Here is a 72,089-nt window from a genome sequence, read left to right on the forward strand (position 1 = left end):
ACATTTGTGTTTCTGTGTGGCAGGTGTCGAACTCATCTGTAACTTGGGATATATTCTCCAGAGGACAAGTAACTGCATTTTCCTGGAAAAGTTTTTATAATGCCCAACTTCCCTAGATTTTCTGAAATGCAATAGGAAAACAAGCAAACATTATAACTCCACTCTCGTGGTCCTATAGCTACTTTGTCGAAGAGGGTGATTCTCATACAAAACGAAGGGACTTCTGTTTCAATTTTTTCCCACATCAGTCCTGACTGTTGGCTCCAGACCACAAATGGTCTGAGCAACTTCCACTCCACCATGGTGTATTTCTGCCTCATGTCTTGGCTTAATCTTTCTCACCTCTAACTCATCAACAATAGACTCTCCTGTTGGTTGGAGAAGGATGCACGCCTGCTTATGTGAGCTAGAGGAAGCAACACAGCTGACGGATTAATAGATTTTGGAAACTCAAGAGAGTGGCCCTCTGAGCAGACATTCGCAATGGAAAGGTGAGCTCTAGATAGACAATCAGAGCGTGGGTCTGAGGCCTGGGGCTGGCTGATGTGAGCCTCTACGTATGTGGAAAAAAACCAGTGTTACTCTTGTGAACTAGAATAAATGAAGCTATTAGAGAGAATATAATGGACAATATCAGAAATCAGAGAAGAAGGGTCCCTTTACATTCAGGCCTGACTCGTGCCTCCAAACCAGGACAGACTGATTCTGAGCACAGATGTGGACTCTGGGGTTTCAGCACTGGAAGAAAATGTGGTGGGTAAACCAGGAATGTTGTACCTTTGTACCTTGACAGCACCCCACTAGTCCTGACAGGAAGCAGTGTTCTCTGTAACTCCATGTACTCCATGAGATAAATTGTGGAATTTTTCCATACTCAGAAAAAATATTTAAAAAAAAAAACACTTTTGTTTTAAAAATTAACTTCAGCCATAGGCAATGAGAAGGATGTAAGTCTGTCCTAATTTGCTGGCTTGTGCTAGGGGCCCCAAAGTCTGGTGTAGCCACCCTGTGGCTGTTGCTCTCTTGACTGTGTCCTGGAGGGGGTCCTTTTGGCTGATGTCCAGCCGCTCCAGGTGTCAATAATGTTGAAAAGCAACTTCAAAGGCCTCGGCAGCCCCTGGTAATAATGACCTCCAAAGCTGCGAGCGATCATAGTTTCTATGTCTTCAAAACTTCTTGCCCTGAAGTTTGCAATGGCTCAGTCCCACACTCAGCATTCTCTTTAAGGAGCGAGCATTCTCCTTACAGAGCAGGCGGCTTCACCCGACTGGCTGAAATGGCTTCTGACAGATGGGAGAAAATCAGCCTTTTAAGGAAAAGTCGTAAGCAATTCTTCGGGGAAGTTTAGGGGAAAGATAAAGAAGAGTTGAACATATTGAAGAGGTAGCCCAGAATGAGGCAGCCCTTTAATTCTGCCGAACAAGAACATCAGAAAGCAAAGAAACCTACTGAGATTATCCCGGTTTGACAAATGCAAAAGTGTTGCCTGGGAAAATAAGGCTAAGCACTTAGAAGTGCCACCGCTCTTGTGGAGCACCCATGCTTGATTCCTACCACCCATACTAGATAGACTGCATCTGGAAGTCCAGCTGCAGGCTACCCAGCACCCTCTCCTTGCCCCTGAGTGCACTCTACTGATATGCACAAACCCTCATACGTAACTACATAATTAAAAACCAAAAGGTTATTTCAACATAAATGTCAGTGTCTCATAAGTAGGAAGGGGGTGAGTCCTTGCAAGATGATACCTCTGTGTTCTTTAAGTGACACCTTCCACCATGATATCATCTCATGCTTCCTGACATGCTGGTGCAGTATCACCAGTGAGTGTGCCTAAAGTATGTGTACCAACATTTTGGCAAGTAACTCCAAAATGTCTTTGTTTTCTGCCATAACACACACGATCCAAGCTCCCATAGGTACACCTAGAGAATCTTCCCATATCTACAAGAAAATGTTGAGGAATAAAACAAGTAGCCATCCTCTTTTGTCATTTACATCTTTGAAAGTTGTAAAATGAATGTAAAATATGTCCCCTCAATATCCCTGGAAAATCACCCTTCATTCTTTTCCTTTCATTGATTCTTTATGGATTTCACGTCACACATTCTGAGCCAACTTATCCCTCCATTTCCTCGCATCTGCCCTCTCCCTTCTGCCCTTACCACCTCCTCCCAAATCAAAACCAAATTTAAGAAAAGAAAAATATAAAAGGAAACAGATAAAAAGAGGAATCTTGTTGTGGAAGCTGTAGTGTTGCCCAATGGGCAACACAGTTTGCCAGTCAGTCTATTCATCTTTACTTGTAAGTGTTCATTGCCATGGGTCATTAGTCTGACCCAAGGCCTGTGGTTCCTGCTATAACACCAATAATGGACTCTTGCTGGGGCCTCTCTCTTGATTGCTATAAAGTGAATATGAGAGGGTGACATGTTCAGCTCTCCAGCTCTCATGCCTTCAGGGCTGGCTCACCTGTGTCCCCAACAACAAGGTCAGCCCTATTGTGCTGCTTGGGTTGGCTGAATGTGAGTCCCAGGGTCTAGTCTCCTATGTGCTACAGCTGGTGTGAAGCAGGGCTAAACTCTCTCACTCTTAGGACCCTGGGGCCAGTTCTCTCACCTGCCACAGGAAGCAGGTAGGAGGGGTCAGAGGAGGAAGGACATCTTTCCCTTACCTATGCCTCCACACATCAGATGAGGGAAAGCTAGGGTGTGGTCTCCTGCTCTCATGCTCCATGCCCTCAGGGTCAGCTCTGTGTCTACGCCCACAGAGTTAACTCTAGTATGCTTCCCAGGTGAGGTGCATGCCTATGGTGAGGCGGGTCCATCTTTCCCGAGTGTAGGGACAAGTTCTCAACTGAGGGGTAGGAACAACATTCCTGCTGCAGGGCCAATAAAGGGTGGGGTTGGCTCAGCACACTATGATTCCAATGTCTCCAGGTGCTAACATGGGCTATGGACATCACCAAAGACCCCAGCTACAGCAAGAGCACTGACGCAGACATGGCCCTTCACAGCAGCTTAGACCCAGATGCCACAATAGCCCCAGTGACATCACAGCCATTCAGATCAGCTTTGCCCATGTGGCAGCATACTCATCCATTCTTTAGCAAACTAAATCAACTTTTTACCTATCTGAAAGTTAAATATGGGAGATTTATAATAATTGGTGTAAGGTCATACTTACCTTAAAATGGTGGGTTTTGGTTTTTGTTTTGTTTTGTTTTGTTTTTTATACAGAGTAGTATATGAATCTTGGCATTTATGGCTCAGTGATGTCAGTAAAAACCTAAATAAAAATGTATGAAAATAAAATTTCCTCAGACTTAATTTTATGTGACAGGAGATCCACATAACTAAAGCCAGTCTTTTAAATGAATTAATTTAGAATTAATTTTCTATGTTTAACGATGATCATAGTCTGCATGGTTGTGAACTTAAGAGAAACGATAATCACAGTTATGTAGTCCCAACAATTGAAAAGATGAATCCTTATGTTGTCTAGATGCTTAAGAAGTATAACTTCAAGGTACTGGCTCAACAACTTTTAAATTCATTTCTAGAAGATAAGGTAGTCAGTTAGAATCAATACTAGGTAATTAGACCCCTTATAGTGTATAAGTGGATAATAAAATATGTTCTTCCTACTTTCATTATGAAACTGGCAAGAATGAGGAGAAAGCTCTTCATGAAGGTTGTGTTTGATGTCTGTAATCAGCTGCTAATATATTGATGGGTTTTATGGTAATTTTTAAATTTAAAGATTGAAAGAGATACAATAGCTGTGAAGAATCCCGTGTCCATCCACACGACCATATTTAATCTCCCACCCACAATGAAATTGTTAAGGAAGTGCGATACACAGGCAACAGTGCAGCAAACCCTAACAGAACTGACAGAATTTAGACTTCTTCATTTCAGCCTCTTTGCACGGTCTCCAAAGCATGATCTGAATGAGAAATAGAGGGGCAGATATTTCAGGAACATTAAAAGCTAGTTTATAAAGCTTCCTCTTTCATTTTCAAAGAAAACTTTCTCAGCATTGGTCAATATGGGATGAAAACCACCTCAACGAGCTCTTGAAAATTTTTGTAGGAAGTCGGGTAGGGAGATGAGAAGAATGCGAGATGGATTATTTGTTCCACTGTCTCTTAATAGTTAGTTACTCCTTTGAAAAACCTGGAGAGCTTTGGGAAACCACACCCATCCCAACTGATTTTGGCAACAGGACTTCAAGTTTAGCAGAAATGTTAGAATTAGATTATAGAGTTTCTATATGTCTTGGTTATTCGTCTACCCCTGTTGGAGACACCATCACTAAGGCAGCTTATAAAAGAAAACATTTAATTGGGTGCTTGCTTACAGCCTCAAAGTGTCTGTTCATGATCATCATGGTGGAAAGAGTAGTGGCAGACAGGCATGGTGCTGGAGCTGAGAATTTTATATCTTGATCCATGGGGAGCATGAAGAGAAAGAGATACTGGGCCCTATGTGGGTTTTAAAGTGTGAAAACCCATTCTCAGTGTTCACACCTCCTATTCCTTCCTGGAAAGTTCCACTAATGGGAGTTAAACTTTCAAACAAGTGAGCTTGTGGGACCCATTCTCATGCGAAGCACCATATTTAGATAGAGCAAGGAGATGAGTCCATTTCCTTATAAGGGAGAATGATGGCACTCTTTGTGATTACTCTTCACCCTCAGGGAAGCTAATATCCCCCATATTTCCCTCCTGTCTTTACAAAAGCATCGTCACATCTGAGCAAAGCAAACTGAAAACAGTATTCAAAGAAGGAGCTAACACAAAGAAATAAAAAAATTGTCCTTATTCATAATGTTTTCTTAAAGGTTAAAATATGTGACTGATAAAGCCTCAAGCCATTACTTTCCATTGAGTACTTTTGTGTCAATGCTTTAAATAGTGAAATCTGTGATCACATTGAACTTGACCTTGACATACGGAGACACATGAGCACCAGCACACTGCCTCATGACTATGCCGGTGTGCTGGGGACACCATTTGCCAGCAGGTACAGCTCAGAAGATGTTATCACAATTCAGGAACATTTAGAGGAATGAGAACAGACTTGGAGTCATTAGATGTGAAGAACAAAGATGTAATCAAGACCTGTGCTGAAAGCAATACATTAAAAAGAAGATAGAGTAGGCTGAGGAAAAGATATGTAGCCATCGATACACAAGGGCATTGTGGAAACTTCATAGATGGTCAGATGAAAGGAAGGACTAATTGTATCTTTTCATGTTGGTTTTAATCTAGCAGTCTATTGCTAAGATAATGAGACTGGGTCTTGTACACCTTTGGGTTGAACCTACACAGAACCATACATAGGTACCGAAAACAAAACTGGGCATAAAACTAAGTAGCAGGAGGGAAAGTTAAGACTATGCAAAGGGGCTATCAGGTCTGTAATTAGCTGCAAAATATACAGCTGTCAAAACTCGGTGACAACAAATTAAACAAATTAAAGAACTAAATTAAAAACTATTTTATTCCAATGAGACACTGTTAATTTATTTTTTACATTTTTCACATAAGGTATTGAGCCCCAAACCTCATATATAGTAAAGTATTGCTCTACCTGTGAGACTCACAGCAGGTGCAGCTCTAAAGTGTGAAAGGAAAGAACTTTATACTGTTCATGATGTTGAGCAGTATGTGCCCTCCATAGTTTCAAAATTGTTACGACTAGAGAATGTGAACTTGGAAATGTAATTCTAAATGTCTTTCTTTCAAAATAGAATCCCACACCAATTATTGTATAATTAAATAATAACACAAATTTCTTTGACGACATTTACAAATGTTTCTGGAAAGATTGATTCACATAGAATTGTTTTGTCTGATAGCATTTCTTGCTATTAGACATTAGTCTCTTCTTTTTTTTTTACATTTACAACACAAAGGAAAGAGATAATGTTCACTCTTCCATATCTTCTGAAATTGAAGTAGCTCCTGACTGTAAATGGAGACTGCTCATTTGTTTTCTGGCAGCCCAGACCCAGATAATCACACAGAAACTATATTAATTACAATACTGTTTGACCAATGGTTCATGCACATCTCTAGCTAGCTCTTACATCTTTAACCCATTTCTATTAATCTGTGTATCACCACGAGGCTATGGCCTATTAGTAAGGTTCCAGCATCTTCCTGTTTCGGCAGCTACATGGCATCTCTTTGACTCTGCCTACTCTCTCTATATATCTCTGTTCAGATTTCCTGCCTGGCTTTACTTGGCTAAACCATTGGCTCAAACAGCTTTATTCATTATCCAATCAAAGCAACACATATACAGAAAGTCATCCCACATTGTCTCCCATTTTCTGTTTAAATAAAAAGGCTTTAACTTTAATATAGTAAAATTACATATACAAAGCAGATATAAAGCAAGAATTACAGTTGAAATATTTCTTTGTGACTCTAAAGTTTCATTACTAATTTATCTTTTATCAGAACTAAGGAAAACTATAATTATAACTATCTGTCTTCAACTCTTCAAAGAAGGATATAACATTACTTAAGTAAACAGGAAATGCATTTTAAGCAACTTCCAAAACTCTAGATTTGACAGAAACATCTCACTGCCTGGGCAGTCACCCAAAGTTCTTTTAATATTGGGGCATCCATCTTCAGCCTACAGGCTCATGGTATCTGGCAGACTTTTCCATGAAGCTGGAAATTTGAAAGACTGTTTTGCCTATGTTGGCAGTTTGTCAGTCACTTTCTTCTGTGTCCTGCAGAATGTCTGGCAGTTTCCTCTGTGAAGCAGGAATCCTGAAGGACCAGCCAGTCTTTTGGAAAGTTTTCAGTCACTTTTCTGTGAGTCCTGCACATCCAGTTCATACAGCATGCAACCAAGCAGTTCAGACAAGAGCAGTTTCTTGTCCAAATGGCTAGCCTTGTCATTTTGAAGGCAAATTTCATAAAGTATTTCTTCAGTGCCCATCAACCTCTCCAAAGTAATTGGTGCTGCCAGAAGCAGACACATCTCACTGTCAAGAAAAGTCTAAGTTTGTAAAAAGTTTTAAATACCATATTCTGTATGTCTTTTGTTGAAGATTATCTATTTAAATGAAATATATCTCTGTATATCTAGAAAACCTAACTAACATAACTACAAGTTTGACTATTATAATGACTATTAATCTGTAATTTTAAATTATACATTACATATTTAAATGCACTGCATAAACATAATACCTTAAATACGAGTAGAAATATATAAATATGGTATAACAAAATTGACCTTAAATTTGTATCAATAGACCAAGATCCATACCAATGCAAAGTATTCATCTCTATATCATATCCCTCTTTAAATGAAGGGAGGGGTTTGTTGAAGACATCTCATTTACACAGGAATATTCCAAAGTCTCTCAATCTCTGCACATTGTCAGGTTGTGGGTCTCTGTGTTGGTTTCCCTTTAAGGTAAGAGGAGGTGTTTCTGATGATTACTGTGTGATCACTGAGATTCAAGTATAACAGTATTGTCTGCTCTAGGACAACACTTACTTCTTACCAATCAGTCATGAAAATTATATGGATTTATGTCTCAATCCCAATGATAATCTAGTTAATGTCACAAGCATCTTTCCTTACAGTCTAACCATAGTGGTACCTGGGAACTTGTATGTTGGAACTTATAGGACTGGCTGGGTTTAATTGTATGATATTTTTTTAATTCTGACCTCTGCAATTTTAAGAATTTTAAATCATCATTTATTTTTAATTCATCTATATTTTAATTATTAACTTTATGTGTGTATTTGTGGGGAGTGGTACACATATGCCAAGGTGTACAGAGAAGTCAGAAGACAATTTGTAGGAGTTGATTATCTCCGTCCACCATATGAGTTATGGGTATCAAATTCAGGTTGTCTGGCATGCCAGCAGCTTTTACCAGCTTCAGCCATCCCCACTGGCCCATCTATTGATTATTTTTAGCTTGTAAAAAATGCTAACAGTTCATCTTGCACTAATTGTGTTACTAAAATTAAATAGATTTATTTTGAAAATATCTTTGAATAGTTTAGCATAAATTAAGAGCCTCAAAGGCACTACTTATAAAATATCTACCATAGTCTTGATGTGAGAGAAATTAATAATCATCAAGAATAAAATCAAGTTTTTGGAACAAATGGTAACACAAATATAGTGAATTATTTATTAAAGAATACATGGAGAGAACCACTATTTCAGATCCTTGACCAGCACTTAAGGTCCTTACCTCAGCAATCCATGGTCCTTCTCTCTGTGTTTAAAAAAGAAAACAAGCCGGGCGGTGGTGGCGCATGCCTTTAATCCCAGCACTCTGGAGGCAGAGGCAGGCGGATCTCTGTGAGTTCGAGACCACCCTGGTCTACAAGAGCTAGCTCCAGAATAGGCTCTAAAGCTGCAGAGAAACCCTATCTTGAAAAAACCAAAAAAATATTAAAAAGAAAACAAGCAAACAAACATAAAACAAGAACATACCTTAACCTTCACACACCAAAAAGCACAAAAGCAGAACTCAAAATATACAAAAAAAGACCAATCAAAGCATTAAGCTATAAATACGTATAAAAGTACCATTGAGTTTGTTCTGTTGGCCAACTACTCTTAGATGTGGGCCCTATCCTGAAATAGAGTTACTATACCCTGTGAGACCACATTGGAGAAAATTATTTTTTCCTTTGCAAGTAGATAACAATTACAGATAGCTTCTTGGTTATAGTTTGGAGACAGTGTCTAATTATCATCTCAGTGCTGGGAACCCACCTGGCATGAACCTGGGCAGGCCCTGTGTATACTGCCACAGTAGCTGTGAGCTTATATCACATCACATCAGTCCAGTTGTGTCCAGAAGATACTGTTTTCTTAGAGGAATTCTTTAACCTTGGCACTTAAAATCATTTCTCCTCCCCTTTGACATAGAGCTCTGAGCCCTGAGAGGAAGGATTTGTTGGAGTATAAATATAGGTGTGTCTATGTCTGGATGAGCTCTGTGACTAGGATTTTGGAAGCATGCATCCAGCATACTATTGCTAAGATTTTCATTATTGTGTCAGTTAGATTATGACTTTATCATTGTTTGAAGGCTTGATAGTTTATCGAGGTATGTTAGACTTTAATACCTACTGTGTTTTGGAGCATATACCCAGTCTAACATCTCCATATATTTCTCAGAGATGTGTACAACAGATTTAATGATAAAACATACAGTGACATCTTCCATTTCCATGTACATGGAGAGGTATTTAATGTTAAGTCTTGAACATGTTAGACAAGAATCCTGAATACTGGACTTTATTACTTAAGCGTAGGAAAGTCTTGAAATTCCGTGAAAGAGAAAAATATCCTTCAGAGGTGCAACTTATAACTATGGGAGTGTTATTGAATCATTACGCTGAATTGAAATTGAATAAGTTACATTGATTTATTCTCTTCTGTTAAATAATGATGGCGAATGCTGATATCACTAACTTGTTCACGGAGTAGAGCTGGCCTCATTATCTACATGCCTTAAGTAAGTCTCATTTTAAGGGAGTATAAAATCTCCTTTTAATGAGTGGGAACATTTTATCTTTATTCATTAGTTTTAACTTCAATACGTGACTTTAGAAAGTACCCATAACCTAACAGCTGGCCTTAAACCTAAGCACAGTGAATGAAAATGGAGACATCATACTATAGATTCATATACAATTGCACATCTTGACTCTACATTCTGTCTTCTTCGGTTCTACTTACTGCAGTGAAAGTTGGAAATATTTCATATTAATATTAAAAACTGAGAATAGTGTCACACCTGTGAGGAAAGGCCTGTATGACATCTTCAAATTGTCCTCTACCTTGTCAAAGGTCAGCGCACCCAAGTTCAGATGAATTCTCATGCAAATGAGCATGAGAATTTTTTTACGTTTTTCTTCTTGAAAAGAGTTCCACTTTACTTTGAAAACACATGTTTCACAGTTGTCTAATTATACAGTCATTTTAAGGAAACAGGAAATGTCCCTATATAATAGCATTTTTCATCTAATATCTAGACTTTGGCTCACATAAAAAGAAAAAGTGTATAATTTATGTCTATTGCTATTGTCCTTCTTCAATTCATGTTTAGGCAGTCAGGTTGGTGATATTTTATGTGTGTTTAGGAATATTTATGTATCTACTTATACATATATGCATATAATCATATTAATGAAAAGTAGAGGTCATGAATTTGAGAGAGAGTGAGGAAACTTTTGAGGGGAAAATAAGAGGGGGAATTCATGTAATTATGTGGTAATATTGTTAGATTTAAAATGAAAAAATTATTTTTAAATTTTTAAATGTAAATATATATTTTACACAATTATACACAAGGATATACATTATACATTTATATCTTTCTGTATATACATATTATTACACACGTGGGGAGAAATAAAGAAATGATGTCTTTCACCTGTTGTTGCAGGATTGATATCTTTTAACTACAGAAAATGTCTAGTGAGATAGACCAAAAATACTGTTAATATGTAGATCAAGGAATCTGAATATCAAGATTAATTATTCGCTGTGGTATGTGTCCTTTGGGATTTTCTTGGAAACTTTCACATTTCAGCATCAGAAAAAGTGGCGAGAGAACTTCCTCAAAGCTGAGGCGAGCCTAAAGGGAGAAGTGACCCAGGAAATTGCACACTCCAGTGAAATGGTCTTTGTTTGCTCACATTTAATGTTCATTCCCAGAGAGAAATTTTTCCCTTGCACAGAAGTCTGCATAAGATATACTCTGTCCTAGAGGCCAATGTAGGTATACATACACACACACACACATAAACACACACACACACACACACACACACACACACACATATATATATATATATATATAGAGAGAGAGAGAGAGAGAGAGAGAGAGACTAATATATATGAGACTATCAGTCTCAGTCAATTATAAATAGTAACATCCATATTAACCAGAGGCTGAACAACAATATGTAACTCCCCAGAGGTTTAAGTAATAACTGAGGCAGAGGGTTGATGATTCAGAATTCACAACCTGTTTCTGTAGAAACACGTGTTTATGCTTTGGCTGAATAAGCATGGCCAGCAAAGGAAGTGACTCGCCTACTCCTTTTTCTGTCTTTCCCAGGTAGTAAGATGACTATTCGGTACTGTGGCTACAAGGGCATAAAAGCAGGTTTTTTTTTTTTTGTCTTCTTAAAGATATTTCCCTTACACAGTTGAAACACATGATTCGATTTCTTTCCTTTTACCTCTTTTTTTTTTTTTTTTTTTTTTTTGCTCAGTAGTTCAGTTAAGTTTGGGATTGGCAGTCTTGACATGTTGCTCAGATATAGGATTTGAGGATGAAAACACAAAGGAAAATAGCATGAAGCCTGTTACCAGGAACTCTGTCTGCAGATCCTGCTATAGGATGTCAAAGTTGACCTTTGACTCTAGAAAACTTTGTAGGTTATCTGGACTCACTTAGCCATGCACGTGGGACTATGGAGAAGCAGGTGTCAGAATATCTGACCACTGTTAGCCATTTGATCTCAGTGTTACTGTCAAAAACATCCTGTAATGTTTTTTTTTTTTTTTGTTTTGTTTTGTTTTTTTTTTTTTACGACCATATTTGAAAAACTATCAAACTAAACCTGAAAGGGAACAGATAAGTAGGTGACCTTCGCCTCTGGCATTTGAAAGCTGAACTTGAAATCTAGATCTGACATAAGTGAATACTCCAGGAGCTACCCAGTCCTAGCTTTTAATTTTCTAATCCTGCATTTCCAAAAGAAACATAACAGTCACCTAAGAAGGACAAGAGAATATTCATAAAGCACAAAAACAAACCACAAAGGTAAAATAGGTGTTCAGACGCTCAGCTTGTTCTGGTTATGGTGATGCTGAGGTGAATGATTGGCTCAGGGAGTTAGGAGAGCTAGAAGAAAGATGGTCTGGTAGGATTTTATAGAAAGCTGAATCAAAGCATGTGCTGGCAGCAAAACTGATAAAAATCAAGAAAGAGGAGATGGATGACTCCACCCACAACCAACATGGTGCCCCAGGAACACAGTTCATCCAAACCTGTAATTAAAGCGATATTCATTAATGACCATGAAATCATAAACCAAGATAATGTCTGAGACTGTTAATAGGAGAATGTATAAACAAAGTGAATATTCATTATTTCTCTGTGGTGTCCAACTACAGCCTTTCAGTGAAAGGCCTGTATGTGTTTGGGTGGAGGAAAAATACGCCAGAGGATATCTGTCAAAGTTGGCTTATTCAATGATGCATTACATTGATCCACAGAGAACATCTCAACTTCATTTCTATTACTGTCAAAAATAACAAGAATATTTAGCTCAATTTTTTAACTGGGTCAAATGTTGTATGAAGAATAATGAGAATTACAGTAGCCACGTTGAATTTGGGGCTTTACACATTAAATGGTTCATCATCCATCTTATGTCTCACTGGTGGTTGATAAATTCTTTGTCTCTAGAATTTTCTAGACTTTGGAAATATGGCTGTATCTTAGCATTAAAACTAGGTTGTTTCCTAACTTCTTAATGAGCACTTATATCAATGTTTCTTAATTTTATGAGCGTTTGAACAGTGAAATTTATTTTCATAATCATATTGAACAAATCTGGCTACTTTTAAGTTTGATTTATCATAAATAAAACTACTGTGAAGGTTTTGGATGACTATCCCCACTTGCCGTGCACCGCACCCCTGTGTCTCTGTTCGGTGCACTTTTACCCAGTTCGTGAGATTTGGGCAAGGGATAGGAGGTTAAAATACACAAACACATACAGACAGAGAGACAGAGACATGGGTCCTCCTTGAATTCCCAAAGAATGCCCCCTTTATTGTGTTCAGGGGCAGATTATATAGATATAGCCACGCCCCAGCCAAACCCACCAGAAACCACTCTCCTGCCATCAAGAACTCCTGAAGGTCTCGTGCTCAGAGCAGCTGTAGGCACTCAGATCAGGGGATTACAAGAAATTCAGGATCTGGGGTCTCACTGCTCCCAACAACCACTTTCTTCTTTTGTACCTGTGTTGTAGTTTTTAATTCCTGGCTCATATATTGGGCATTTATTTAGGTTCAGTAGATTGTAATTTTTTTCAAAATATTTGAATCAAGTAATAATTTTTCTCATCAATGCATAATGAAATTCAGTTATACTTGCAAGATATATTATTATTGTTGATATAGAAACATTTTATTTCAATAAAATATCTCAATGTCTTTTTATCGCATTTTCCAGATAAGATAATGAGATATAGCCAGTCTAATAAATTTTAGAATGGTTTGATTTAAAACAAGTGATCTAAACACTAGATTGTGTAGTGTCTGCTAATCTTAAAGCAGAGTTCTGGGGAATAAAGATTTCATAAATGCCACAAAATAGTTTTATTGATTTGACTCATTTTAGTTATAACCACATAAAACTGCTGTTATGTCTCAATAATAGTAAATATGATTTATAATATTAAGAGTGTGTGAGGAATCAGTAAGTGATAATTAGTGAAAGAGGCTTCAGGGTTTTCTTCTTAGACGTATATTTTGAAAATTTGAAAATTCATGTCAGACCTAATACAAGCTAGATAAGTATTCAATCTCCAACTTGAGCCTACAGTCTCAGGGATTGGAGAAGTGAGCTTATTTTAAGCATTTTTCTGTGTATTTTATCTAAATAGTTAAATTTCCAACATTACATTTCACGAGTCAAAAGTCCATGAAAATTTCTGCAACTAAGGATAACAACAGAGATATTTGAAAGGCAATGAGAATAGTAAAGTTATTTGCTATACAACTAACTTTGTATATAATTCATTCAAAACCACTCACCCTTCCTGTGTTGGATCCATGTGCACCTGACCTTCTTGCTCACAGCATGGCTGTGCACACTCAGCAGGACAGACTTTTCTAACAGAAAACTGATTTCACATGTAATGCTTTGATGGTTAATTTATTATTGAGAATGACACAGTGTTATGAATCACAAAATTTTGTTTGAACTCAGGCCATAACTCCAAAAGAAGTGGAGGGTGATGGGATTATAGCCAAGATCAGATTTTCCCAGGATTAGGGCCTATAGAAGAATTTTAGAAACAACTATTTCCTCACTTAGTTTGTATTCCTCTTGTGGCAGCAAAATAATGTCCACCATAATAACATACTGATTGCCTATGCCAAGTTATATGCATGCATGTTTTATAAGAGTTAACCTTTGCTCTCTTTATAGTTTTCTTTCTCTAAGATAGCAAATAGAAGGACATGTTTATCTTCTGCCCCCATATAACTCTGGGATGTTTATTGCATTTGAGCACCTCTTAAGAAACAAGGGATTTGATATAATGTGGTACAAAAATTCAAGAGGACAGAGAAACTAAAGTGAGAAAGAATAAAGAGAGTTTTAGTTAAGAAAGGGAAGGACGAGAAAGACTGTTGACCATTTTAAAGGGGTATTAAAAATGTGCTGCAAGTCCAGGAAGGTGAGCAACCAAACTGACAAGGCTCACACAGAGCCCGTCCATGTCGTAGAGACCAAGCCCATCGCCATTGTCCTTGGCTCCTCGGTCAGCCTCCACCATCAGCCACTTTCAGAGATTCCGATTTGGTCGCATGGACCTGGAGGGAGTTGGGAGGACCTTGGACTCAACATAGTGTAGAGAACCCTGATGGCTCTTTGGCCTGGAGAGGGAGGGAGTGGGGGTATGGGTGGAGGGGAGGGGAGGGAAGGGGGAGGAGGAGGGGAGGAGATGGCAATTTTTAATAAAAAATAAATAAACTGGAAAAAAATGTGCTGCAAAACCTGAAGAAACAAATCCTATACTACTTCAGAAATACTCTCACAGTGATTGATATAACAAAATGATATTTTTTTTGTTTAGATCACCTGTTCAAAATAAGGAAACGCTGGTACATTACTTAGATATATTAGATAAATAATTTCCTAACTGCAATACAGATGTAGCAATACAGTGGTCTCTAAAATGGAAAGAAAAAAGGGAGAAGTAAATTTCGAGTACATTTGAAGAGGTGGTTTCTAGCACTTGAGCAACACATGTTTGAAGCTCTTAAGGCTTTATCTTAAAGTTCGGCAATCCAAACAGGAACAGTACAGATGATCACAAAGTAGAAATACTGATTTAAAAGAGTTTATTGGGGACATGGATCCATGGTTGGGGCAGTTGGTGTTCTTGCAGGGGACTCATGTTTGATTCCTAGCACCCACCTTGAGTCGTTAATGGCCACATGTAGCTGTAATTCCAAGGAATCCAATACTTTCTTCTGGTCTCTATGGACTCCCACATACAGATAACCATGTGTGTGTATGTATGTGCACAAACACACACACACACACACACATGAAATATGGTTTTGAAAGACAAATGTTTTAACCATTATTTCCACATTAATTTACTCCATATAGCAGAAAGTGTGGAGAATCTGTAAGAAGAAATTAAGTTAAGACAAAGTAACTCCCCTAAGCTGACATTATCAAAAAGTGAACAACAGAGATGGTCCCTTTTCTAAACTGTGACCAAGTCTCCACCCAGTCTTCAGAAACAACCCTGATTAAACTCATGGGTTCATCACACTGCCCTTCTGTGGCATTATTCTTTGTTCTGTGTTACTCTATCTGGAATGAACAGATGTTTTTCATCTCCCCAGCAAATAGCATAACACTTTGGTCCCTGGACACCCCAGGAGAATACAGAAGAAAAACTGAGGCCTGTGTCTCCACTTGTAGCTCCCTAGGAAGTGATAGACATTTTCATCAAAGCCACAATCTTGCTATCATGGCCTGGAGCTAGATGTTGGATTCCCTTTCTTTTAAGTTTATAGAAGCGCATGTCTTTCAATCTCTCACTGTCCTCTGTGCTCCTTATCTTGTGTCACTGAGTGATTTCCTCATGTCACTGAACATAGATTATTTCTGAAAACCTAAAAGGGAGTCGTGTCCTCTCCAGTGAACCCCGGACTTCCTTATGTTGCCTTTATACCACCATCCTGCTGTATCTCTTACAAAAGCAATAGTAACAGTGGCAGAAATAATGTCAATTAACACTCATATGGCCTTCCTGGGTGATAGCTCAGGTGATGGACACAGGTCAGTTCACTCAGTTCTGATGTAGGATTGAGTCTACTTCATGTAGGTAAGGAAAGAAAGAAGAGAAAGGCTAAAACATGCCCATTTACAGATATCTTTCCACCGAAGAGGTTTAATACCAGATGGAAAAATTTCAGAGTCTGTTCTTTATGATCGTAAATGCTGCATGAGTATAGTGCTCATATTATTGTGTATCTGTGTATGCGTCTGCATGCATGAGAGTATCTGTAGGACCATATGTAGAAGACTTATGAGTGTTTAGTATGGATGAGTGTGTATGGGAAGGTATGTACATATTTGTGTATTTATAAATGAGTGCTCATGCATATGTGTATGACTATTTGTAAAAGAGAGGGTGACTATATAGTATACGCACGACTACGTGTGTGTGTGTGTGTGCAGGTATAAACAGGTGTGTGCCTAAAGGGTAGACACATAACAGTAAACTGAAACTTTGAAGTCAGACCTGGAGCTTTTGTGTATTGTGTTGTTAAAACCTGAGAAAACTTAGTTTCATGTATTTTTGTTTAAAAGCATAAAAGATATTAAAAGGAAAGGTCTTTAAATCTTTTTTTTTTTTTTTTGGTTTTTCGAGACAGGGTTTCCCTGTAGTTTCTAGAGCCTGTCCTGGAGCTAGCTCTTGTAGACCAGGCTGGCCTCGAACTCAGAGATCCGCCTGCCTCTGCCTCCCGAGTGCTGGGATTAAAGGCGTGCGCCACCACCGCCCGGCGGTCTTTAAATCTTTATTTCAAAATTAAATTAAAATTATAGAAAAAATAATTGTTACATATGCTAAATGAGGTATGTCTTGGAATATCAGGTTTCATTAGTTTGTTCGTTCATTCAGACAGTCACGTATTTTTTTACAGCATGACAGGGGTTTGTCTTTTTCCTTTTATATGCCTTGGTTTTTTCAGCAGTCTTCTCATTTTGTGTGTTTTAGGGTTGGTTCATCTTTTTTCTTATCATCTATCTATCTATCTATCTATCTATCTATCCATCCATCCATCCATCCATCTATCTATCATCTATCTATCTATCTATCTATCTATCTATCTATCTATCATCTATCTATCTATCTATCTATCTATCTATCTATCTATCTATTATCTATCTATCTATCTATCTATCTATCTATCTATCTATCTATCTATCATCTATCTATCATCTATCTATCTATCTATCTATCTATCCATCCATCCATCCATCCATCCATCTATCTATCATCTATCTATCTATCTATCTATCTATCTATCTATCTATCTATCTATCATCTATCATCTATCTATCTATCTATCTATCTATCTATCTATCTATCTATCATCTATTTTACATCCCAACCTCTCAGTTTCTTCTTCCCTCTTTCTTCCCTGATCCTACCCTTATCTCCCCTCTGCCTTTCCCCTACCCGTTCCAATCCTCTTCAGTTTCTATTCAGAAAAGGGCATGCCTCCTATAGATATTGACAAATCATGGCATATCAACTTGTAGTAAGACTAAGCGCCCCCATTTTATTAAAAACCCAGTATGAGGAATAGGGTCCTAACAACCATCCAAACAGTCAGAAACAGCCTCTGCTCCCACTGTAAGGAGTTGCATAAGAAGACCAAGTTATATACTGTCACATATATGTAGCAGGCATAAGGTAGGATTCATCTTAAAGAATAACCACTGGTTTAGCTTTGCCAGTGACCGCCAATGAAATTGCACCCCACTCATTACCGTCATCGATTGCTCTGGTGTAACCTCTTCAAACCAATGTCCTTTCTTTAGACTTCATTTTTTTTTTGTTTTTTTTTTTTCTCTACCTATTTTTCATCTTGCTACAGTTTAAGGCAATGACATCAAACCTGTTTGATACACAGTGGTCTGAAACAAAATGACTGACATATGAGCATTAGAGGAAGGCAATTCAAACGTTTTCATCAGAGCACCTGGGAGGGAGTTGGAAGTATAATATGAATACTTGAAGGTAGAGTGAGGAAAAAAATCACAGGATGTCTAGGTGTCCGTGTTAGAATCTTTCGTTTAACTTTTTTTAATTATGTGTAGAATATGTCGTCTGCCTGTGTTTACTGCTCACTAAAAGAGGGCATCAGACTTCATTACACATGGTTTTGAGACACCATATGGATGCTGGGAATTGAACTCAGGCCCTCTGGAAGAACAGTCAATGCTCTTAACATAGAAATCATTTTTTTCTAACCCCCATGATAGATTCTTATTAATCCACAGAGATCATTTTGTATTTTAGAAAGAATGCAATAAATATGTTAACTTTAATTAATCCAAATTAAATAAAATTTGTTTTACCACAGTTTTTGGCATGAGAAACAAACAAATTTAGAATCTATTGTTTTATGGTCCTCGCAGTTTCTAACATACTAGAAGTATTCCTTCACTCCAAATTTGCAATGCTTGTCTTGCCTCAGGTACTGGGCTGTTGTTCTCTGTGATGTAGAGCTCAGATGGCTGGTCCATTTTATCAGTCACCTGTGCCCTGAGTGACAGGTGGATGTCTACCTCTGTTCTTAATTATATACTTTAATTTTCCTGATGTGTGTATTGGAACCAATACATTAATGTTTTCCATGCCAAAGGCATAGAATTCAGTCTGTTTAGGCACAGCATCCAGGACCTGAGCCTTCTTCTTTCCACAACTCATATAACTGGAGCTAAACCATGTTATTTCAGGGTTATCAACTTCATTGCCCATTTTTCTGGCTTTTGATGTTTGTCAGTTCTGATTTCATCTCTCTTCAAACTTCATTTGATGGCTTTATCTTTTGTCAAATTTCTATCCAAACTTTTAGTGCTCTTAGAAACAACCTTCTGGATTCTTCCTTACCCTGTCTTTCCCTGAATCTGTTCAGGATTCTGATGTGGGAGGGTCTTCTGTTTTAATAAAGAAACTGCCTTGGCCGGCCCTTAGGTGGGTGGAGTAGACAGAACAGGAAGAAGGAAGTGAGGTAGATGGCTCAGTCAGATGCCATGCCTCTCCTAAGTTCGTCAGACAGCCGTGCCTCTCCTCGGAGAGATGCCAGTTGCGATGAAGCTAGCCACCAGGTCAGACGTGCTGAATCTTTCCTGGTAAGACACCATTTGTGGTGTTACACAGATTATTAGATATGGGTTAGTCAAGATGTGAGAAAGAGGTTGGAATTAATGGGCCAGGCAGTGTTTAAAAGAATACAGTTTCGGTGTAATTATTTTGGGTGTAAAGCTAGCCCTGTGGGAGCCGGGCGGGACGAAAAGCAGGCCTGCCCGCAGCCTCCACACTACAGGATTCAAGAATATTCTTTTGATGTTCTGCATAATCTTTAGTTGCATGTGAGCAAGCCCCTAGCCTCCTATGTTAGCAAATTCTCTGGGAAGAATTTGTTAATCATTTTCTGAACATTGTAGATAAGCTAGCTGCTCATCTTTGGGTTCCTGAAGAATTGGATTGACAGTATTTGATTTAATAAAGAGTAAGTAATTTTCCACTTAAAGTATCAACTAAGACATAAAAATAGAAGTCAACAATTCCATTTTTTTATTGGTAGGGGCTTTAGTACTAGAGATCAAACAAGCCCAAGGCTCACAGCCAGCCAGAAAAGCAGTCTGCTGCTGAATCACGCATGTAGTTTCAGTATCATTTCAAAATAAACAGACATCATGACACGGAATAATAGTTCCACAAGATTTCATTACAAGAGGGAGACTCCAGGGGTACTTCAGTGACAAGTATTCTGTTTTCTGTAAGACTGAGTATCTTTGTAGTAGGAATGGATTGGCAAGATACCCTATCTGTGGGAAATACAGATATTTTAAATATAGAAATTCATGTTTGGACCCACAAACTCCATTTGCCATAAAAGCCAATTTCACATGAATTCAATATATTGTTATATTTCGATGTGAGCTACAGAGAAGTGAATATCAGTTACCTATGCTAAGGAAAAAAATTCAGTTTAGAGGAGGAATAATGAATGCTCAAATAAAAAAATTGCATCTTACTAATGGAAGTTTAACATGTGCAGATAGATATTCTGTGAGACACATACACTATAAATTAATTAGTCAAGTATGGCATAATCCCTATCCATATATGATATATTTTCACATAATGTTATAAAATAGATATAAAGCACTTGATAAATTGTCAAAGTTAGCAATTCCAATATTAAATTCCCAAGTCAGCTGCCACTATGATTGTTACATTCATTGTTAATCTTTTTTTAAAGATTTACCTGGTTCTATTATACATGTAAGAGTGTTTTACCTGCATGCACAAATGTGCACCACAACTTTCAAGTACCCAGAAGTCAACAAGGAGCTTTAGATCTTGGGAGCTATAGTTATGATTGTTGTGAGTCATCACAAGGGTGCTGGGATCCAAATCCTGGTCCTGTAGAAGAATAGCCAATGGTCTTAATTGCTAAGCCATCTCTTCAGTACCAGTGATGGCCAGTTTTGATTGTCATATTTGACAAACTCTAAACTCACTTGGAAAGAGGATCTCAATGAATTATTGTGTCGGGTTACCCTGCGTACACGTCTTTGTGAGGATGTTCTTAACTGGGTTCCCTGAGATGGGAATACCTATTATGAATGTGGATAGTACTATGCCCTGGTCTTAGAGTCCTGGCTGAGTCAGAGAAGGAAAAAGAGAGCTGAGCAATAAATGTGGGTGAGTATTTATTGTCAACTTCAATTTCTATTTTTAAAAGGCATCAGATATATTTAGTGAGGAAGAAGAAAGCCATTCCAAGTATTGTAATAGAATATATGAGTAATCATTTAGGAAAGATTTGAATTGTTTATTTCATACAATGTATAAAAATAATAATTATCTCTTTAATAGAAGCACATATTTAATTCCTTGCATGCTTTTAACATGCATAGGCCTGCCTCTCCCTACTGCACCTCTAATGATTTTTAATATTTAACAATACCATAAATATTTTGCAAGACAAAATTTCAAAGTGGTATAGCCTGTGTGAGCTCTCTCAGCAGGAAGAGGTAATGAGTAGATGTGTGCTCTTGAAGCGTGCAGAAAATGATTCCACAGAGCGATTGTCACATTCTCAGCTTCAGAAGGCCTTTGAGACTTGGAACAAGCCTCATTATGACTCAGCACTCAGGCACTGTGGAGTGGCCATTCACTATGCACAGCGCTATGCAAAGTGGTCACTTTCCTCTCAGGAATGTCTTGAATGATTTCTTCCAGCCATGAAACTGCTCTCTTCGTAGCTGCCAGTCAATTCTTGTGCCTTAGCCTATTCTAAGTACACTGCTTAAAACTCAACAAAAAACCAACAACAAAAACCACCTTTATTTGTACATGTTCTCATCTTGAAAGAAAACCCTGTTGTGTTCTCACGGGATGAGCACTTGTGTTTAGTGAAACAGGCTGGTAAGTAATTACAGCAGCTAGGAATTAGCTTTTTTTTTTCCACATACACAGAGAAAGTCATGTGCTGAAGACAAAATACAGGGTTTTCCATCCACCACTGTAACAATTTCTGATATTTATGTAAGATATATGATGATTTCAGTTAGGTTCTATAACTTTGAGAAGACCATTCCCAATAATAATAAAAAGTAATAATGATAATAATAATAATAAAGAATAGCTAAAGTGCCTTGATTCAACAATTTATTGCAACAAACATTTTTTTCTCCTTCCTCAAAACAATCTATTAAAAAATTGACATTGTGATAATAGTGGCATATGATAAAATTTTCAGATAGAGGGCCTGGAGAGAGCTATTCAGGTTCCAGTCTCAGGACCCCTGTGGCGAAACATCAAGAGCTATAACTCTCTTTTGGCATCCTCAGGTAGTATACTCACAACACATGCCCACCAATACACACACTCACACACCACATAATTAAGAATAAAATAAATCAAAATAATTAGACTCAAAAGTACTTTATTAAAAAAAAAAAAACTTTTGATGGTCCTGAGGGTGAAGTCGAGGTCCTTCATATGCTAGGCAGGCACTGGGATTAACGGGCCTCAACCCCTGCCTCAGAGGGAAAGCTCATGGTGTTTAAATACTTCTCTTCAATCTGCGGACCATACCACCAAACAGTATGTGTAAAGGTTTTATTAAGAGCTTATTCTGTGATACTTCATGAGGGAGAGAGAGACTCTTGTCTTACCAAGGTTTTCAGTGTGAAGTAAATGTTCATTTCCTAAGTACTAACATACTCTAGTACTTGGGTGACAGCACAAACACCCTGGGCCAAGTTTCCAATAAGGGGATCCACAGTTTCTGTATTCAGACTTTACGCTTAGGAGGCTAATATTTGTGCATCGTATCTGGATGATATCTGTAACACTTTGCCTCAATCACAGATGTAACAGGTACACAAATAAGTAGCTTTCTCATCCTGTACCTAGCAAGTTTGTGTTTTATCCTGCCACTGACCAGTAACCTTCTCTTTAGGATGATGGAAGCAGCCGTCATTACAGAAGGCTGAAGTCACGTGTCAGTGAAGGCAGACGGAGAAGACAGCAAGGTGAGTCACGATTACTGTTCCACAGAGTTGGAACCTTCATGTACTTTGTCTCCCGTTAGAAAAACAAAAACAGTCCTTGGACTGGTATTTCCCATTCAATTTATTCACCGTGCCTACGATTTAATTAGTGAGTACCGTTCAAAAATCTTTAAGTAGATTTATTTTTATCTGTGGCGTCTAAGCCAGGAAGAAGAAAAGGGAGCTAATGAAAGCGTTTCTAAAACTCTTTCTCTAGAAGAGTGAAATTTCAGGGCTTTCTGCTACAGTATGTTCAGAACAGGCAAGCCTTCAACTGTGTTTAGATTTATTATGCTCCATCGATTGGGTCATTCTCTTGGAGACTATCCCAGTGGTAACGTATGAGAAACCTTGCATCTATCACACGGTGCCAAAGAACTGTTGGGCCCAGTGTTCCTTTTGAACCTGGTTGCTCACAAAAACCACAGCTAAGTGTTATAGGCACAACTTGGATTTTTCTAGATGAAGTCAATGTCCTGTCGTATGTTTCTGAGGTCAGGCTTATGCTTCAGTTGCAGAAATAGCTTTAGGACTTCAGAAACATAAAATGAGAATTAAGATAAAATTTGACCAGGAACAGCATCCATGGGAGAGAAGAGGACTAGCCTACTTGTCTCACAGTGACTTAAATCAACAGAAATAGAATCAGATAAAACCTTACAGAACTGGATGAAGAAATTGAGTCATTTAAACCAAACCACGGTAGTCGTGAGTAAAATTTATAATTAAATAACTCACTGAAGGTTGGGATATAATATTTCAGGAAATAGAGCATACAAAGAGATAATTATAATTTGCAGCATATGAAACACACACGGACGGCTTCACAATGCTGACACCTTCTCTGATCCCCTGTTCTTGCTTAAAACACTGGGCGAGCACACTGTCCTACTGTCTTCCAATTCATTTGCAGCAGCTACCATGGTGTCATGAGCTAGCAGGCTCTATGTAAACACCTGTGCTCAGGGTCGGAAATGAAGGTTCAACAATTAAGAGAGAAGACAGACTGCTCTTACAGAGGACTCAAGTTCTATTCCCACCGCTCACCTCAGGCAACAAACAACGATCAGTCTCTCCAGCTCCATAGAATCAGATGTTTTCTGGCTTCAGTGGGTGCTGTACTCATGGGGGGGGTCATACACAGACACACAGACACACACACACACACACACATAATTAAAAAGAAAATAGTTCACTAAAAGGTAAAAATGTGTGTTTTATGAAAATAATCATTAAAATATTTTTTCAGTTTTAAATATTTCAAATAGCTGTAAACACATCCTAAAAATAGTTTTCTGTTTTTTTTTTTTATTCTATAATGGCTCAAGTAGAACAGGCAGGATTTTTATGAAGTAATACCCTGTGTAACGTGCTAAGTAGGGAAATCATGGGAGGGCTATTCTCATGTCCTCAGCACAGAATATTTTTGATGTTGAAGGTCATGCAGATGTTAGGTCACTGGAGTTACTCTTCATTACATCAACAGTCAGTACATCTCTTCATTCTCTGTAATGCATGTAAGTATAATTTGTCACTTTGCAATGAAAAGCATCTAAATTTGGCTTAAATCACCTTTACACACAACCAAATTACTAATTAAATGTATTACCTAGTAAACAAATAAGGCCACCAAATCGTGAGAATGCTGTTTCATAGGAGGACTGATAAAATTTTGAAATACCTCATCTAGTTCTCATAAATACAATTTTAAAGATCTACAGTACTTTTAGAATATTGACTGCCCTTATTTGAATAATGAAAGCAGGTAAATGAAGCTTCAAGTTCCAACTGGAACTTCTGTTCCCTATGGGAGAATATGTAAGGTCCTAGACAATAATATATTTCAGATCGGCTTTCTATTCAAAAGATCACAAGAAATGCAGAGAAATGGAAAACGTATTGAAAAGAGACAAATCTGGGGCCAAAAAATTATTGGTGCTTATAAAGTTCCAAGCAAGTTCTTAGCGAATTGTCACAGGCAACTCAGATTAGAAGATATTATCGATACATTATCATCTTTTAACAGTATTTGTGAATTATACGGTCCTACGTTTGCAGGTAGGACTTGCTGACTGGTACAGAAGCAGATGAACAAGGGCTAGAGGATGAACCAGCAGTTAAATGCTTGCTGCTCTTACCAAGTTATGTTTCCAGCATGCTCGTAGAGCTTCACAACCACCTCCAACTCCAGCTCCAGGGATCCAGCAACTTCCTCTGGCTTCCAAGTACACTGCACTCATGTGCACACATGTGCACACACATACACACACTCACATGCACACACACACACACACACACACACACACACACAAGGTAGAGAAACCCAGAGAGAAAGAGAGAGAGAGATCTACAATATAATTAAAAATAAAATCATAAAAAAGGAACCAAAGAGGCAGGAACACCTTCTCAACTGAATGGCCTTCACCAAACTACTTCTCCCATGAATGTTTATGGGCCTCTAAATTCTGTGCAAAAGCTGATGAATGATGATGTTTCTCATGCATCCCGTGTGCCTTTCCACTCTGCCTTTGTGGTAGGTGTGTGTTAGAGGGTGTCTAAAAAAAGGCAAGGCCATTGGGTAAATAAATATTAGATGTAGTTAATGTCATAAAATATGAAATGCGTGTTATCTTCCTCTTTGCAAGATATTTGGGCTTTTTTCTTCTTGACCTTAATACAAAGAAAAATTTTTTTTTTCTTGAGCAGTTGTTGTATTTCTAGGCACCATTAAGTGGCCAATTAGGAAGACACAGTTTATGAGAGAGAGGTCAGCGGCAGTACGGAAACCTCTCTGATAAATGCTTCAATTACTTAACCTCCCGAAGAGTTCTCTTTCCTTTATAGATACTACGTTAGTTAACTTTTTAGATCATAGCAGATTAAATATCTTATTTAACTCTTTTTTAAAAAATATTTATTTATTTATTATGTATACAATATTCTGTCTGTGTGTATGCCTGCAGGCCAGAAGAGGGCATCAGATCTCATTACAGATGGTTGTGAGCAACCGTGTGGTTGCTGGGAATTGAACTCATGACCTTTGGAAGAGCACGCAATGCTCTTAACCACTGAGCCATCTGTCCAGCCCCCTTATTTAACTCTTTAAAATCACGTTATAACCACTGTGATAAGTCTACATAAAACAAATGGTTTAATAATTTGCATCAATAAGCATTAGCACTCATTTTCTCAGTAATCCTAACTAGTCAAGGATAACAAACTGATAAGAGAAAATAAGACAACCACTAAGAGTTTTGTAAGAAATGGTGCCCTGAGACCTTCACACAGCCATACTGTGGGCGGGCTGCAGGTCCTAGAGTTCTCAGATGTTCCTCCTGTATTAGCTTGGATTGTGTCAACCTGTGAGAGATACCGATGTAAGGAGGGTTCTGACTCCAAGGCCACTGTAAGCTTCAGCGTCTTCTCTCCCTGCTCCCCTTTGACAATGAAGACGCTCCCTCCGGGGTTAAACAAGCCACCTGATTTATAAAAACGCACTACTGAATCTCTACAAATGAATATGGCTGTGTCCTAGACACATCTTCCCATTTCCGCCAAGGGCTGGAATCCAGCTGTATGCTCTATTTCCTTTACCTGTGAACAATAAGCAGAGAGCTCTTGATGTGTTTATACTGAAAGAAAAATCATCCTGCGTTCATAAGAGAAAACTTCCTGACACTTAAGCTGAGCAGGAAATCCACGCTTATGGCTACAGTAACATTCTGGGGGTACTGTGTACCCACAAAGGGAAAAAATGATGCTGGGAATCAGTTTCTGCAGAAAAATCAATTCTGTGACCTGGTGACTGGGGCCTCCTCCAGACCATCCTCGCTCCTGTGGTAAGCAGAACACCTCAAAGGTAGATCCCATTCTCAGTTAGCTGCAGGGTCAGCCAGGAGTCATGATTGGAAGTTTGCAAGGGATACAGAGGAGACTACAATGAAGCTTGTGATATTAAAACCGTATGTGTGTGTGTGTGGGGGGGGGGTGCGCGTGAGCGGTCATCAGTAGGCAATCTTTCTAAGGGTATTAAAAGGAAAAAAAGATTTGGAGTAGGAATAAGGCAAGCCTTCATGTAAAGAATATTGTTCCAGGTTAATTTGAAAAGAATGGGATGGCAAGGTGGCTCATCAGGTGAAGAGGTTTTAAGTCAAGCTTGGCAACCAGATTCGGATCCCCAGAGCCCACGTATTGAAGGAGAGAACCAGTTACTGTTAATTTTCCTCTGGTTCAGCATACACACTGTGACAGGCCCGACTTCCACAATAATAGTAGATAGTGTTGAATTGAAAACTTTTACTAGATTTCAGCAGACTGTGCCACAACAGAGAGGATTCTGGGAAGGACACTCTGCACAGGGGCAGATAATCATTTTGCAGAGGGGTTTCTCTGACAACTAGTAGTAACTAGCCAGGGGAATCTGATGTGCCAAGTCAGGAAGGTACCTGAAAGGAAGGCCAGGTTGTGAAGAATGCCAGCAGGGTGCTCTCAGGACAGTCTGTGAGGAAGGAAGCAATGAGGGCACATGTTCACAGTGTCTAATTATATATAATTATATATATATATATATATATATATATATATTGTATGTTTAAGGTGCTACATGCTACAGTCATTGGGAACATTCAGGAAACATACAGTCTTGCTTGGATATCCCATTATTGAAGGAATGTAACTCTGTAGCTTGCAGAATCCTGCAGTCTCTGCTCTCTAAGAAGACTGACACAGAATTCATGGCTATTGCTGTGTTTAATGATGTCGAAGTGTCCTGCTGCCTACAGTGGCTGTTGGGGTTCAGAATGCTGCTCCCTTCCCAGCCCTGTGACAATTTTAACTGAGAAAAAGAAAAGGGCTGTTCCAAGAATGTGACCCTTTGCCCAGTGGAAGAACCAAACATCTCAGGGATAGCAACATGCCTTTCCAGTTGTATTTTATGGTCCAGAAATGGAGCACTGACCATGTCTTCATGGGAGAGCAGAGGAACCATTTTTATCCTTCATGCTGAAGCAGAGAAGGGCAGTGATACCAATAGGTTCCTGCAGGAATTGCGAAGTATTTTATGAGTTTTTCAGAAGTGCAAAAGATGATTTTAGCCAATCTGTATCATATCCATTCCACAGACTGATAAATACAGCAAAATAAATTTATGAAAAGAGAGAAAAAATCAATTGTCTTTTGAGAGAAGAAAAGCGAAGGTGTGTCAGATCTAAGTGACACCAGAGGATCCTGTCAGAGAGGGATGTTATAAAATATTCAATAGCATCTCCATTTGAAACTGTATTAGCATCTTTTTGATTTAATACTTATTTATGAGTGATGCATTATAACTGCAAAATGGAATAAGACTTCAGAGGGATTTGCAGTCCAAAGATCTGAAATATAATCCCAAATCTACCATTTTGGGGCCATTTGGCTCTATTAAAGTCATTTAGCCACACAGGACTCCTGCCTCTTTCATCACTTTTAAAATGAGAATAATCAGAGTTGTCCTTCACACCGTGTGCCTCTGCCACAAGGCCCAAGTGAGGTGGTATTTTTACAATTGCCTCGTCAACAACAAAACACTAGAGGTTTTCTTTCCCACCCATCCAACCTGTTCTTTCTCCTTTCCTTCTGTATGCTATACACACACATGCACATGTAAATCCCCATGCAGATCACCCTTCTAGTCTTTGAGAGATAAAGTTTAGAGAAATAGCCAAGGGGTCTGACAGTTTCCCTCGTATCTTTCCCAGCCTGCAGCCACAATGTCAGGTGCTTTGTTGCTAATGATTCCACACATTTCTCACTTCCTGGGCTTTCATCTGACCCCATACGCCCTGAGAGCCCATCAGATGTAATTGGCTGTCATTTAGTTTGTGTGAACAATGAGGTTTATATATCAAGAAAATACTGCCTGGCCTTGGAAAGCACTTCTGCCTTGGAAGGTGGTCACTAGGTGTTCTGATGGGGGGGGGGTCACTAGAAGTGAAAGGACAGTCCCCTCTTAGGAGGAGTGCTGCAGATATCTGAAATGTAGAATATTGATGATATTCTGCTCCACCCATCATCTGTCACTTAAATATTATATCTGTCTGTACTCACATTTCAAAAGACTCTCAAACTGATGTTCACAGATTATACCACAAAGTCATAGCTGGCACTTATTTCCACTAATTAAAATATAGCAATTCTATGAACTGTGAAGTATCCATTCCCAAATGAATATATAATGTTCAATATTTGTGCATTATTTTAAATATGAATTATTATTTATCAAGAATAAAATAGATTAATGATTATCATGTGTTATACACTCAGTTAACTTGTTACACATTTAATACTAAGTAGTGCCTATTTTCCCATGTGATTGAGATACATTAAAGTGAAAATAAAATATTACTCAGGTTGGCATAAATGTTAAGGTAAATTAATTTACTTCCAGGTCAGAATTTCTAGAATTCTGCTTCAAACTTCAGGCAAGGATTGGCCAAGCACTAAATGATGTTCCTTTAAGACCACCCTCACCATCACTGAAAGGCCCGTTCACTCTCAGTGTTAAATGTTCTTTGCAGAGTCAAATATGTTGGCCACCAACTTCCTCTGACACATTTACCCTAGAAGTAGCCCATCACACCAGCTGTGCTTCCCAACTAACCTGAACAATGATGGCTATTCCACATCTGGAAGAAACGCACCATCATCCAGTCAAGGTTTCCAGTGGCCACCAAGCCCAGGCTGCAGATGTTGGAAACAAAACGAGAAAGTTGCTAAAGTGTCAGAAAGCAAGGTCCATCCCACTCCTGCAGGGAGCCACATTGTGCCCGCAAGGAGATATCTGGAGTCTAACTCATGAAGCAACAACAACAAAGAGGCAGTTATCTTACTCTGAGCACACGAAATAATTTTGCTTTGTGAAATATAGGTGTGACCAATTAATAGTACTTGGTAGAGAATTCAAATAAAACAAAAAGCTGCCAGAAAGAACATGGGACCTGATGGTGTCAATTTCTATAAAATACAATCATCAAACCCTGTCAAACCCTCCAGGGTTTTCCCAGGCTATTTACTAACTTGTACTGGTGACGGGCACTAATTCTCCTCAGAGTAGATATTTTCTTAATGTGTCCCAATAGTTCTGGCAGCAAAGGTTCTCATACATGTTTCCCAACTGGAGTTAATTTGGCCATGCCCATGGATTGTATTGTGGACTTATGGATGTTCATTATAATACATATGAGGTCACTGCCACAGCTTCTGGGAAGCAAGAGTTCCTGGGGGTTTACTGGGTGCATTTGTTAGGGCTCCTGCTTCCCCTCCTTGAACTCTTTGATGCGATGATTAAGCTTTCTCTCTGGCATGAGTAATGCCTATGTCAGATGGATGCACCTTAGTAGAAAGTATATATATTCTAGACCACTGTTAAAAATCAATAATATGTAATCTTTGCTTTGAAGTATTTATAGCAGCTAGATTTTACAAATCATTTTAGGACTTGTGACTTTTTACTGGCATAGTCAGGGTACTGTGACATCAGACTTGACTCAGCCTTGGCCACTGAATGGACTTTTTAGCTTTCCATGGAGACATTTTTACAGGGAACGTCCCGGAGTTGTAACTGGAGTTGCTAATACACAAAGTCTTGCCCCTAAAGCAGACATTCTGCAGGGTGACATTTGTTCTTGCACACACCCACAGATAATAGTTCTTACCTTAGGTTTTCACATTGTATTCCCGGAAAGCTCAGAGTCAAAATACAATCACATTTAGAATGGTATACAAAAGATTAGATTTGGGAGTCTAATTTTATATATGTCCAAACTCATTTCATTAAATTTTGTCAATCTTACATTTTTATTAGTAACAAAAGAGGACGGAAAACAGAAAAAAAATTCTGATGCAGAGAAAAAGTAAACATTCACAGACATAGAATTATAATTTTATAATAACTGTTCTTGTTATTTCGACACACTTTCTCCTAGCATTGGATACATACTTCACCTTTCCGTGTGTCAGGTTGGCCTATTTTACTGTGAAGCCCCCACAAATTATCTTGTAATAGCATAGCCTGTATGTTTCTGATACATCTCCATGTTGAAATATGCTTCTTTTTTTCTTCCTGCTAAGAACAAACCTCTCTCGTTTTGTTGCCATAGATCTAAGGAGAATCAATGGTTTTGAAAGGCAGGTTGTCACCAACCCTGACTCAAAGCATGTCAGTGGGTGAACTCACTTGGCTGGTCTGAGAGGAATTACTTTAATGATGAGTCCCATTGGCAGAGAAGGGGAAGTGGCTTCCCATGGATATTTCATATTGACTTGATATATTGGCTTAAAAGGAATTGATCAGAGGAAGAATATTAACAGTGTATCCCAGAAATACTTACTTGTGTTTACTCATATTGTGGATTTTACGGGATGAAAAATTTATTTTCAATACCTATGTCCAAGTATCCACTCAGACTCTAACTCAGAGTGGTCTTTGCCACATTACAAGGACTCCTCCACACTGTCTGTTTCGGGACCAGGACCCAACGTGGCTCTAGATATCCTCTTTGCTTCCATGTCCCTATTAAACAGGGGAGCGGGTCCCAACTGAATTCCTTTGTGTTAACTTCTAAGCATACTGAACTTCTGTAGTCCAATCTCTAAAAACACAGCAACATTTAATTCTCTTTATTGAAAAGTATGTTCCTAGTATTTTCACTTGACATTGGTTATTTTTTTTTACTCCTCTTAAAAGCATATTGTATTCTTTATGATGTTGTAGATGCAGTGAGCCGGGGAGATCATATCTCTTTCTGTTCAGGTTCTTGAGCTCATCAATATGAGTTTATAGACAAACACAGCAGGCAGCCCAGCTAAAGTTTTATTTAGTAGAAGCAGCAAAGTCATCTGTAGAAGCCAGAGCACTCATTCTGAGAATGGCACCTTCCCGTCCCCCTGGTGTTGCTGGGGAAAGTTGAGCTCACAGATGATATCATTTTAAGAAATAGAATGTTCTGTCTTCCCAGGGATTCTGGGAAAGGCTAGGATAACAGTTGATGTAATGCTTGAAAAAGTTATCCCGAGCTCCACACCCTGGAATCCTGGGAAAGCCTGGCATTGATTTCTATTGACTCGCAGATGATCACATGATGGTTAGGTTAGTGGGGATTATTTTCCTTCTTCTATCTTTTATGATAACTCATATACACAGTTAGAGAGCCAAGCCGAGGGTGTGTGCCTGTGAGGACGACAATTGTGGCATTGGGACGAGCTTGCTTTCCCTTGTGCTACTCTTCCTGCTCTCATCTGAGCAAGGGCAGATGCCTAGCACTCGTAGTGGCTTTGGGGAATGGCATGTGCTCTGGACTTCCTCATCACAGTAGGGCATTATTGGTAGAGACAATAGTTCTTTTTATTGGACAAAAGGGATGGGCATTTGAAGAGTTTTTATGCCCACGTCCCTGGATTCCTGCCCAGCACACGTTTCTGGGAGAATTCTGTTCCCATGCTTGCATCCTCATTTGTATCATGCACATTTTATTGCCTCAGGGGCCTGAGCAGAGACTCTCATGAACTTATTCTTAAAGCCAATTTCTTGGGTAGTCCCATGACTGCTCTCGCGCTGTCTCTCAATGCATGGTCCCTGGAAGATTTCCGGGCTCCTTTGAAACACTGAAATCTGAAAAGTTTCCACAGTTATTGAAAATAACTATCACATATTCAGTGAAAATAGAAGCAACAGTATTTTTTCATGCATTTGAAATTTGAACTCGCACTACAAATGGACTGGGTATGTGGTTCAGTAGTAATGTTTATTTAGCACACACAAGGCCTTTGGGGTCGATCCTTCGCAACAGTTTGATTGGGAGGGGAGATGAGAGGGGAGAGAAGGGGGAGAGAAGGCAGAGAGGCAGAAGAGAGACTCATAATTTGATTTTAATTATATAATCTTTACCACAAATGTTACTGGTCTCAAAACTCTTAGCATATATACAAGTAACATACTTCAGACTCCATCCAATATGAGGCTGCATCAAATTGGAAAGCTATATGGGATGATTCATGTTCTAAGCTTTTACATTGTAATTTCTCATGCTGCATGTGCAAATTGAGCTGCAGATTGACTTATTTCAGAAGTCACGTGTTTTTTGGAGGATCCTAATGGTTAAAATCATCAGGATGTTTCCTCCCCCTGAGTGTTTGATATCTTCTTTGTGAAGTCCATAATTGTAGCGTTCCCAGACTGACAATTTTGCCAAGTATGTTTCCTTATCTGCAGCATCATACCCATATATATTGCCGGCAGCAGCACTGAGGCTGTGGGGACCAGTGTCTGGACACCCTGCTGTTTTCATGAACCGAAACTGGCTGTGTTAGAGATAAATGAGAAAGGAGTGGCGCTGGGCCGCATGATAGTCTATTAACAGAACAAGTGACAGAATTTGAGCTGTGCCCAAACTAGCTACAGCACTGAGGACCTTTGAGAAAATTCATAAAAGCCTCCCTCTGCCAGAGCAAGGACAGGCCCTGCCATCAGTAATGGCAGTAATGATGAATAAATATTCAGCTACATTGAAAAAATGCAACTTGTCCTAGGAACTCTCTTCTAAACAGATGGAGCCAGGCACAGAAGATGAAGATCCTGGTGGGCGGGCTGGGGCCCTGCATCCCTTGGAGTGAACTTAGGGGATATAACTAGGCAGGATACAACGTTGGCAGCAGTAGGTTAAATTTTCTGCTCTTACAAGATTTTCAGTAGCTATGCTGGTAACCCAACTCCTGCTCTCTCCCATTTACAAGAAAATTACATTACTGAGCTCCACTTACGTTGTCTTACCCCTTTGATTTAGCTCTCAGTGTTACTGATAAGAAACATGTCATAAACAAATCCCTTCTTGTGAATTTTTAGGCATCTGCTTACTTGGATCGCCCTTATCCAATATTAACTGTTTAAAAATTAGAGACATTTATTTTTCTAGACTATCAATTGTAATATTATATTCTGAAAATGGGAACTTTGTAAATACCAGGTAATTTTTGAAATGAATCACAACATTACAGGAAACGATGTTAATTTTTAAAAAATGATTTACCTTTATCTTAAAACTATGTTACCAATGAGTACATAACAACAGGGCTCTAGTTTCTTTTAAGTTTTGAATTTGGCTATGCTAGGATAAATTTAAAACATGAGTATTAACTTGTTGGAAGCCTAAGAATTAGCTTCTTATTTCTTACATGGATGTGTAACTGATAAGCTGAGAACAAATAAATGTCTGCTACTCACTATCTTCTGTATTTTCCCAATAATGATTCTTGCTATTCATGATTATTCTGATAACAAGATGCTAAATGCCAAAACAACATGAAGTTGAGTAGAGAGGGCCTAGGAGGAGTTGGTTGAGGGATAGTAATATGCTAAAGAAAACTGTATAAAATATATTAAAAATGATTGATTGAAAATGTTGCCTGGGATTACCTTATACTTTAAGCAATACTCCTGCCTCATTCTGTCTAATTTGGTATTGCCAGTGTTCAGCAACCCTCAAGGTAATACTTAGCTTATGGTTCAACTTTCCCTTCTTTCTAATTTTATATTTCTTATATTTGAAGTTTTGTAAAATTAATTAAATTTTGCTTTCTGTAATATGAAAACAGTGTCTCAACACTACCAAGTAATCAAATATACTTTTTCTGTAAATCAGTCCTCTTTCTAGAGTTGATATATGATAAATATTACTCTAATATATAAAGCAATTGTAACTGAGAGACAGAAATTTTTACTTTTGAAAAAAATTGACATTTCTTTTCTCTGAGTATTTCGTCTTATAAAAAACATGAGTGGTTGGAGACATGGTTCAGTGATTAAGAGCACTTCTGCTCTTCTGGATGACCCAAGTTCAATTGCCAATGTCCATGTAAGGTGGCTCACAACCACCTGTAGCTTCCTCGTCATGTGGATTTGATGCCTCTTCTGAACTCCTCAAACACCTGGACTCACGTGCACATATACACAGAGACACAAATACATCCCCAAAGTTTCTAAATCATTAAAAAAAATTTTGGAAAAATATTTTTCTCTCTTAGTTTTAAAAGATAATTTGGCAAAATTTTCATGATGCCCAGTGGAATCCTTACCAGTACTTAATCTGCACACCTTTGTCTCTGTAAATGCTATCACCTGACTTCAAAATATGGAGTTGCTCACCTTCTTCAGTAGGATGAATGCATACAGTAGCAACTAACATGAAATATAGGTTTTAAGAGTCTCAGTTACCACTCAAACACTCATCAAGTTTGATTTTCTTTCATATTCAAAAGGTACAAAGTATAGCACATAGATTCTGATTTTCCATGTATGCCAGGTAAATCATTAACATTATACCTATTTGTGTTTTGGTTTCTGGGCAAATACTAATAAAATGTGAGACCTTTTGTATTGTAATCCTTTTAAATATACTTAGCTTTCCCTTTTATTTTTATGCCATCAAAAAGTACTTAATTTAATTAAAATACTCTACCTTCCTTGATCTATATTTATACTATTTTCTCAATTACATGTGCCAATTAACCTCCGTATAATTGTCCCTCCCACAGTGACACTATTTCAAACAAACTGGCCTCCTATATGAACAACATTGAGTTATCTGTCATGACTGATTTTTTCATTTAAATTAGTCAACTATAAAATAAAGAATATTGCATATCTCTGAGAGAATTCCCATAGCTATATAGCTTAGACGTTAACTGGCTAAAGTCAGCAAATATTTCATTTGAATTTGTGATCACCAAAGCTTAAACAGCATAACGATTTGAAATCACGTTAACAATATCTAAAGCCTAGAATTTCTTACATATATCTTTGAAGTAATAGAAATTGTTCTTCCTTTAATCCAGCCTTTGTTATACTAGGACTAGTAAAATTTGGAGACTGTCTACTGCACTCCCTATCTCTCTCATATATGATCTGCTGACCTTGCTACTACCCCTATATTGTATGAACACTGTATGATTCAATCATTTACTGCATGTGCAGTGTCCTCTTACCCACAGATTGCAAAGGAGACTATGATGCTCTTCTAGCCAGCGAGGATATCTGGTCACAGTTCTTGGGTTTCTGGAGCTGGAACAGAAGCTAGTAGAGGCTACTAAGCAACCACGCCTTCCCCATGAAGACTAATGCAAAAGAGTACATATGAGAAAGAGAGGACACTTCTCTCTGTTCCTGCATCAAGTGCAATCTGATGGGAACCTAGAACTGTCATTCACATGAAAGCACACATTTTCTTTTGGTTTCCAAGCCCATTTGAAATATTTCTTTCTGTCACTTTCAACATAGATTGTTCCTATCAAGAACCTTGCAAAAAGTCAGCTTTTATCAGAAATTACTTATAACTTTTGTTTTTTAACTATGTCTTGGCACCTAATATCCAATTTGATAGTATACATATAAACATGAGCATATTGATACAAACATATGTGCTTAACTATCCATGATTTTAAAGGTAGCATTGAATATAACTAAATCTATATTTACATGGAAAATATTCAATAAGCACTAGAATTTTTAGATTTTAGAATTTTTAAATTTAAGATTTATTTACATATATTGTAATAAATTTAGAATTGTTCATTGAAGAGCAATTCTGTTGTCAGTATGTTGTAAACAATGACCTTATTTTGTTTAACCTGGTATAAACCAGCTAATAAAATGTATTTGAGCTGCACCACTTACTAATAATCATCTTTAGCATTTGTATCTCTTTCGATTAGCTCAATAGCACTAAGATAGAAAGTTAAATTAACCCTGGCTTTCCTGCAGCAGGTGATATGGCTTCCATCATTGAATTCACAGTAGTACGGTTTCTCTGAGCAAAATTTTTTATTTGCTTTTTCACATGTAATTAGCATTTACCTTACAATCCTCTCATTTGTTCTAGTTGGCTTCCATTCTAAGAAATCATGCTGAGGCTCCATTGTGTAATTCATAGTAAAATTTTGTTGAAATAGGCTTTTTTTTTTTAAACAAAGATTATTACAGGTTTCATGCATATCACGAGAGTTTTGGAGATTTGTTAAGGAAACAAAAAAAAAATCTAAGTTGAATCCCTAAAGCAGTTTCTATCCCTCTTCCCTTCATACAATTTACTCACATAGATTTTCCAATAAAAGAAACTCAGTGCATTTTGCACAGTGAAAGTTTACATGGTACGGAACATAAGTGCTGTAATTAACTTTTAATTGGGGATCTGAAAGGTTAAACTTTAATGCTAGTCTCTACAGGATACCTTGAAATCATATGGTTGACCCTGAAAAGAAGGTGAGCCCTTCTCTGTGCTGTAAATTTAAATGTTCTGCATTAATTTAAATGGACAGAGGTGATGATTTACCTCTGTAGAATATGTCCTAGCTCACTGCAGCAGAACTACTTTAATTCCAGTTCAGGCATGGGTTCATCCCCACTGGATTTATGCTCCCCATTTTGAATTCACATGAGATTGACTCTATCCTTGTCTGCTCATAAAATCAAAATTGCATTTTGACATAATTTCAGCATCTCCATGGATATGCTATGCGTGCCTAGCTCATACACTGAACTTCATTTTTCTTTTCTTAAAATATAATATGGAATTTTATTTAGAAAAAAATATGTTGAAGTAGAGGAGAGTGGAAAATGTGTAAGATTGTCATTTGCTACATAATAACAGACAGAATATTTGTTCTTTTAGGATGCCTTTTTAGCCCTAAATGTGCTTATAGGGCAAGATTAAATGGGGGAAATGATAAGACTAGTAGAATCAGGGAAGAAGTTTTGCTTGGTTGTCCATATTTAGAATATCATTATAGAAAAAGCTAATTATTACTTCTGAGTTACCAAAAGTATATGAGATAGGAAATTCTAATCTCCAAAGTTGAAGAGCATCACATGAAAGAGAGTAAGATGAGCATAGAGAGAGGAGGAAGAGGAAGGAAACTTTGACAAAGGACAGAGATAGAGGATGTAAGACAAGAGATCGAGAGATGCACAAGCCTGTCTGTCTTACGGTCCAAAGCTCCATGGCTTTCTAATATTTGCATGCCCCACATGGGAACTCACGTGCAAAACATTTCTTCCCTAAAATAAAATGTATTTATTTTTATTTATGCCATTTCAAACATGAAAACTAACATTTTGCATTGCACCCTGGGTATATCGTATGACAATTTTTAGTTGATATTCCACTCTTATTTACTCTGCAAGTTAATAACATATAAATATTTTTCTCTAAGATCATAAAAATACTTTTTAATAATATTTTATTTATTGATTTAATGTACCACAGTGATAGCATTTCTAAGACCTGACATGGTGTGAAACCAAGAAGACACAAATTATCCTTGTTCACTTAAAACACAGACACAGGAGTTATAGGACATCTATGTATAGTGCTTCATGTTTCCTTCTAACTTTAGAGTATATTATATCCCCTTCTAAATTTAAAATGGCAAACAGTAATGAATAACATAATATTATTGTTTTGAATTATTATAATTATATTATAATTATTATTATTACAGCAATTATTGTTTTGGTTAAATTTTTGGTTATAATTTCATCAAAAATCTATGTAAATAGATAAGTCATAATTTAAGCTTTTATTCTATAAACACAAGTAGATTTTAGTCATTTAAAGAATGGTAGGGTTGTAAATATTAAGAAAAATTTAAAAATGATTTAATTTCACCTTTTCTTTGAACTTTTAATCAAATTACCCACATACTTTATTATTCATTATTATTTGCTATTTTTCTAATAAATGGTACATAAAAATACTGATTAATTTTACCTTTGTAATATGCTAAATATCCAGAAGTGTTATATCACAGAATAGTCTCTATAAATTCATATTTTTATCAATATTTTTCTGATAGCTACAATCTTTTTTAAATCTCAAATATTATATGGACAAATATTAAATTTTGCTAGTTTGAAGGTATTTATATGGTGTAACCCAGAGTTAGTAGCAAAGTACAAATCATAAAGAAAAAAGAGAAAGGAAACCGGCTAGTGCCTGTCTTCCTTTCAAACACTGAGATTTCACGTGTGTATGTGTGTACTACCATTGCCAGATTTTTCTATGAGGAGTCTGGGATCTTGTATCCTCCTCTGTGTACAAAGAACACTTCACTGATGGAACAGTCTCCTCAATCCACCTTGGTGTCTGGATCCAGATCACTTGTGAACCATTGTATAATAAGCTTGATTGGGGAACTCATTTTCCCAAATATCCCAAATCCTGGTGTCGAATGAGCTTTCTTCCAGTGCTTTGCCCCACCTTCACCATGCCATGTATTACCTGCTGTCACCCAGTTGAGTTTACAGCATGGTCTAATTCAAAAATACAGCTTCAAAGTAAATTAGCGATTCCTTTCTATTTACTTTGCTTTGAAGATAATATTATCCAAAGCTTTATTTTCTTGATAATGAATGGTATGAATTTTAGTACAGATCTACAAAAGGAATCCTTAGGGTGATCTTATTTTCAATAATTAAATATTTAAGAAAATTTTTATTTCTGCAGTGAGTATCTTTCAAGCATTTGCACACATTGACCTGACTGCTCTTTGGACTGGAGAGGGATGGGGAAGGAGGAATGGGGGAGGGGGAGGAAAATGGGAGGAGGTGAAAATTTGTAATAATAATAAAAAATAAATAAATAAATAAATAAATAAATAAATAAATAAATAAATAAAATAAAAAGAATGATTGACCTATACCCTCATGTGGTTCATTGTCAATGTCTCTGTATGTTGGAGTTTGCAACAGCCTGTGTAATGCATTGGCGAACATAACACCAACAATAATTCCTGGAGGTCAGAATTAGTTCTCGTCTTTGATGCTAATTAGGAATAGATAATTCTTTAAGTGTGGAATAATATCTTACATCTTTTGCTAATATCTGGTCTCTCTACACAGCCCTCCCCCATTTACATATGGGAAAACAAATGAATATACCTTCATATAAGACAACATGTGTCCTAAAGTAACAACCCTGAAAGCTGTGGTTGCAACCTGCCTCACTGGATGAGCCATAAGACAACGTCAAGACATTAGGAGATTAGAGCCCAAGGGATGGGCCACTTGATTTTATTTAGGACTCCAGACTATAGCTGAAAAGCTGTATTAGAGATGAGAAAGTATATGTTATATCTAGGGTGTCTGAAGCCTTTTATGGATGTGGGAATAATGCATAGCATATTTAAAAGGTAGTGGCCTTTTATTGTTGTTTTTTGTGCCTGGGCTGGTTATCTTATTGTATGTGTCCCTTCTTTTTAATTTACCTTTATATGATTTCCAGTCCATATACATTCCTGTAATAGTTACTATGATTATTTCCTAGTTGGCTATATTGCATTTGTTGCGACTATGAGTATTTTCAAGTAGATTTCTATATGCTCAATTTCTCATTCATTCTTAAATTACATGTTCCATGGTGGGTATATGCTCAGGTTGAAGAAGAATTACCAGGTACTTATTGACAGTGGTCACGCCCTTTCCCATTTCAACGGGAGTATTAGAAGCCTCTCTTACTGCCTCTCTAGCAAATGAGCTGATGGAATCTAGGCTCCTGTAGACTTACATTTACACTCTCCTGAAATGTTGACCATGTTTCATGTGATACCTGGACACTACCATACTTCATGGGATAACTGGACACTACTGTGACTTTCTTCTGAAGGTGTTAAATAATATCCCACCCATTTTCATAGGAGTTTGATGCAAGCTGACATAAACATAAACTTTAATTCATCAAACCCAAACCTCACAAGTCTGGACAAACTAAGGCCTAGAAATACTCATAGGCACATAATATTATGTTATATTTGACTTATTTGTATATCAATATGAAGGCACATATATACCTCTCAATCTAATGAGATATAATATATATATATATATATATATATATATATATAAATCTATGAACAGGCGTATGTGTACAAACTCTTATAAACATGCTACAGGTTTATAAATGTATGACCATAGTTATGAATATTTTTAAATATATATGAATAAAATATAAAAATACTTTAGCCAATACTGAATTTACCAAAATCCACTTGGTAAGAGCAAAGTCTTGATTTGACATGAAATCTAAAGGCCTTTAAAGGAAATGAAAGCAAATTCTTCCAGGAGGAAGTGTTTCAATCCTGGATTTTTTATAAACATTTCTGTTTCTTTTATATTTTCTATATTTTCTCTGATTGCTTTTTGGTACAAATCTGATGCCTATTCCTGAGTTGCTCACTACTCAAGACAGCAGATCCAACTATCAGATAAATGGTTGCACACATAAAACACTGAATGACCCTTGACTTGAACAACGATAGTGTTTGAATCCTCTAGGATACGATTTGTCTGAAAGATGAGAAGGAGTGCATAAGGCCAGACTTAAAAAAAATCCTTCCAAAGATACACAGAGAAACCCTGTTTCAAAAAACAAAAAAAAAGGGAAAGAAAATCAACCAACCAACCAAACAAAAATTCCTATCTAATAACATCTGAAACATACCCAAATGTAGCAGCACACAATGACAGATTTAAAGAGGCAAGTGACTCTACCACTAGCTGAACCCAAGGACACCCTCTCCAGAGGCTGACTTCTGTTAACGACTGGTGAATAAATATCTAAAGAAAACCTGAGAAATCAAAATTATGGGAAATCCCTGTGATCGTTTTGAGAGAACTCACATCATTATATGCATGACACTCAAAAAACAAGCTCTATTTTTTAATATTTTATTTTTTGGTCAAAGGGAGACATGCACATGACAAGACATGTGTTTGGAAGTCAAGGGATAGTGTGTGGGAGTGGTTCTGCCTTCTACGATGAGAGGTCTGGGTATCACAATCAGGTTGTGAGATTTAGAGAAAAACTCCCATAGAACAAAATGCTCACCTTCATCATCTAAACTTGAACTTCAAGGACTTAGAAAAAAAGTTTGAATATTCAAACACACTATGAAAACAAACACCATCAAAAATTATGTGTAGTCCTACAAATTGACAAATATGACTGATATGAAATAGAAAAGGAACAGTGTTAGAACTGAAAGGGACACAAAGGGACAAGCAGTAGAGATCAAATGTGTCTAACTGTAAGATTAACAGGTAACTGTAGGAAATCTGTGGTACTGATAGTTTAGAATAACTATTTATTAAATTTTTCATTGAGTATATTTATCCTAAGAGGAATTCACTACACATACATACACACACACACACACACACACACACACACACACACACACACACAAACACACACACACACAAACATATATATATTATCCTAAGAGAAAACCACACTAGCTTCCCTTCTCTGCTTTCTCAAGCCCCCTGCAGTGGGAGCTTGCTCTTATCTCTTGAGAAATTTCACTGTGAATTGTAATGTATGTTTGCCTATCTTCCTATCTTGTGAAGAAGACCTAAGTGGCATCAGGGAATTGAGCTAACCTGTGTATGGAGACCAGGGCTGAGATCCATCACAGTGTGACCACAATGGGAGCAGATCCCACAAGGAAGTGAAAAGGTGGTTCTGATGAATTGCCTATTTGGTCTTTGATATATATATATATATATATATATATATATATATATATATATATATATATATCAAATATATATATGTATGTATATATATATATACTTATAGTGAATTCCTCTTAGGATAAATATACTCAATAAAAATTTAATAAATATATATAAATATATATTTATATCACAATGTATTATATAGTATACAGATATAGATATAAGTAAAATATATACTTCTGTATTTATTCACTAAATACAAAAGCATTAAAGACAGCAGTGAGAACAAGTAAGTGAGAACGTTTAAATGTTAAAGTTAAATTTGAATTAAATTTAAACAAATAAATGAGACCTTCCTTATTTCCAAATTCCAATCTGAGCAAATGCTTCTAAATTTGGGACCCACCTTTGCATCTAGACCGTTACCCAGAAAGAGAAGAATTATAAGAAATGCGCCAGCTTTCCAGACTATTCATCTTAAAATGGATCTAGTGATGTGTTGGAAAGAATGCCTAGAGGGGTTTCATACATTGCAATCAGCCCCAATACACAGTTGCTTTATATCATTGAATATCTACCCTAGCAGGGTCCCAGCTTCTGGTCAGCTTCCCCTATATAAACAACATTTGGGAAGCTATCATGAGACTTTATATTATTTTATTATTTCCTACCCTGCTCACTTTGTGGTTTGTTTGTTTTTGGTAACTATGTGATTATTTATTCTTGCTCTACCTTTGAATTCACCCAGCCTATTCTACCCTTAAAATGTGTGTACTTTGGCAAGTAGCATATGGTTTTCTAATCTCCTGCTTCAGCCAATCCATCAATATTTACTGATGGAGTGAAAGACCCGTTTTTTTTTTTTTCATTCAATTCCTCAGGAATGATATCTCATTACTCACATGTCCTAAAATGTGCTGGATTTTTTACTTCAGAATTAACTTTTGAAAAAATGTCTTTATTTGAGGGTGTTAACAAGAATGAATGGGTTTTGTGAATTTTCACTTTCTAAAGTACTCTAGAGAGAGAAAGTAACCATTGTGAGGACAAAATAAGCCAAAATTGTGGCTTCTCACAAATACAATTACAGCTTCCAGATGAGTAGCTTTTATTTATATGCCAGCTGATTTTTCTCTGCAGATCTCTGGGGCTTGCAGAAGCACATGAAGGATCCAATCCCTGACTGTCTTCTCCAGTTTCCTATTAAAGATGGACTTATTTTAGCTTGTATGTGGCTTTCTGAGATGCGAAATGATGTGGTTGAATTGGTTATAATTTGTTCGAAGCTCTTCATTTTTCTTACAGTGTTTTGCATTTGGATTGAAATCTTCATAGCTCCTTTTGGATGCTAGGGTTTTTCATGAACTCGAGCTCCTGAAGTAACTAAATTCCTCCGAAATCCTGAATTCACAATGTCTCCTAGCAACTTAGGCTTCACTTCCTCTTTTTTTCTTTTAATTTGTCACATATCCCACTTTGATGGTTTCTGTGGCGCATCCAGCTAGTTTGCATGCCAAAGTGTGCACATCCAAATGTATTCATCCTCTTCCTCTTGAAATGCGTTATTTCTCAACGTCTATAGCCAGGAGTGTCTTTTTTTTGTTTGTTGTCAATATTGCAGGAGTTCTCTCTTTTTTTTAAATGTAGTCTTGAAAATAAAAGCTGTATCTTTAAATTGGGAAACTTGAAACCAAGTTAGAGGTTAAATCTTCTTAGAGCTGAAAACAGGCCATTCTGCTCTATGCTGTCTTACTCGAAGTTGAGAGGGATTGAGGGACAGCCATGAATGACTACACCAGGACACAGTGTTGTCTCTGATTATAATTACAGACAAATATAGTGTTCTCAATATAAGGATTATTATATTCCTATTGCTCTCCTGTGAACATCAAAGACCAAATAGGCAATTCATCAGAACCACCTTTTCACTTCCTTGTGGGATCTGCTCCCATTGTGGTCACACTGTGATGGATCTCAGCCCTGGTCTCCATACACAGGTTGGCTCAATTCCCTGATGCCACTTAGGTCTTCTTCACAAGATAGGAAGATAGGCAAACATTCATTACAATGCACAGTGAAATTTCTCAAGAGATAAGAGCAAGCTCCCACTGCAGGGGGCTTGAGAAAGCAGAGAACGGAAGCTAGTGTGGTTTTCTTGTGTAAAGGAATGGGGGCTGGGCTCAGGATTCTTACCATTGTGTGCAATGCAGCCTGTTGATTTGAATGCTATTGTCTCACATAGTCTTTCTTGGACCTCACATAGAGTAGAGGACAAATGGTTTTAGTCTCTCTGCGTCTGAACTGCTAAGCTTTGCAGCGTTTTCCAGTTCTAAAAGTCCTGCCAGTAAGAAAATTGCATTGTTTTCTGTGTATACACCACTTTCAGTGAGCCACCAATGAACACTTAGGCTGATTCCGTATTTTAGGGGTGTCAATCATACTACGGTAAACACAACAGTGCAGACACCTCTTCCATATGCTCATCTTCATTCCCTTGTAGCACATACCCCAAGGTGAGACAAGGGAGACAAAAACCGTCTCACAGAAGGGGTGAGCAACTGTGTGAAAAGTCATAGGTAAATGAGATGAAACAGAGACCTTGACACTGGATTTGAAACATGGGAATAATTGAGCTTGGTGAGTAGCCCTGCTCAGAAACATCTTTTCCTAGTGTGACTTTATTGGTCTCTTTGTTAACTGTTATTTGTTTTTAAACTTAAACCCCAGAGGTTTTTGTCACTTGTTCAAGGTCATAGAGCCAGTAAATGATTAAGCATCCATCAAACTCCGATCTGCTGCTCCCAAAGTCAGGGCTAAATTTAGCATATGCTAAATTTTCATCTATGAGTGACAGAATGTTTACATTTTTATCCCAAATTTTCCGTATGCTTTATGAGCAACATTGGGCACAAAATCAAATCAACAGTGCAGCAACAAGCCCAGTAAGGACTTACTAACTACTTTTTTGTGTGTTCTGAGCTCTTCCCAGACAGCTATAGCTCTGCTGACATTTCTCTGAGCAGTAGAGACAAACACAGACAATTGTTTTCTTTGTCTGCAAATTGGGGAAAGAAATTATAAGTATAGATTGTGTGCCCTGGCACCTCAGACTTAAGAGAATATGTCTGAAGCAAGGTACTAGAAGCAGACCTTACCTAAGACGTCTGTCCAGGAATGGTTGTCAAGGATTTCTTCATAATTGCCCAGAGTGGAAATAGCCAGCATATTATTTGGTGGATGACGAGACAGACACACACATCTTGATATATACACTTTGTAAATATTTACACACATTATCTATCGTGAAAAATAACAGAGCTCGGAAGATACAAGAAGGCATGGAGGAAAGAAACAATTGACTTAACAAGGCTAAGTTTTAAAAGGCTGAAGTGTGTGATTCCAATGGTGTGACCCGGAGAAGTCAAAGCAATAGAGACGTTGTTAGTGGAGGGAAAGAACGGAGACAGAGGGTCCTGGTACTGAGTGGCTTCAGGGTTCTCTGGCTGCTTGTACGATGCCATGATGGTGGAGACACATTATTCAGATAGAGCTGTGGGAGCTGCAGCCTTGGCATTGTTTTATTGCGAATATATATATATATATATATATATATAATAAAATAGGATGAATTTGCTACACAGCTGCATTTTCTCACAGACTGCTTTGTATGAAATCTGTCTTTGAATTTAAAGTATTATCTAGCCATCCTTCCAAGTCCCTCGCCCAGAGCATATCCTTTTGGGATGTGGGCCACACAGAAGTGACTCTCAATGAAAAGGCTGCTATCCATAGTCTAAGACTAAAAATAATTTTGTTCTCCCTGTCACCTTGTTGAGGCTTGACATTTATGGACATATGTGTAGAAATATGTATTGTGATTTTACACATCAGCGAAGTTGCACCACATATAAGCCATATATGATATGATGAATACTAAATGTTATAAAACTTTGGTTTGACTTTCACTCATGAGGATGAGTAATCCATTCGGTGACATTCACTTTCCAATTTTCTGGACATATTTAATAATTCTGAAAAGAAAAAGCTTAAGTAAACTTTACTTAAAAATAGTATTTTTGCTATTTTAAACAGAAAACATTTTCCTTTAAGGTTTTCACAGCTTGATACTATATACACACCAAGTGCAGAAAAAAATCTTCACACTATAAGACTTCACCTGTGTAAGATTATCTTTTGACCTTCTTTATTTTCTTTAGGAAGTTCCAAAACCCTTCCATGATCTGACTTGTGATCTTAATTATAGATAACACTTATTACAGGTGCATTTCAAACTACCCCTACTTGAAATGCTAGATGAAAATTCATAAGCTTAATACCTTCAAAGGAGATATCTTCTATTCTGTCTACCTTGTAAATTAGGACGTGGAGCCACAGGAGGTTAAAATATTTGCCCGGAATTACTCTGCAAAGAAATGACAAAGCTGAGCTCTGACCCCAGAAGTCCAGCTTCAGAAACCGGCCTCTTCTGAGCAATCATTTCACACACAAGTAGCTCTCCCATCTTTTACCAAGCTCAGTGAAGTCTGGCTCCATAGATTCTATTTCTCGTTCACATCTTCCCTTTATTATCTGACCTTGATCCTTCCTTTTCGTGAGCTTTTCCGTTTTCACCTTTGCCTTTTAGATGATTCTCCAGTGCCATAGTGCCTCTTATCTAAGCAACCTCCTTTATTCCCATCCACCCATGCCATCTCCCAACCCCTTGGATCCCATCCAAGTCATGACTCCACAGTTCCCAATACCACATCCACTTCATCCCTCTCCAACACCTGTATCCTCATCAATCCTGGTCTCTCCTTGATCTTATTTGTTAGCATCCACACTGATCACTGCCCAATCCCCTATATCATCATCTATCCTGGCCACTCCCTAACTTCATTTATTTCCCAAGACTCCTGTATTATTATCCATCCTGGTCACTCCCCAAGCCCCTGTATCTGATAAACACAAGTTACTCCTCAGCCTTTTATCTTCACTAATGCCAGTTACACCTCAAAGTCCTCTTTCCCTTCCATCCCAGTTGATCCTAGCATTGCTTGTGCACCCAGCTTTGGTTCATGACGCATGAAGTGACGATTCTCAGTCTCCACCTATACCATGAACTCTTGAGCAAATGAAAGACAAAAGCACAAAAGACAAAAATATCCAGGCCAGTGCCACAGGACATCAGGAAAGGTAGTGGTAGACAAAAAAAAAATAGTACAAGAAGAAAGTTCTGAGTTATGATCAAGTAACTTGAGTCACCATATTTGAGGGTTAATTTAGCTGTCAACTTAGTACAACCTTGAATTGCCTGGGAAGAGAGTCTTCAGGATGAAATATCTGGACCATGTTTGACAGTGAGCATGTCATTCAGTGTTGTCTTGATTGTGTGTATGTGTGTGTATTATACATTTAAAATTATACATATATATATATCAATATCAGAAACAATACACACATATATCTATATATATATATTCCATATATATATATATATATATATATATATGTGTGTGTGTGCTGTGGAATAACTCTCTTGTACACTGTAAGATTTGTCATTCATATTGGTTTAATAAAACACTAATTGGCCAGTAGCCAAGCAAGAAGTATAATTGGGGCAATCAGACTTAAAGAATTCTGGAAAGAGAAAAGGCAGAGTCAGTCACCAGCCAGACACAGAGGAAGCAAGATGAGAATGCCTCACTGAGAATATGTACCAAGCCATGTGGCTAAACCTAGATAAAAATTAGGGAGTAATTCAAGTTGTAAGAGCTAGTTAGCAATAAACTTGAGCAATAGGCCAACCAGTTTACCAGTTTATAATTAATATAGCCTCTTGTGTTTATTTGGCATTAAATGGCTGAGGGACAGGGTGGAATAGAAACTTCCATATGTGTGTGTGTGTGTGTGTGTATGAAACTAAATATAGCTTACAGTTTGTATCTATATTTATTGGGTGGATAATTGTGATGAGTTCTCTGAATTTTTTATCTCAAACATTCTTTTAAGAAAAAATTTTGAAAATATTATTTTAATGAAATAAACCATGTTATAATATAGCCTTATCAAACTGCACTTCATCATCTCTTTTCACACATGTTTAAAATTTTATCATAAATAATTATGAAATTAGCACATGAATCTTTATGTAGCATTCAGGATATATCAGGCAGCTGCCCAACTCTGGGTGCCCAGGTGTTTTTAATTACAGGTGAGTTTTTGCTTCTTCCCAAACTGTTGCATGTATTTTAGGTCCTAAGGTTTGGTCAGCTGTTGATATTCTTATTTGTTAGTTTTGACCAAACCTTTAAAACCCCACATCCCTTTTCTTATGAACCATTTTGTCTTTATACTGTCTCAATGGGATTTCAGCTCTCGCCCTGAAAATTCAGATGGTCGCATGGATTTAAAACATTATATTCTGTCCCTGACCCCCAAATACCTTAGTCTCAAATGAGGAAATATGTTGATTCCTTCACAGTCTCATAAATGCTCTCAACTCACTGCAGCATTACTGTTAAAGTCTCTTGTTCTCAGCTCTTGCATCGGGTATACGTCTCTGCCTCAACTGCAAGGCACTACACAAGAAGCCTCTCTGGCTTAAAATGAGAGTAGCCAAAGTCCTGGGTCAGATCTGATTCCAAATATTCCGTTACTTCTATATTTTAATGTATTAGTTACGGTTAGAATGTCAAAATTCCTATCAACAATACCCGACTGGTCATCCCGATAGCATCTTATCTTATTCTTTGCTTGTCTCCTCGATCTTACATTGCGTTTTCCAAACCTTCAATTCTGTGCCCCCCTCCCCCCCATTTTAAAACTAGACTCTGGCTTTCCCAGATACCTTAAAATTGTATTCAATGACATCTTTTCCTTCCATAATTCCAGTCATGCCTACATTGTCTGATATACATTTTATAGTTTCTAGTCCATAATTATAACTCTGCTTTGAATATATGTGAACCTTAAACTTATCTCCATGTGGTATACTTTTTGATAGCTGATGAATCAAATGCAAGTTACCAGACTGTGAACACTTCTAACAAGGAGAGTGTGGGGTACCCTTTACTCTTGTGGTTCATTGGCCACCAGTCTGTGAGGGGCAGAAGCAGTGACAGAGAGCTTTGTATGGCCTGTGAACACAGCAGAAACAGCCTTCTGGGAGACAGCTTCAATGAGATGGCTCAACTCTATTCCAGAGTGAGGGATAATATAAGGTTGGAGACAGAGGCTGGGGCATCACCTAATTTGCATTAAACAGCTCTTTCCTATCATAAAACTCCTAGCACAAGTCTAATTACCATACAGGCAGCATGGGAAAAGCTTATGCAGGAGACTGTGTCAAGGGTCAAACTAGAAATAAGTCAGACATCCGGGCCTTGAGACATTCTCCAGATAAGTTCAGGTAGAGAGCAGGAAGCCCTCCACAGGGAGGGAATCCCCCATGTTCTCAAGCTCAGAGAGCACTGACAGGCCATGACAGACTGAAACTTCTGATCAGCAAGTCCTCCCAACAGCAGACAATATCCCATAACTATATTGTCTCTCTCAATTAAACTTACTAACGCAAAACAAAACAAAATGGAAACGTCCATCATATTTTGAGTGCAGCCTAGAACCATAGTACACTTGGTAGTTTCCCTAAAAATTCTGAGAAAGGAACATGTGGATCATTTGCATTCCCCTCATTCTATGTATCTCTAGTGAGTATTCCCTTCTGCCCGGGGAAATGTAATTCATAAGACTCTGTCTTTGTTTCTGCTGCTGTAACAAAATGCCTTGGCTAAGTTGTTTATAACAGTAGTTTGTTTTCTATAGTTTTAAAGATTAGGAAGTTTGATATCAGGCACGGGCTGATTAGGTGTCAGTCTATTTCTAAAACAATGTCTTAATTTTGTGTCTCCTGGTAGGAGGAACTCTGTGCCCTCATTTGGCAGAAAGTAAGGAAAGGCAACAGGATAGAAGATGAAAACGCTTCCATCCCTCTCTTTCAGCTCTATTATAGGACACTGATTGCTTTCATACATAGAGACTCACTCTGTTACTTCCCTTACAAACATTTTCTCTTTATACAGTCTCAATGGGATTTCAGCTCTCATGCAGAAACCGTAGGTGGAAATGTATTCAAAACATGATATTCTGTTCCCGAGTCCCCCAAACAAGTTCTTCTCAAATAAAAAAAAAAATCATTGCTTTATCATAAATGGTCTCAACTCACTGCAGCATCAGTTTTAAAGTCTAAGTCTAAAGTGTCTTCTATTTTCAACATAACTGTGACTCAAGGCATGAATCATCCTTAGGAAAACTCCCTTCCAGGTAAAAGATCTTGCAAACACACCCTGTGCTTCCAAAAATTGCAGTTGTGTGAACAAAGGGTAGATATTCCCAGTCTATACAAGGGCTAAAAATAAAAGAGAAATAGGTGCCCCCAATTTTAAAAGTCCAAGACAGATGGAGATTCATGACTCACTCTTTCCCATTGTCTGCATTCACTGAGGCAGAGGTTGCATCCCCTGAGACCCTAGGCACCAACTCCAATGTCTTAGCTTGTAATAGAGTTCTCCTAGGTTGAAGTTTCATTGCCATGCCTTTTTAAAAAGGGACAGCTCTCTAAGTCTGCATTCTGGAGGACAGTTCTTGTCTCCGCTAAGATGCCCTTAGTGTGCACTCTGGTGATGGCTTCTTCCCATAGCTTCCATTCACATTGTCAGTCCTGCCTCTGTCTCCACAGTCCCATCTGCTGGGCTCTGAGGCTTCTTAAGGAATTCTCTGAAACTGAAGCAGAGTATCTGTATCTCCATAGTTCATCTTCTGTGCACATTCAATATATCCTCTGAGCAGGGTTTAGCCTCCACCTCACCAGTTTTACCATCAAACAGGAGGATAGCCCAGGGATTTTGCAGTATGGAATACCTTTGGTGACTGCATCAGGGACAGGAGAGTCTTAATCTATTTGATGCTATTGTATTTGACACAAATGTTCTTTCTCCAAAGTCTACCTTTCTTTTCATTTTCATAACAGCAATGGCTCCTCTTTGACTTTTGTTACACATTGGGGTCCGCACTGCTCCCCATAACTTGCAGGCTCTTTCCTCCTTCAAACCTAGAGGTGGAGTCGTGAGACATCTCTTTTCTGTGCCCAGGCTACGTCTGCATTTCCTCATTTGGTCCCAAATCATATCTCACCTCTTGTTTTTTCTTGTAATGAGAATCCCAGATTTGTCCACACAGATACCTACCACGTTACTCTACAGAATTGCTCAGTCACTGTATTTGCACCTGAGTGAGTGCAGATTCTTTACTCTCTCATCTCCAGTGCAGTCCTTTATCTCTTCCTTCTTCATTGAAAATATCAACAATGGGTAGTTTATTCTGTCCCTATTTCATACTTTATGCACTAAACATTTCTGCATAACTGACCTTCTTATTAAGGTGCGGATCTTTTTTGCTGTTTCCCCCTTATTTCCTGGTCAAGAAAAGTTACCCTTTCTTATCTGAACTCTGGTATTTTCTCCTCCAGTGACCTGCTTGTTTCCCTGGTTCTCTGATTTTCAGTGTGTTTTTGTGCTATATGATCTTCTAGAGAACAGAAAGCGTTCTCTGTCTTTGTTGTTGTTGAACTTAAGCCAAACCATTATGCTTTTATGTTCACATGGCCTTCTTCAAAACTTTTCAAATGATCTATAATTTACCTGAAAGTACAGGGCCAGCCACTTACCATCCATGTCTCTCCTTCTGTCTCTGGCCTCCAGCTGCCACTCTAGCTAACATTCTTTTATGTTCATTGTACTCCTCTATATCCTTGCCATATATTTATATTTAATTTGCTTCCACTACAAGGAATAAAGACCTGGAACACTAGGCAATATAATATCTGTTTGATTCATGTGGTGGTCAAATAAGACCTCGAAACTGGGGCCCAGGTTAGAGCACACAACCTTGTTAGAGTCAAAGTCAAAGAAAGGATTTCACCTGGAAATAGAAATGTCAGCAAGTGCAGGTTTGAATAAGTCATCTGATTGATCAATGATGAGCAATTTGTCTACTCTTTTTGTTTCTATGATTAGAACAAACTTCCTTCTATGATCTGATAAGTGTAATTCCCAGCATTTGTACTAGAATTAGAAGAAATAGTTCTTCAGAGCTAATCACTTTTGGATTCAGCTCAGCAAGATGTAGGAGACATGTAAATGGCATGAAAGTCCATGTGATGTTGTCTTTGGAACAAAGGGGGCAAGTGAGGTCAAGAGATGGGAGAGTGTGGAGATGTGAATATAATCACCATGCATGATAGATTTCAAAGAAAGCATCTCACTGAGGTCTATCACTTTCTACAGTGAACATATGACATTAAAACACAATTTTAAAATGCAAAAATATGAGCTATATGGTAGGCAGTACTATTTGGTCGCTTCTTAGAATGCATCTTCTTGGGCAGAGGATCTATGCTAAGCTGTCTCCATCAGTGGCTCTATAAGATCCACCTCTGTTAATGCACACATGTACTACTAGAGAGTCATGCAGAGTGCCATGCCCTACCATAGATCTCTCTGTTATTCTTCATCCTCATAAGCTACCCTAAACCTGAGGAAACAGCTTAAATCTGAGAATGACTAGTTCAAGGTCCCTTTAAACAGGTTTTACAATGAAATCCCATGCAGAGTGTTTTAAAACTCTGAATTTTGATTTTCCTGTTTACAGACTCCAATGCAGATGTCAGTGGGACTTTGACAAGTCCCCAAGTTGATCTGTTAATGTAATAGTTGTATTAACTTTTGGAGTATTATTTACAATATATTTTGATCATAACTACTCCCTCCCCTTCACCCACAATAAGTCCTCTCATCTATGTTCTCCTCTACTCAATTCTGTGTCTTATTTCTTTTTATTCACAACCCACAGAATCTCATTTGTAATGTCCACAAATCTGGATCTGGAGCCATCTACTGGAATGTAATATCCTCATCTTTAAAGAAAAGCAACTCTCCCTCTCCCAGAAACCATCAACTGTTAATAGCTCCTTATTTACAGATGGGTGCTCCCAATATCTTCCTTCCTCTGGGCTAGAAGGATAATTGGCTTAACTTTGTGGCAGGTCAACAAGAAACAAAGGTGTTGCGTCTTGAGATTTTGAGGGCCACAATGTTGTCATATCTAGAAGACTCTGTTTCCATTCTCCCACCTCAATCTCTGGCTATTAAAATATCTCTACTCCCTCTTTCATGATTGTCCCTAAGCCTTGGGAGACAGGGAGCTGTAGAGATGTTCCATTTGTGGCAGAACATTTCTCAGCCACTTAACTTCTTGCATTTTGACCAGGGGTGAGTTTCTGTGTTAACCACCATCTACTGCACAAGACCTGAGAGATGACCTGATGTGTGGGGCTAAAGATATGAATTTAGAATGCAATTTGACACTTTTCTCATTTACCTGAATAATAGTACTAAGTTCATGCATGGGACCTATAGTTCTTCCCAACCATGGGTACATGGCTCGATTTACAGTACTAGACACACAAGTACTCCTATAGAGAGTCCCTTATATTCAACCACAACATGGCTGGTTACTCCTGTAATGTTCAGCTCAGCATTGTACCAAGGGGCACGTCTTGTCACCCAGTCATTATTGTACTACATCATTCGAGTGGGGGAAGACACTAGAACAATAAGGTGCTGTTTCCAACTTTTCTTGGGCAAATGGGCTCCAGAAAAACATACATTTACATAATTGAAGGAACTGCCTCTGGATGTTTTTTGAGCTTTTTAGATCTCGTGAGTGATTAACTTTCCTTTCTTGCTCTGGATTCAGCTGAATAGACATCCTACCAAATGAGAGCAAGGGAGAGCAAATGGGAGGGAGAGCAAATGTGACCTCTCTAGGACAGTTCCTTTCTGGCTCCTGCCTGGGTGTTATCTGACTTTTCTTAGAGCCATATCTCTTCCAGTTTATTTTTTCTCTCTTAAGTTTTGTTGTCTAACAGAACCTTTACAAATTAGCTTCTTTATCTCTCCAGAAACCCTTCTGGTGTCAGTTCCTGATGTCTGTTCCTGACTAATTCTTGTGCCCAAATAGCCGTAAAGGATGTATGCTTCCTTGGGGAAATCAAGGTTCAATTGGGGACACTGCCAGGATGGAACAAAACAGACTGCGCATGCCCCAGAAAATAAGTGGGCTGTTTTTGCCCTGCAACATAAGAAACTTACCTTTAGGGCATAGTATCTTTTCTGATTGCAAGGACCCTTTATATTCTGTGCCATATGGGTCTTAACATTGGTCAATTTTTTGAAAAGCAGAGGCTCTCTGTGTAGAAGGACTTCTGATGTTGCTAAGAGTTATCTGACTCATCTCTGGGTTTGGGGAACCTGGTGAAAGATGAGGGTGATAGATTCACAACAGTAACCATTTGACTCTGTAACAAAGCAAGCAAGGTTCAAATTTCCTGTGGGGGTAAAGATGAGCCTTCTTCACTGTTAGGCTTGTTACTATCAAGAAACAGGCATAACAAATTTAAAAATGTAAGTTTTAGGTGACACAAAAAACTCTAATAACAAATAAATGAGTAGCAAGCATTCTGGTAACCACAACAACGAAATCCCAAAAAAACAGGAAACCTTTGTGGGTCAAGCTAAGCTTTTTGAAGAGGCGGATCATTATGAAGATATATAATAGGGTTAAAAGCCATGGTTTCTAAATATGTCCTCTGTCTTCACTGACAGAAACTCCACTTCAGCTAGATGCATGAAAAACTTATACCCTAGCAGAATTTCCAATATTTCTCTATTTTTAAGATTTAGTTTTCTATTTTATTTTATGTGTATGAGACTGAGTGCACACACGTGCAGGAGCCTTTGGAGTCCAAAAAGGACATTGGATCTCCTGGAGCTGCATTACAGATGATTGTGAGTCACCTGAACCTGACATAGGTACTAAGGATTAAAACCCAGTCCTCTACAAGAGCAGAAAGTGCTCTTAACCTCTAACCTCTCTCTAACCCTAAATGGTCCTTTTACAATTAATTACACAAAAGAGAGTCAGGAGAACATCTTAGAGTGGTCTTTCTTCACAGGATGTTGCTTGAGTCTTTGTTGAACAACTGGGCCACAGTATGACAGTGTTGAAAGGTGATGGAATGTTTATAGGAGGCAGCAGGTACCAGACAGATGAGGTCAGTGGGAGATGGAACCTAGCAAGAAGGGAGAGGTCACTGGGAGGTAGAACTCAGTGGGAGGGAGAGGTCATGGGTGATTGAACCTTGAGGGAAAAAGGATAACCCTAAAGGGTCGAACCAAATGGAAAAAGTGACATCATTCGGTGGTGAAATCTAGTGGAAATGTGAGGTCCTTGGGAGTACTGATTATGGAAGGGATACAGATAATAGCCATGTAGCCCTGGGCTACTTTTCAGGAAGCAAAGCTGCTCTAAAACTGGCCCTTAGCCTATAGTCATTCTCCTGCTTCTTTTCTTACCGTGGAATCTCTCCTTACACACACCCCTGTGGTGCCTTCCCCAGGAAACCTTTAATAGGGTCAACGTTATAAAAACACCATCCCTTTTAACCCTCAGAACTGAGAGTTGATAAGCTTCTTTTTAAAAACATAAAATAAAATACTCCACCTCAGATATTTCAGTATGGTGACGAGAAACAATTGTTGCTCCTCTTTCATGATTCTGTTAAGACAACCATTAAGAACATTCACTGTATGTGATGCCCCAATCAGCAGAATGGCTACATTTGTTCTGCCTGCATAAAATCTTTTTTTTGAGCAAATTTTAGCAAAGCCGTTGACAGGAGCAGCTTGAATTTTACCTCCTCTGATGCATGTGTTTCCATGTTTTCTATAAATTGGAGGCATTTAAATTTAATTGGTCGATCACCTTCCTGGACCTGGGGGGAGTTGGGAGGACCTTGGTCTTAGCATAGAGTGGGGAACCCTGATGGCTCCTTGGCCTTGAGAGGGAGGGAGGGGAGGTATGGGGGGAGGGGAGGGGAGGGAAGGGGGAGAAGGAGGGGAGAGAAAGGGGAGAAGGAGGGGAGGGAGGGGGGAGGAGGAGGGAAGGAGATGGAAATTTTTAAATATAAAAAAAAATAAACCATGAGGAAAAAAAAAAAAAAAAAAAAAAGATGTAAAAGGATAAAAACAAATTCATAGATGAGAGATGAAGGAGTATTTTTCCTGAGTATTATATTTAATTACATACATATAATTTCTAGTATTTGGGACAGCTGAGTCAGCTGCAAGATTTGAAGCTGCCTCTGGGCAACACAGGGACAAAGAACAATGTGAACCAACAAAAGATAATAAACCCCATCGCTCCAACAGAAACAGCCTTGGAAAAGAAATATGCTTCTGTAGGATTTCCACTCCAGTAGCACCGGCAGCATCAGCGCCACACCAATGGTGCAGGTGTTGGCTCAGTGGTTAGAAGACTGGAAAGAGTATGATACTGAGCCAAAGTTGGAACAGCCTCAGTGCCTGGCACACTTTGAAAGAGTCAGCTAGTGACAATGATAAAGAGGGCTGATAAAGAGCCCCTCACCAAGAGTCACAGTCACAAACAAGCCCACATATAGAGAGGACAATTCCCCAAACCCTAGAGACTAAGTTGTAATAGGGAAGTGATCCCAGTGGGTAATGCTGGCAGCAAGTGGAAGACCCTGCACAGAAATCCCTCTCAGCAGGGAGGACATACTGACTTAATTTATTTGAATCACTGAGATTAGGAGCCCTAATTTCCCCCTGTAGAGACTGCTACAAAAGACAATCAACGGAGGGGGAGAAGAAATCATATCTAACTATCTAGAAAGAAATACTTACCTACCTTATAATCCCTTTAATTTCATTTTATATCACATTTCTAGTATCTTTCTATTTTGTTATCCACACTTTAATATAGCACTTAGATATTTTGCTTCAGTTTGTAGTTTAATCTATTAGGCGGTGATAACTGGTCTTCTCTACAGCTTCTCTCTAAAATGACTCCATCATTTCTGTTCCCTGACCCATATAATTTTCTTTTCATTCTCACTTACTCCTCACACTCCTTTCCCATCCTTTGTATGTTCTACTACTTAGCCATTAATATTCTCAGTGCTGCTGGGCAGTGGTGGCGCACGCCTTAAATCCCAGCATTCTGGAGGCAGAGGCAGGCGGATCTCTGTGAGTTCGAGGCCAGCCTGGTCTACAAGAGCTAGTTCCAGGACAGGCTCTTAAAAAAGCTGCAGGGAAACCCTGTCTCGAAAAACCAAAAGAAAAAAGAAAAAAAAGAATATTCTCAGTGCTGAAAGTCTATGGGCTACACTTTTCCCAATCAGTCCCCTTTCAGTGAACTTTCCTGGGGACACCAGTGTTGGACACTGTGTCTTCTGCTGGCTGTAAGCCAGTAATTGTTTCAATTGCCACAGTTGACTTTCTATATAAGTACCATTAAAGAGCATACACTCGTGTAAAAACAACCCACAAAAAAGTCAAATGAACAAAAAGTATCTTAACGGATTATTATCTAAAGATATGCAGAACACAAGCAATCAACAAAAAAGAGAAAAAAGTGAAAATAAGTCAATATGATGCTTCCATAAACTCACTACTCCTTGAAGCCACAAACTAAATTTAATATGGGGAAAATGCTACAAAGTGATTCAGATTCCTTTATACAAAAATGGTCAGTGACCACATAGATGAGTCAAGTAAGCAAATGAATGAAATAAGGAAATCTATTAAGGACCCAGACAAGATAGCAATGCAGATAAAAGGGAGTGATTTGGGAGAGGAAACAAAAAGCACGGAGGAAAAGTTAAATAAAGCAATCCATGATCTGAAAGGGAACCAAAGAGAACTTTTGGAAATGAAAGCATCAATCAATTCTACAAGACACAAGAACTAAACATAAGAAAGAACTTCAGGATGGAGAGGGTAGGCTCCAGATAATCATACAGCCAGTTGCCCCCAAACTAAAAAGCTGTGGTCAAAACTTCCATGATCCTCAGGTGTGGTGGTGTATGCCTTGGATCCCAGAACTCTCGAGGCAAAGGCAGGTGGATCTCTATGAGTTCAACCTGGTCTACAGAGTGAGTTCCAGGATAAGGACAGATACACACAGAAACCCTGTCTCAAACAAACAAAAGTTCCATGATCCCTGGGATACATTCCAGTAGAAACTGTGAAAAAGCCTGAAAGCATACATAATCTATTTAGTAAAACTATATCTGTATCTAACATTTTTCAATCTTAGAAATAGATATCCAAGCACAAGGAACATTTAAAACCCCGAGTAGAAATATCCAGGGAAGAACCAATCCAGAACATTATCAAAATAGGAAGTGAAATGCAAACTCATGTAGGAAGACAGATATATCATTATCAAACCACACCTAAGCAAACAATTGTAACCAGCCAAATGCTATTGCTATATCCAAAAGCTCTCTTCAGACTTGCACAGAAATATGAACATTTCATAATAAGCAAAACTAACTCAGTTTGTGGTTGCTGAGTCATTTCCTAACATACTTAAAAGATTTTACATAGGAATAAAAGCCAATCTTATTCATGAGCATAAAGGAAAGAATAAATTTTATGAGAGAGTCAGATGAACAAAGGAGTGCCAGAAAATAAACTATCAATTCCAATGTAATAAGACAGAAAAGAACTAGTAATGACCTCCCCCACCAAACAAAACAACACCTAACAAAACCATGGGAAATACCAAACAGCTGTTAATAATAACCTTAAATGCAAATAACTTCACCTCAACATTTAAAAGACACAGACCAGCTGACTGTATGAAAAAATAAGGTCAAATCATTTATTTTCTCAAGAAAACCCCCAAACAGAAAAACATTCAATAGTCAAAGACACCGACTTCTGACATGGAAAATCAGCCTAAGAAACAAGCCCCAAACAAGGCGATGTGCCTATTCTGGTAGTTGTCAAAGCCTACTTCAACTCAAAATTTGTTAGAAGAGCTTTGTTTTTTTAAAAGCCGCTATATTTTAACAAAGGGAAAAATTTATCAAATAATAACTGTTTTAGATATTTAGTAACCTGACAGTGAGGTCATAATTTCACAGACATGAACGAGAGGAATGACAGGCACAAACACAGTAATAGTGGCTACCTCTGAAACACCATTCTAAATTTAGATAGTTATTAAAATTGAAACTCAAAAGAAGATAATATGGTTACCATACCATTGATCAATAGAATTTAACTGATATCAGTAACTATTCCTTTTAATAGCTATGAAATACACATGATTCAAAACAACCTATAGGACATGTCTCCAGTCTTGAGAATATTACTAGCCAAGAGCAAAAATTATCAGACTCCAAATAGCCAGAATAATTTCTTGTATTAGTGTTACCTGATAGAAGGGCATCCCTATACATAAACAACTAGAGAAAAATCAATAAACTACACAGTTACTTGGATGCTGAGCAATATATATTTTAATGAACAGAGGTGATTAAAGAAATCAACAAGCAAGTTAAAATTTTTCGAATCAATAAAGTAAAATTACTAGCAAAACTGGCCAGAACTTCTTGAATATAACATTTCTCAGAGGAAACTTTATGGCTATAAGTGTTTATATTTTTAAAGATTGTAAGGCAGGATTAGAAAAGAACAAGATAAAATGAAGAGGTCTGAAGGAAATACCAGAAATGATTTTTAAATCTTCTCTACTTCAGAGAAGAATCACAAGGAACTGAAGGAAAAGAATAGTTTTCTATAGACCAACAGGACTCCCTTTTGCCCCTCTCTTTCATGGCGCCAGATGAAGCCTGGAAGAGACAAGGGGATGTATGGACTTAAGCTCTCAACTCCAGGGCAGCTGTGAGAGAAATTCCCTTCATAAATTATTGCTTTCTCAACATTTATCACCAAAGCCTCTTTTGGCAAGTGGGCAGAGGTTAATGCAGAGACTCACAGCTATTTAAAATATAGAGGATATGTAACTGTTGAGTGCTCATCCACACACATAAGGCATTTATGTCATGCATATACACAATGCCATGCAAGACTTTAGGGATATCACAGAGTAGGAAGTGAAAAGATACAGGATAGGAAGGAGGTCCATGAAACTCTGTCTTGGTCACCTGCATTAAAGCTAGCTTGTCATAAATCTAGCATTGATCTAGGAGGGAGGCAAGAGACTTCACCCCTAACTTAGGAGCTATTGGCAGTAAAAGCTGATGAGAGGAAGAGGAGCCATTTCCTTTCTTGGTATATACACAAGTACACCGTCCATGATATAGTTAATAACCTCACACCCCTGCATATGAAAACAACTCTAATTAAACTCAGTGTTACGGTATATATAAATTCATAAATATCTCTTTGTGTACATGAATGAATCTAGAGAGGTGTGTTAAGAACATGAAATATTTTCAGAAGTGGGTGGTAGAGAAGCATAGGAAGTGGGAATCTAGGAATATTATCAAAATATGTTATGTATATATAAAAAACTGTTAAGACAATTAACAAAAATTATTGGAAAACATCAATGAAATATCAAATAATCTAAAGATGTATATTATGGCTAACAGACATAGACTTTTATTCTTAGTAGTGCAGGAAAGTTTTAACATGTAGCAATTAAAAGTTATAAAAACACTGTAGAAATAGATTGAGGGACAAAATCACATGATCATTTCAATAAATGTATTAAGCAAATGTGGGAAGGTTCAATATGGTTTCATGATACAATTCTTGAGGGGACTAGAGAAGCAAGTTATAAATAGCTCAATATAATAAAGGCTGATTATGAAACACCTCTAGCCAACACTGAAGTAAAGGGGGAGAAATAAAACTTCTCTAAAATGTGGATCAAGACTAGGCTGTTTCTCTCTTCCCTCTCATTCGTCACATTGCACAGAGGTGGACATGGAGCCATGAGGGAAGAGAAGGAAGAAAGGTGAGGCAAACACGAGTTCTTGCCAAGTGAAAGTCTTCCTCTTTGCAGATGGCATGACCTTATGCTGGAAAGAACCTTAGACTCCTCTCGAAAACTCTTAGGTCACACACTCTCTGCAAAGAGAAAGACAAAGATAACCTACAAGTGCAGTGACTTTGCACAGCCACACTCTTCGCTGTCATGCTCTGCCTTAGCATGGACTTGAACATGACAGACCACACGACCATCGGATAACACTCCTGAGCATTGAGCCCCAAATTCCTCCTCTCTTAGGAGTTGTCCCTATTTCCGGTCTTTGTTACCATGATAGCACACCCTGCTCACACATCATCCTCTACTCATGTTGCTCTTCTAGCCAGTCCTCAGATATTTTTTCATATATCTTCACTTTAACTGTCTTAAATGTTTTATTGATTCTATGAAAGTCACTGGTTCTATCTTAAAAACAAATCTCCTAAGTCATATTGAATTTGGGGGGAGTTAACGGTATAAACTACCTCTAGCCGGTTCCTACTCCTCGGTCAATCTGATTTTCTGAGAACCTTGATGATGGAAATTTAGAGTAGCTTTGGGAACTGATGAAAACTAAATCGTTCCACATATTCTTGTAATTAAAGGGAAGATAAACCTACTAGGTTTAAGCCATGCTAGCTCTAAATTTTTCGTTTTAGTCCTGGAACTCTCTTAAAAATGTGGAAGAATTCACAAATCGTAATTGGATTTCTTTCTAAACCCAGAAAAGAGGATGAAATTCTCACTATAGTGACCTGTCAGATGGAAAATGGGAGCCTAGAAGGCTTCAGCTCATTACTGGAAGCGCTTTAGAAACAAGAAGATTTGGGGTTCTCAAGTCGGATTATGTCCCTGCCTAAGAAAGAAACTGACACCAGCATATGCAAATAATTATATAGGCTCAGATACAGTACAGTGACAAGACCCAACCAACAAGGGATTTTCAAGTTATTTCAGCTAAAATATTTATTCAATACACAGACTTCCAAATCGTTATGCACAGGAAACATTGGTCTATGTTTATTCTCATACTCACGGATGAATTTGCCCAGCTATTTCTGTGTGTGACAAAATCAAACAATCAAGGAAGCACTATAAGGTGATACCTAGTGATATTTTGTTTGTGATCTAACAAATAAATCTTGTCTGAAGATCAGAATACAGAACTAAGCCAGAAGTTAGCCACAGAGGTCAGGCAGTGGAGGCACACAGCTTTAATCCCAGCATTCGGTGGACAGAGACAGATGGATCTCTATGAGTTCAAGGCCACGCTGGGCTACACAAGATTGAATCTGTCTAAAAGAGAAACAGAACTCACATGAAGGTGATCCCAGCACTTGGGGTCACATGCCTTTAATCCCAGCACTAGGGAGGAGGAGACAGGAGTAGTATGGCTGGGCAGAAAGGAATCCAAGGCGGGAGGAGACAGGAGCTCAGATGCAGTCTGAGGTTTCATAGAGAGGGCATGCAGTCTGAGGATTCTTAGATATGAGATCGCCCCTTCGGTCTGAGCGTTGGTAGAGGTGACACAGAAGTAGGTTCCCTGTTATGACTTTCTTCTCACCATGTAACAGAGCTACAAGGCAGCTCGACCTGCATAGATATGACCTGAACTATCATACAAGAAGTTCTCATGCTTTGAAGAAGATGTGCAAAGACATAGCTGTCCACCACCACACAAACCACCCTTGTTTATTGTGTAGAAGCATTGATGTGTCTGTTTCAAGAAGGTGACTTCCTTCTTCCACGTCTCTCAGTTATTTTGTGTGAGATGGTAAACAATTCTTCCTAATTGCGAATAGAAGTTGCATAAATTAAGTCATTAAATGCCCATCACAATCAAGGGATGTCTAAGAAAGCTTGATGACTCCTTGAGATGGAACACAGAAACTGGCAGTGTCTTAGTTAGGGTTTCTATTTCTGTGACGAAACAATATAACTAAAGCAACATGAATAGGACTGGGTTTATGTGGCTTATGCTTCTGTGGAAGCACTGTTCATCCTGAAGGAAGTCAGGACAGGAGCTCAAACAGGGCAGAAACCTGGAGGCAGGATCTGATTCAAAGGTCATGGATGGGTGCTGCTTACTGGCTCGCTTTCCAAGGTTTTCTGAGGCTGTTGTAGGACAAAGGACCACCAGCTCAAGCACGGCACCATCCACAATGGGCTGGACCTTTCCCTGTCAATCACTAATTAATAAAATGCCCTATGGACTTACCTATAGCCTGAACTAATGAAGGATTTTCTTAATCAAGTTTCCCTGCTTTCTGATGACTTTATCTTGTATCAAGTTGACAGAAAGTTAGTCAACACAGCAAAACAACTCAAATCCATTCCAAGGGTCTTTGCTTGAGATATTACCACACTGATGCCTCAGAATATATATGCATAAATTAAGCTATAGTTGTAACTCAACAAAGGGGTCAAGTGTCACATTGATTCTTTGTATGGGTGGTGGTGTGTTATATTGCATTTGAAGACCTTCTTTTTTACTAAACTAGTGAGTCCCCTAGGACCTGTCTGTCTTGGCAACCAGTCATGAGGTTATAGTCATATGCAGCCATATTATACTTTATGTCTAGATGCTGCAAATATTCTTACTCATCGAGCCATCTCTGTAGCCTAACTTTCATTTATAACACAAGCAAATATTCTGTTTACTGATCAAGGTGGATAGGAATAATATAATGAAAAATCAAATGCATTATTTCGTTTAACTGTAAAAACATTAAAAGAGTTTTCTGCATCCTTTTGGAAATTCTGTCAAAACTTCAGACCTCATCTTGCATTGCTCTAATACTACAAAGACTTGTGCTATATTATCCAGTAGGGCATCATCGTGAGCAGACCATAGATATCTGACTCAGTCATAACTAGGGTTCTTTGAATGGACTATGGACTAGTGGTTCTCAGCCTTCCTACTGTGGCTCCCCTTTAATATAGTTCCTCATGCTGTGGTGACCCCCAACCATAAAATTATGTTCATTGTACTTCATAGCTATAATTTTTCTATTGCTACAAATGATAATATATATATTTGATTTTTCCAATGATCTTAGATAACCCCTGTGAAAGGGTTGTTTGAACCCCTACCCAAAGATGTTGTGACCCATAGATTGAAAATTCCTGCCCTGGATAATTCAATAATGCAGAAGGCATTTTTCTCCTAAATGGTAAGGGATATATTGATTTTTGCCTCATTTTCTTATACTGTATTTAATTATATAGTAGTTTTTTGCATTTTTACTTCATCTGAAATAATACTTGCTATATCCCAGTTTTTTTTCCTGTGGAGATTACCAGTATAGCATTGATTTTTAACACTGGCCAATGTAAAGGCCATAAACTCCTTTGATGGCTTAAGTGAAGAGTCAGCAAGTTTAACAATGGCCCTTTTTTGCATTCCTGAGATTTTTGTCATCAGCTTTGTACATCAGCTCCAGCATGTCCCTAAACAATAGGACCCATCCTACGTAGATGGAAGTTTCTGTTCTGCCAGGTCCTGTAGCCATTCCATCTCAAAGAAACACACAGAAGCTTATATTAACTACAAACTTTTCAGACTATTAGCTCAAGCTTATTATTAAAAGCTCTTACAACTTAAATTAACCCATAATTTTTGTCTATATTTAGCCACATGGCTTGGTACCTTTGAGGCATTCTTATCTTGTTTCCTCTGCATCTGGGTGGCAACTGACTCTCTGACTTTCTTTTTCCCAGAATTCTCTTACTCTGGTCACCCTACCTGTATTTCTTGCATAGCTACTGGCCAATAATTGTTTTATTAAACTAATATGAATGACAAAACTTTCCAGTGTACAAGACCACTGTGCTACAGTATTTCCCTTTTCTGTTTTCAAAACAAGAGCTCTGAATCTAAATCTAATTGTTTAGCTTTATTCCTGACCATTATCAATAAAAACTTATAACCAACACTCTAAACAAAGACAAACATCCATAGTCCATTTTTAGGGGGGATTGTGGGTATAGTTTTCTAGGCTACTTCTTGCTGATTGGAGGTGCTGATAAGCTTATGAAGACCCAAAGAAAATTTGAGATTATGGTCAAGTCCTGACTGGAGTATTCTGTGAGACTGGATCATCTTAGTCAACAGTCTTGAGTCTTTTCTGGATGTAGATCTCTAGGAAACTGCAACAGATGTGCTCTAAAATGTTGAATCATCTGAGCCATCTGTTCCCACTGGAGAATTTTCAGGGGGTATTATAGTGATATTTCATTTGTATCTTAATAAACAAAGCCTATCTAAAGTTCAGAGATTAAAACAGCCTCACTGACCAGCCTAATAGAATAGGCCAATAGTGACACACACCTTTAAACCCAGTAGCCACACTAGTTTTCCATAGAAAATGGGCAGTACTGATGCATGCCTTTTATTTCAGAACTAAGTAGGAATGTAAGGTGGAAGGAGATAGCTCTCACTTACAGTCTGATTGTGAAATTTCTTGAAGCAGGATCACCATTTGTACTGAAGTAGAGATAATGGCCAGTGGCTGGCTGTTTTGCTTTTCTGACCTTCAGGATGAACCCCAGTTTCTGTCTATGGAATTTTATTAATCATGCTACAGAGTCTTCCTGGATCAAACCTTATTTTTCTTAACTAAGAATAAATCCACAGCCTCTCATTTCCTGTGAAAACAAGAATAAGACTTCTTTTCAAAGAAACATATCTTTTGACTTAAATTTTAAACTTAAGGCATTTTCAAAATATATAGGCTGGATTAACCGAGCAGCATTTATAATCAATTGTCTTTTAGCAGCTGTTGTTCCTTCCTCAGCATTCAACAATTCAATGACAGCACAATAACATACAGAATCCAGATTCTCTGCGTATTTTCCATCTTTACATGTTTTTTAAAAAAAATCTATTTTTTTATTTTTATTTTTTATTTTTGAGACATATTTTTATGTGTATCTTTGGCTGTCCTGGAACTCACTCTTAGACTAGGCTGGCCTAAAACTCACAGAGATCTTCCTGCCTCTGTCTCCCAAGTACTTAGATTAAAGGCATGTACCACCATACCCAACTACCCTATTACTTTTTTTTTAAATTTCTCTATCCCTTTTCTTTTCTTCCTCAAGCCTACATATATTTTTTTAAAATACCATAAACTTCTTAGAGGTTTTTTTTTTGTCTGACTCTGTCTTTACTGTATATCTCTCTCTTTTTCTGACCACGTGGGTCTTCAATCTGCTAAGTGATATGATTAGGATGAAAGCTGCTGTGTTGACGGTTGAATCCACCCCATTCCTTAGCTTTTTGATAGTCTAGCTTCAAGGATGGTGGAGGCACTGGTGGAAGCCACATTTTTGCCACAGCTCTGTGAAGTTTGTAGGTCCATGCCACCACCAAGAAGCCTGATGCCAGCTTCTCATAAACACCACTTAAGGTTTTGGTGGCAGAGCCTCTTAAAAGAGCAGCAAGGTTTTTGCCACTAAGGCCAAGTCAGGAAGCATTTCTTAAAGGAGACTAGCCTCTATTCACCTTCAGCAAACAGTCCAATGGAGAAAAGACAGTTACCAAGAAGCTACAGTTGTCTCTAGAATCATTTTATTTTACTTTCCTTTTTAAAAAAAGGAAACAAACTATCTTCCTCATTTAGCATACCAATCCCAGTTCTCACTGCCTTTACTCCTCCCATAACCTCTGCCTTCCACTCCTCAGAGAGGGTAAGACACATTGCTTTGAGGAAGATCCAAGGACTCTGTACCATATCTAGGCTGAGCAAGGTATTCATTTAAAGAGAATAGGTTCAAAAAAGGCCAGTACTAGCAGTAGGGATAAAATCCTGATGCTACTGCCAGTGACTCCACAGTCTGCTCCAGCTATACCACTGTCACCCACATTCAGAAGATCTAGTTTTGATCTATGCCAGTTCTTTTATGCCCAGCAGTAGTTGGTGAGCTCCCATTAGCTTAGCTGAACCATTTTAGTGGGTGTCACCATGATGGTCTTGACCTCTTTGCTAATTCTCATTTCTTCCACTCTCCACTTAAACTTTGCTAGCTCAGCCCAATGCTCTGCTGTGGGGCTCTGCCTCTGTTTCCATCAATTGCTGGGTGAAGGTCTTACAATGACATTTAAGATAATTATCAGTCTGACTGCAGGGCAAAACCAGTTTGGGCACCCTGTCCACTATTGCTCAGGGTTTAACTGGGGTCATTATTGTGGATTCCCGGGAATTTCTCTAGTGCCAGGTTTCTTGCTAGCCCCACAATGGCTCCCTCAATCAAAATATCTCTTTCCTTGCTCTCATCTCTGTCCTTCCTTCATCTTGACTATCCCATTCCCTCAAGTTCTCCCCTTCTGACCTCCCTTCTCATCCCATCCCCATGTTCTCAATTTTATCAGGAAATCTTGTCTATTTCCCCTTCCAAGGGAGATTTGTATATTTTTTAGGGTTCACCTTGTTACTTAGCTTCTGTAGGGTCATGGACTATAGGCATGTGATCCTTTACAGCTAGTATCCACTTATGAGTGGGTACAAACCATATTTATCTTTCTGGGTTTGGGTTATCTCACTCAGAATGATTTTTTTATTAGCTCCATCTATTTGCATAAAAATTTTAAGAGGTCATTTTTTTTTTCTGCTGAGTAGAGCTCCATTGTGAAATTTTCTTTATCCATTCTTTGGGTGAGTGGGCATCTAGATTGTTTCCAGGTTCTGGTTATTAAAAATAATGCTAATATGAACATAGATGAACGAATGAACTTTTGGTGTGGCTGAGCATCCTTTAGGTATATGCCCAAGAGTGATATTGCTGGATCGTGAGGTAGGATGATTGCCAATTTTCTGAGAAAGTGCCATACTGATTTCTGGAGTGAGTGTCTAAGTTTGTGTTCCCACCAGCAATGTGGTTCGCCTTACACCAAATCCTCTCCAGCGTAAGCTGTCATTGGTGTTTTTTATCTTAGCCATTCTAACAGGTGTAAGATGATATCTAAGAATTGTTTTGATTTGTATTTTCCTGATAGCTAAGGATGTTGAACATTTCCTTAAGTGTCTTTCAGCCAATTGAGTTTCTTCTGTGAGAGTTCTCTGTTTAGAACTGGACCCCATTTTTTAATTGGATTGTTTGGAATTTATATGTCTAATTTCTTGAGTTCTTTATGTATTCTGGAGATCAGTCTGAAGTGGGGTTGGTGAAGATCTTTTCCCATTCAGTAGGCTGCCTTTTTTGTCTTAATGACTGTGTCCTTTGCTTTACAGAAGATTCTCAGTTTCAGAAAGTCCCATTTATTAAGTGTTGCTCTCAGTATCTATACTATTGGTGTTATATTTAGGAAGTGGTCTCATGTACCCATACCTTAAAGGCTACTTTCTACTTTCTCATCTATCAGGTTCAGTGTGATCAGATTTATATTGGGGCTTTTTATCCATTTGGACTTGAGTTTTGTGCATGGGGATAGATATGGATCTATTTGCATTCTTCTACATGGTGACATCCTGTTATGCCAGCACCATTTGTTGAAGATGCTTATACAATAAAAAACTATTATTCCTGTTATTAACCAGCTCTTACAACTTAAATTAACCCATATTCTTATATGTGCTTAGCCACGTGACTTGGTGTCTTTTCTCAGTGAGGCATTCTTCTCTTCATCTGTGTCTGGCTGGTGACTGACTCTCTGCCTTTCCTCTTCCCAGAATTGTCTTAGTCTGGTTACCCTTCCTATACTTCCTGCATGGCTACTGGCCAATCAGTGTTTTATTAAACTAAGATGAGTGACAGATCTTTAGAGTGTACAACAGTATTATCCCACAGCAATCCTAGTTTAGTATTCAGTATGTCTATTACAATAATAAACAAATTGCTTAAAATAGATACATTGCTACAGCCAAGGATGCTCATGTCACAGATAAATAATATCCCACACCCCAGGACAACTGAAATCGATGAGGAGCCCTGGCAACAGTACATGCAATGACACCTCCTTGGTATCATCTGAAGCCACAGCTTATCCTCTCTCCAAATCCACCTGAAAACTCCCATTTAACAAAACCTCACTCTTTCATAAGTCAACAGAATCTTCAGATGATATTTTATTTATTTATTTATTGATTTATCTATAATGTACAGTGTTCTCTCTGCATCTATGCCTGCAGGCCAGAAGAGGGTGCCAGATCTTATTCTAGATTCTTGAGAGTTTCCATGTGGTTGCTGGGAATTAAGCTCAGGACTTCTAGAAGAGCAGCCAGTGCTCTTAATTTCTGAGTCGTCTCTCCAGCCCCAATATTTTTAAACTGCTTTTTATTCTCCAACATTAAATTTCCTCTTATATTTGGAAGTAAATATGTAGCAAATATCTGTTCTGTTTAGTGACATCATGCCACATAAATGTCTGGAATGAGTGTTTTGTTACAAACTTTGTACAATAAACATGGCTTCTGCTTAATTCTAAGATTTCCTGAGCAGTTTGTCTTCCCTGCATATTACAATCAGCAGAATCAAAGAGTCTCCTGCCCTACATATTCGGTGTAAACAACGACCCTATTTAAAAAAAAAAAAAAGCCCTACAACAGCAGCAATGCAACTTTGTGCCCATGATGCAAATATCTCAATTTTTAATAGTATTTACCACAGAAAAAATATATGCCTGGTTTGTGATTTTAAAAATGCAAAAAGTAATGAGCTCTCTAATATCAGTAAACAAAGCTGAAATGCAAGGTCAACACAAAGATGTGAGACAAAGAGACAGTCTAAAGTGGTGCTTCAAGGAAGTTAAAAATTCCTTGAAGCTCAGCACAAAAAAGTAATATAGAAAACAAAGTAATTGAGTTTTTAATGCAAGTTATTAATAAGATAAATAGAAAAATATGTCAACTTAGACATGCATTTAAATGCTATATGATAAAAAATACACTGTGATAAAGATGGATGTCAAAAATGTTATGGCCTACAGAAAGATATTGAAATATTAGCAATGAAGTGGAAATTAATAGAAAAATCAATTCGGCCTATTCAGCACAGTGGGCTGAATATAATATACATTATTTTACATGTTATATAATGAGGTCCAAGTATAATTAATTTTAATATTTGTTAATGTAATTAAGTAGATAACAAATGTACTTCCAAAGATGGTGAAATTTCACTTAGTAAGTATGTAAAAATTAGCTCTATGTCATGTTCAATGGAATAATTTTTTAAATCAATGGAGAAATATATTTTATAGATGTTTAATTATATATACATATATAATTCATTTTATATTTCACTATTGCAGCACATTGTATTTTTGAAGGAAAAACAACTATGCACATAATTTATGTGCTAATATCTAATCTGAACTGTTTAGAAGTAAATAAAGGTGCTGGTAAGTGTAAGATGTTTGTCCTTGTTTGAATCCCAGGGACAAAAGCCACTTTCAGATAGAGTGAGCACACTCAGCTGAAGTTCTAGGAGGCACAGAGTTATAATTTCTGTAGTGAATTCTGTGCGTGTTTTGTCGTGGTGATAATAAGTGGAAGACATGAATAGAAACATGATTTTAATCCCAATATTTGTACTGTAAGTAAAGAAATAAGAAAGTCCATCCTGAGGAGTAGTTAGTAAATGTTTCAAAACCCTCAGAATGCAGATTCTAAAATCTTATGAAATGGAGAACAAGTAAATACCCACAGGAAAGGGAGTAAGACTCTTTTAATTTAGTTTACTTATTTAATTTATTATTCTGTTTTTTTTTTTTTTTCGAGAGAGTTTCTCTGTGGCTTTGGAGCCTGTCCTGGAACTAGCTCTTGTAGACCAGGCTGGTCTCGAACTCACAGAGATCCATCTGCCTCTGCCTCCCCGAGTGCTGGGATTAAAGGCGTGCGCCACCACCGCCCGGCTAATTTATTATTCTGTTTATGGAGTGTGTGTGTATGTACTTATATGTATGTGCATGCATGCACACATATACCCTATAAGACCTGTTTATGAAGTCAGATGACAGCACTCTGGATGGAGTCTGTCTTTCCACTCTGGAACTGGATGTTCCAGACTCCTGCTCAGCCCATCTGACTTGGGTGGCAAACACTCTTTCCCAATGAGCCATCTCCCAGATCAGGTCATTCTCTTTTAGAAGTTGCCATGACCACCCTTGCTTTATTCTCCTTCACTTATTTTAGATCTTGATCTACCATTCCTATGACAGAGGAAGGGTCCTTTGCTTTGGTGTGTCCATAAAGAATAATTGAAGTGGGACTCATTCACTAAATATCTGTGCCCTCCAAGATAGGTACTGGCTGAGCTTCTAATGCAGGACCCCAGCTGGATTTGATTAACTGTTTGCACAGGTGAAGAAATGAGGTGATAGTGTCCATTACTAGTATTATTCTGTAGGAAACTATTCTTAGTAATACTTCATTAGGCATGCTGTGGATTAATGTTCAGGCATTTAAAGTGAACAGCTCTTCTCTTCCTGTTGGGCACTGAGACTATGAAAAATGTTGCTCTGAGATCTGGCAATTGGAGAATGGGTATTTTATTTGGTAGTTTTTGTAGAGTGTCCTAAGAAAACTATTTTCTCTGCTGTTTGGTTTACCACCCACTTAGAATTGGCTCCTTGGGGGGTTTGTGAATGTCCACTATGAGGAATAACGAGAGCTGAAAGAGAAAGGTTAATAATGCTCTTCTCGGTGTGGCTCTCAAGGCTCTTTCATTTCTTGGCTTTTTGATTCTCTTTTCACTTGAAGGCTGCAAAGCAATGCTCCTCATGGACAAACATTTTCACACTAAGCAGACATGCTTTATGGGCAATGCTGACATAGTTTGGTTAGAATTATTGATATCTAGATTTATATGTAGGAATGTTTCCAATGCATAGTTACCTTCTGTGCAATGCAGAGACATCTGCTGTCCCCTCGAAAAGTTGGCATTCTTGTCATGAAAACATTGTGCTAAGCACCATTCTCTCCTGAGAAACCTAAGTGACCCTGGGCATTTCAAATTATTGTGTTTTTTCTCCTGT

This window comes from Arvicola amphibius, chromosome 9 (assembly GCF_903992535.2).
Source record: "Arvicola amphibius chromosome 9, mArvAmp1.2, whole genome shotgun sequence".
NCBI lineage: Eukaryota > Metazoa > Chordata > Mammalia > Rodentia > Cricetidae > Arvicola > Arvicola amphibius.